The sequence below is a fragment of the Populus alba genome, chromosome 14 (genome assembly GCF_005239225.2).
Source record: "Populus alba chromosome 14, ASM523922v2, whole genome shotgun sequence".
NCBI classification, from domain to species: domain Eukaryota; kingdom Viridiplantae; phylum Streptophyta; class Magnoliopsida; order Malpighiales; family Salicaceae; genus Populus; species Populus alba.
Genome location: NC_133297.1, coordinates 11,568,995 through 11,629,942, shown reverse-complemented (window position 1 = coordinate 11,629,942; position 60,948 = coordinate 11,568,995). Strand labels below are relative to the sequence as shown.

General features: G+C 34.6%; 8 protein-coding genes across 12 annotated transcripts in view; 3 read left to right on the top strand and 5 right to left on the bottom strand.

Annotated features, from left to right (window-relative positions):
- Nucleotides 1-2,881: 2,881 nt before the first annotated feature.
- Nucleotides 2,882-4,528, top strand: LOC118041725 (uncharacterized). The gene is made up of 2 exons (XM_035049206.2): nucleotides 2,882-3,609; nucleotides 3,735-4,528. The coding sequence occupies exons 1-2, from the start codon at nucleotides 3,253-3,255 to the stop codon at nucleotides 4,344-4,346; spliced, it is 969 nt and encodes a 322-aa protein (XP_034905097.1). The 5' UTR covers nucleotides 2,882-3,252; the 3' UTR covers nucleotides 4,347-4,528.
- A 1,434-nt stretch (nucleotides 4,529-5,962) lies between these two features.
- Nucleotides 5,963-11,030, bottom strand: LOC118041724 (serine hydroxymethyltransferase 7). The gene is made up of 4 exons (XM_035049205.2): nucleotides 9,838-11,030; nucleotides 8,780-9,185; nucleotides 6,762-6,863; nucleotides 5,963-6,433 (listed from the first exon to the last, which is right to left on the bottom strand). The coding sequence occupies exons 1-4, from the start codon at nucleotides 10,777-10,779 to the stop codon at nucleotides 6,216-6,218; spliced, it is 1,668 nt and encodes a 555-aa protein (XP_034905096.1). The 5' UTR covers nucleotides 10,780-11,030; the 3' UTR covers nucleotides 5,963-6,215.
- Nucleotides 11,031-13,276: 2,246 nt separating this feature from the next.
- On the bottom strand, nucleotides 13,277-15,332 carry LOC118041726 (uncharacterized). The gene is made up of 3 exons (XM_035049207.2): nucleotides 14,901-15,332; nucleotides 14,197-14,688; nucleotides 13,277-13,625 (listed from the first exon to the last, which is right to left on the bottom strand). Exons 1-3 carry the CDS (start codon nucleotides 15,138-15,140, stop codon nucleotides 13,422-13,424), a joined length of 936 nt encoding a protein of 311 aa, XP_034905098.1. The 5' UTR covers nucleotides 15,141-15,332; the 3' UTR covers nucleotides 13,277-13,421.
- Nucleotides 15,333-21,756: 6,424 nt separating this feature from the next.
- Nucleotides 21,757-26,512, bottom strand: LOC118041729 (auxin response factor 17). Its single transcript, XM_035049210.2, has 3 exons — nucleotides 25,230-26,512; nucleotides 23,458-24,213; nucleotides 21,757-21,970 (listed from the first exon to the last, which is right to left on the bottom strand). Exons 1-2 carry the CDS (start codon nucleotides 26,298-26,300, stop codon nucleotides 23,500-23,502), a joined length of 1,785 nt encoding a protein of 594 aa, XP_034905101.1. The 5' UTR covers nucleotides 26,301-26,512; the 3' UTR covers nucleotides 21,757-21,970; nucleotides 23,458-23,499.
- Nucleotides 26,513-37,051: 10,539 nt separating this feature from the next.
- On the top strand, nucleotides 37,052-41,185 carry LOC118041730 (beta-1,3-galactosyltransferase 7). Of its 4 annotated transcripts, none has more exons than XM_035049214.2 (11): nucleotides 37,052-37,272; nucleotides 37,400-37,502; nucleotides 37,617-37,672; nucleotides 37,777-37,958; nucleotides 38,062-38,125; nucleotides 39,045-39,117; nucleotides 39,205-39,325; nucleotides 39,419-39,506; nucleotides 39,619-39,744; nucleotides 40,092-40,201; nucleotides 40,465-41,185. In XM_035049214.2, the coding sequence occupies exons 1-11, from the start codon at nucleotides 37,175-37,177 to the stop codon at nucleotides 40,611-40,613; spliced, it is 1,170 nt and encodes a 389-aa protein (XP_034905105.1). In that variant the 5' UTR covers nucleotides 37,052-37,174; the 3' UTR covers nucleotides 40,614-41,185. The 4 variants fall into 4 exon arrangements, with proteins under 4 accessions (XP_034905105.1, XP_034905103.1, XP_034905104.1 ...); XM_035049212.2 differs by having other exon boundaries at nucleotides 37,768-37,958; XM_035049213.2 differs by having other exon boundaries at nucleotides 37,053-37,272; nucleotides 37,614-37,672.
- Nucleotides 41,186-49,534: 8,349 nt separating this feature from the next.
- On the top strand, nucleotides 49,535-50,131 carry LOC118041733 (uncharacterized). The gene has a single exon (XM_035049216.2). The coding sequence runs from the start codon at nucleotides 49,535-49,537 to the stop codon at nucleotides 50,129-50,131; it is 597 nt and encodes a 198-aa protein (XP_034905107.1).
- Nucleotides 50,132-51,290: 1,159 nt separating this feature from the next.
- Nucleotides 51,291-56,984, bottom strand: LOC118041731 (histone acetyltransferase of the MYST family 1). The gene is made up of 9 exons (XM_035049215.1): nucleotides 56,625-56,984; nucleotides 55,981-56,069; nucleotides 55,752-55,811; nucleotides 55,104-55,313; nucleotides 54,542-54,610; nucleotides 53,934-54,095; nucleotides 53,498-53,591; nucleotides 52,784-52,926; nucleotides 51,291-51,739 (listed from the first exon to the last, which is right to left on the bottom strand). The coding sequence occupies exons 1-9, from the start codon at nucleotides 56,929-56,931 to the stop codon at nucleotides 51,536-51,538; spliced, it is 1,338 nt and encodes a 445-aa protein (XP_034905106.1). The 5' UTR covers nucleotides 56,932-56,984; the 3' UTR covers nucleotides 51,291-51,535.
- A 2,159-nt stretch (nucleotides 56,985-59,143) lies between these two features.
- The window catches only part of LOC118041734 (uncharacterized), a 16,290-nt gene continuing 14,485 nt past the window's right edge, over nucleotides 59,144-60,948 (bottom strand). For both annotated transcript variants that reach the window (XM_035049218.2, XM_035049217.2), the window contains exons 18-19: nucleotides 60,046-60,405; nucleotides 59,144-59,944 (exon numbers count right to left, since the gene is read on the bottom strand). In XM_035049218.2, coding sequence (XP_034905109.1) covers nucleotides 59,777-59,944; nucleotides 60,046-60,405 — 528 coding nt within the window. In that variant the 3' untranslated portion in view covers nucleotides 59,144-59,776. The remainder of the gene's footprint in view (nucleotides 59,945-60,045; nucleotides 60,406-60,948) is intronic.

Here is a 60,948-nt window from a genome sequence, read left to right as displayed (position 1 = left end):
ACATTCTATTGCCGTTGATTAAGTGATGATAAGACCAATTAATCATTCAGTCAAATGGAAAATTTTTTGGAAAGCCAAAGATATCATATTGTAATATATAATTATAAACATAGAATCCGAAAGACTGAGTCACAGAATCCCTTTTCTCAGATCCGCCGTCTGATGGGTCCTAAATCTCTGCCAAATTAATGGCTTGGATTGACTTTTAAGTTGCCAGGATGCATAGTATATTTACTAGACTTTTTTCGAGTCAATTTCTTTTTAAAATAAAAAAATAATTTAATTAATTAATGATAATCTAACTCAGCTCAGTTTAACTTGACAACTACATAAGATATTAGATAAGAATATCATGTTGAATGGAAAGTGAAAAAATTCATAAACTCAACATCGAAAAAAAATAAAAATTAATTAATTTTTAAAAAGAATAGTAAAAAAAAAAAAGTTGAGTCAACCTGAGTTCACTCTATTAATCCGCCATCCACGACATGAAAATCATGATTAAAAAAAAAATATATTTTTTAAAAATAACCTATAAAAAAGAATTAAAGTTAAAATAAATTTAAAGAACATTAAAAAAAAAAAAAAAAAACTCGAGTCACCTAGTGTTTATCCTGACTAACCAATGACCCGAGATAGCTCCACATAAAGAAAAAGCATAAAAACATCAAAAAAAGCTCAAAACCTAACTAGACCTAATGTCAAATGATAAAATAAAAAAAAAACACTTAAAAAAATATTAAAAAAAAAACTAAAACAACCCGGGTTAACTAGTTTAACCCGTGATTTGGAATAACCCCATAAAAAAGAATATATATATATATATATATATATATAAAGAGTAATTAAAAGAATGAGAAGCAAAATCTGGACTAAAGAATAAAAACAAAATGTTTAGGTTTAAAAATAAAAAAGCCAAGGTAAGAAAAGGAAAAAAATATTAAAAGAATGAGGATCAAATTAGATAATAAATAAAATAAAATAAAATATTGAGGGATTTAAAAAAAAAATAAGAAGAAAATGATTAAAAAGAAGCAATTAAAAAAATGAAGACCATAATTAGATAAAAAAATAAAAAAAATGTTGAGGACAGATTAAAAAAAAAATCAAGAAAAGGATTGAAAAACAACAATCAAGAGAATGAATACCATATTTAATATAAAAATTAAATAAAACCAAATGGAATAGATGAAATTTGAAAAAACTTTAAAAAATAAAAACTAGTTAAAAGGAGGATCGCAACTAAAATAAAATTAAACGAAAGGACAAACCTTGGAATTTTAGCTAACCCCGTTGAAGAATTTAAAAAAAAGAGGATAAAGAAGAAGGGGGAAGAAAAAAAACTTTCATCTCCTTCGAGTCAATTTGCACTACACACGCAATTCGCCTCATTAGTCATATTAATGTCACTGGACACTTTAAAAGACACAACAATTGAATATTTTTACTGTCAATTGACATCGCACACATTGTTGGAAAGGCAGCGTCCACTCATTGGGGCATGTTATGTACGCGCTGCTACTTTTTTTATTATTAATTTTCTTATAAAAATTGATTTGTCTCTAATTCAAATAGATTATAACATAAAACCATGATGAAAATACCAAGACACCCATTAACCAATCCTTTACTTTTTTTTATATAGGTAATGAAAATAATTTTCTTATTAAAAAAATAAAATGTTAAAAAGCCCCTCACATTGTTTAGTTTTTTTGTTTACCTTTTAAGGATATTTATGTCACTGAACCGTGCAAAAAAATTCAATAAACTATTATAGCCTCAATTAATTTTATAAAAGCAAAAATATAATTGCAGTGTAGCAATCAACATGAAATATCTCTCCCTCCACAGTAAAAGAGTGATGGGATTCGGTGTTTTTTTTTTTTAAATAAAATTAATAAGACTGCAAAGGGGACTAGTGACTAAGGGAATGAAGAAGGAAGAAATAATCCAAGAGGAAAAAATTGAAAAGGAAAAAGAAAAATATAAATTAAATAAGGCCTGAAAAGACTGATTTTCCACGTAGAAAAGTTTGCGGAACACACATATAAAGAACCTCATCATTCCACTTCCTCCTTTTGAAAAAGAAAAAGAAAATAAATAAAGGACAATAAAAATATATCTAGGAGAAATAAAATCCCACAAATTTCAACAAGTGAAGGAACAAACTCAGTTGCTCGAGGAAGAAAAGCAGGGAAGAAGAAGCCAAAGCAAGCACTAAAATCAAAAGCGAAGACTCGTATCTATATGGATGAAATAAAGGAATTAAAAGATATAGAATAGAATCATAATCTCAGTCAACAATCCAGTCAAACCTTCTACGACCCAGAAATCCCTACTCCATTATCATATCACATTAAATCTTTAATGATCGCTCGATAATAGTATCGTTTGAAAATGTAATTATAGTTATTTTTTTAAATATTTTCATGTTGAAATATGAACAAATGTTTTTTAAAATTATTTCTTAAAAAAATATTTAATCGTAATTAATGTGCAAACTAATCCAAAAAAACCTCTTAATGGTTGAAAGAAAATCATCATGGAATATGACCAGCTATATATTCATAATACTTGGTGTATATCAGCATCACATCCTGCCGATTCTCTCACATATTATTATATTTTGTAATATATGTGTATATTTTGACAAATATATGGTGCTATAATTTAATCTTTAATAGGATGGAGGAGAAAAGAAACACAGAGCACAGCAACAAAAGCAAGAAATTGGAAGGGAGCTCATGGAAAATTAATGTCTTATAGGCTTTATATATATATATATATATACATATATGTCTCTGTTTTCTTTATGGTAAATTCTGCTTTATTTATTTGGGAAACTCCTAAATTGTTTTTAAAATTTTCCTCTTTTCTCTTCTTTATGCCCATTAAAATATCAATGAAAATGCCATTTTACCAATCATCCTTTCCCCTGTATAGGAAACACCCATCATTGCTCCCAACAATCCTTTTCAACCTTAGAAACCTGAGCTTCTAAGATATTCCCTCCTTCCATTCTCTTTCTCTTATGCTTCCCCTCACTTCTCCCGGTTTAAATACCCCTCCATCTTTTGTTACCTTCTCCTCCCCTCCCCTCCCCCCCGAAAGACACACCCGCCTCCTCCTCCAACTCTTATGCTACCATCCCATCACTTTTCTTTCCTTTATACTTGCGCGGAGAGCTGTTATAGTGAGTGTGAGTGATCAGTGATCCTCCCCTGATTGATTCTTCTCCTTGAAATTAGTACAATGGATCCTTCCTCTACAAATTCTGTCAATGGTTTCTACTCTTTTCTAACCAGAGGGATCGATGATCTTGAACGTGTTTATCTCTCCAACAACTTCATGTCGATTCAATTCCTTCAAAGAGTTCTTTCTTTATTAAGATCTTTTCATTCTCAGTTGACTTTGCTTGTCCAAAAACTCCATTTGCCTGTTGGTGACAAGTGGCTTGATGAATACATGGACGAGAGTTCTAAGCTATGGGAGGCATGTCATGTCCTTAAATCAGGCGTATCTGGCATCGAGAATTACTATTCTGCTGGATTCAATATCACCTCTTCTCTTGACAATCATCGCCATCTTAGCCCCCAGCTCTCTCGCCAGGTTCAAAAAAGAAAATCTTATCCCCATCCTTCCTCTCATTTCTTGATTCATTATACAAGAATATCTAAATTAACATCACAAAGTACTGTTCTTTATGATATATATTTTTGGAATTCTTGAAACAGGTCATAAGGGCAATTTCCGGGTGTAGAAGGGAGGCAGTGGGATTAGAAGAAGATAACAGAGCTTTAATGGAAACAAGAATCCAACCGCTATCTTTGAGGTTTGATGAGAAGATTTCTATTGAATCCAAACTCAACGGATTCAATGGTTTTCGAGGAGTTCTGTATGCAATGAGAAACGTAAGCTCTTTGCTACTAATGATCTTGCTCTATGGACTGGTCTATTGTTGGCCAGAATCAAGTTTTCTGCGAGGAGGGTACGAAGGGTGCTTGTTTTTTGGATCAGCTTTCATGATCTCAACAGGAAGATTGCAGCAGAGAGTAGCAGCAGAGATAAACCAGATAAATGGGAGGCCAGGGATTCTGCTTTACGAGTTCAGGAGATCAAAGATGGCCATGGAGGAGCTCAGAGGGGAGCTTGAGCGAAAGTGTGGACAAGGAGGAGCTGTAGAGTGGGAAACAGAGGTGGGGATGAGAGAAAGAGTGGACAACTTAAGAGGGTGTTTTGGGGTGTTGAGATCTGGAGCTGAAAATATTATCGGGCAGCTTGATGATTTCTTTGATGAGATTGTTGAAGGAAGGAAGAAGCTTTTGGACTTTTGCAGTCATAGGTAGGTAGGTAGGAAGAGGGAGAGAGAAAAGAAGAAGAAATAGAATGGTTGAGAATTAAACAAAAAAAAAAAATACAAGGTACATGAAGCAGTTGTTGGGGTGGTTGTACCTTTAAGCCTTCTCTTCTCTATTTATTTTTTCTCCTTTTCCTCTTAATTTTCATATATTTTTCCTTTCCCCTTCCATATGGATTTCTTGTTTGTTACGGTTGCTGTGGTAGTTCTCTAGTTTTTGGTTGGAAACCAAAAGGAAAAGATGTTGAACTGAACAAAGTAAACATGAAAAAGATTGGGCAGTTCAGTTCAGGGAGATGGAGTTATTATGCAGGGACAACGTTGTTACGCTTTCTCGACATGAAAATGAAAATCCAGCTTCTTGTTGCTTCCTACCTTTTATTACAGTGTGAAACAACACAAAAAGAAAGCTGCTTCTTGTAGGGAGAGAGAGAGAGAGAGATACGACAAGTTAGAAAAAATCCTTAGATTTTCCTCTTATTCCGGTTGCGTAGTCATGGAAGTGCTCTTTAGTTGTTACACTAAATGACCAATCATTCTAGTAGTGAAAAATGATGCAAAAAGGAGACCTAGGACTTGTAGAGAGGACTGTGATATTCCTGGGTTCGCTTTAATTTCAAAAGAAGCCCTCCCTCTTAGCTCCTTGGGAAGAAATCTTTTGTCTGATACGGGTTCGCTTTGAAAGCAATGGAGTTGATGATGAAAGCTTCTTAGCACAGCACTCTTCTTCTTGACATGTCGCTTCTGAACTCTCTATCTTTCTTTATGATAATCATGTTATGCTTGCCAATTTCTCCCCCCTTTTTGGGCTTGGGAAAATATAAAAAACACAATACATGGAGGGTCACTTTCTCTTTTCTAACCGTATCTCGTGCTTTTTGTCCCTTGCCGGAAATTCATGCCTTGCTTCCCTTCATGGGTTCCATATGAGAATGCTTAATAAACTAACTTGTAAAATAATGGGAAATAAAAGGAGAAAAGATAACGACAAAATCTAGCTAAATAAATAAAGCTAGCTGCACCAGAAGCAGGCAGTTTTTGGCAGCAAAGTTGTGTTCCAACAAAGCTGTGGGCAGCCGGCAGCCGGCAGCACACTGCGAATTATCATTACTCTTGAAACCCCAGCACCATGCCTTTAATTATCACAACCAATTATGCTTTTCCATTCCGTCCTTGCAACAACATTTTAATAACAGATGGAGGAAGCGGTGCTTAAAGAAAAAAAACCAACCATTTACAGTTGTCCCCCACCTTACCACCTCCCTTGTACGGTGAACTAATCTGGGGTGAGAAGAATAAAGATCCCCGTAAAAGAACCGAGACAGAAAGACACGATAGACAAGTACAGAAAGACAGGCGGCCAAGCAAATACTGAAATTGACATGGCTTCAAGCAGAGCAGCATATCACCATTTGAACATGCACTGGGTTCGTTAAAGAAGAAGAGCAAAGTCATCACCCAGAGCAAGATGTCATTACAATGTTTTGCATGTTATTTGCATTTCATACAGAAGACATCCTGTCTTCCTGTTTAAATCATAATCAAGGATGTATCAAAATAACGCTATTTGATTTCGAGCAATCAAACATAAAGAAACATAGTCCATCCTTGAAAAATTTTAAATAACTCGTGATATAACTTTACAAAAAATGGAAAAGAAAAGAAAAAAACAGCTAGGATGTTGTAATAATCCGGCAACATCCCAGAAATTCACTATGGTATTTTACACGATGAATGAAGAATAAGAAATACAGTAAAACGGGGGGGAATGGATGGGTCACCATGCGGAAATGACAGTAAGCCACAATGGCAAGGAAAAAAGACCTCCAGCTGCATGCAAGTTGCCTCTTTTATATATTCAAATGTCAAATCCTGGCATGGCAAACTGAGAAGCAAAAATCTCAACCCGGTTTCGAAGCTCAACAATATCTTTATTGTTATGAAGACCTTTGAGGAAATCCTTTTTTCCATGTTCCCTCTGCACAACAGTCGTAATCTGAGCAGCCTTGAGAAGAAAGTCAGCAATCGTCTCAAAATCAGCCTCTATGCAACCTCTTGATGTCATAGCAGGAGCACCTGAAAAAGATTAAAATTATGAAAAACTTGGAAATTGAAGAAAGCATGGTCCTCATGTTAACATGATAGTAACTTGAAAATTACATGCAGGAATTCAGCGCAACGAAAAATTTGGAATTGAAGAAAAAGGAGGAAGCGGGAATAAACATGATCAAAACCCATTGGAAGCTAATAACATCTCTACTTTCCGCTGAAGAAAATCATTTTGTACTGCCTTTAAAACTATATCTAATGTATGAAGAAATTTGATTGAGAATTTTAAACTCAATATACCTATAGGTGGCTTTATATTAATTGGAAATTGAAGCTTGACAAAATAACAACTTACCAATTCTCACTCCTCCAGGACAGATCGCACCATTGTCACCAAATATGGCACTTTTATTTAGAGTGATGTGGCACATTTCACACACCTTCTCATAACACTTGCCTGGAAGAAAGAACAGGAAATATGGTCATTAGGAGAGCAAAAGGAACATACAAACACATGCACTGATAATTTTATATATATATAAAAAAGAGTGTCAACGTCATGCATAAACACTCCCTTTCTCAGGTGTGCTAGGAGATAAAACTGAGAAGAAAAGTTACATAAACACAGAAAGGATGTAAATTTACTCAAGCAGTCAATGCTATTTAATTGGCATGAGCACCCCACCCATGTCTCCATCTACTGTAGACTTTGTTGCTATAAAAGGTTTTAATAAGAAGATTCTACAACTATAAAGCTAAAAGGAAAAAGGAAGTTGAATTAGGAATCATATAGAACTGCTACTTTGAGCAGTGTTTGGAGATAATATAAAAATTTAGAGGAGTGGTTTGGAAGGCCCTTGAGCTTTTCCCTCCAATGTTTTCCTTCTCCGGGAAGGTAATGATATATGCACTCACCCATGGTCTGTCATCATCCACTGGGTCCCAACTTGAAATATGGGTCCCAAGAAGAATCAGGTTATCTTGAAAAGATAAATGATAATTTTATCTAAAACAGGCTTAACCCTAATGCCTACATTAACCCCCTTGGGTATAAAAATAAGTTAAAAGTAAAGTGAAGGGGGATATTCCAGAAAGGGGTTTGCTGCAATTGGATTACACAAGAGAGTAACTTTGTCATTTCAAATGTTCCTTTCCCCATGCTTTGACTTGAATGGTGATGCATATATAGGTGAGTAACGTTTCCACCAGTGGCAATTCAAATCTTCTCCACTTGAATGATTACTCACTCTTCTGCGCAGATACTTCTGCTCAAAGCCAAACTTAGAAGTCTGCATATACTAGAGGTAACCTAGATTTTCTAGTTCATGGCTACCAGAATCTTTATAACGAGAAAAGGCAGTAGAACAGAAATGCACACGAGAATCAAACTGAAACTCAAAGTAGTCAATGTACTAAGAAAATACATTCTATCTAGAATTCCAATGCCACATAATCTCAAGAAATAGGAGCATACTACATTTCAATTTTGAATATCAATACAGTCAAGATGGCAGCCTGCTACTGTGCAAGGTATGTAATCTCATTGCGAGCAGAGTGTTTCTGAGTTTTAAACATCATATGCTCACAAAAAAAAAAAAAAAGGACAAATATTGACTGGACAAGTGGAGAGGAGAACTCATTGCTGATCAAGAAGAGGCAAAAAATGTGCGGATGAAAAGCATTAACAAGTAGAACTTGTACATCCAATTTCAAGGTTAAACTATTTAGCACAGATGACATGTTGACTAAAAGTCTAAAACATGATGGTATCTTTGAATTTGTTCTGTTTAGAGCTGACTGTATAGTTTGCCAAAATTCTATATTACAGCACCTAGGAAGTGATGGCAGTGACTAGCTCTAAGCATTCTAAACACAAATTGCTGATCAATGAAAAAAATTATAAAAAATAAAGACAACATAGTGTGATGAACCAACTTAAGCTTCATAAGAATATGTAAATTTTGATTCAGTTTTCTTTTTCCCAGTATAACTGGGCCAGCTATGAATTTTGGTGGTCATTCTCACAATCGAGATAAAACAGGCTACAAAGAGGTTCATATAAGTGGAAAAATTTAAAAATTATTGCAACTTACTTGCCAAATCAGTCTACATAATTATCTCTATTCATTTTAAGAAATAAGTACCATTTCTATCCATTTTCATAATACATGATTTTCATCAAGTAATAGATGATACTTTACACCCAAAAAAGAATCCATTGATGTTGAAATGTAAAAAAAAAGGGGGGGGGGGAGGCAAAATGACCGAATTGCATAACAGCTAAAGCAGGATTGCTATTAACTTCAATGCATAAGAAAAAACTAAATCTTGGGCTACTAATGTAAACATTGCGCAAGGATAGAAATATAATACCTGTTAATCCCCAGGTAGTTAGATCCCACAGCAACAAATGGTTATCAGTCCCACCAGTCACGAGTCTGCATTTTCTTTTCAACAAAGCAGATGCTAATGCCTGAGCATTTTTCCTCACCTGTTGCATATATGCTTTGTACTCTGGTGTGGCCACTTGTTTTAAGGCTATGGCAAGAGCAGCGATGTGATTATTGTGAGGACCCCCTTGTGTTGATGGATGGACTGCAAAATTTATCTTTTCTTCAAAATCATAATGGCTGCTACCATCACCATGACTAAGAAGCATGCCCTGCTTCCTCAATTTTGGGCCTTTCCTATAAAAAATAATCCCCCCTCTAGGACCTCGAAGACTTTTGTGTGTTGTAGAGGTAACAATATCACAATATTCAAATGGACTTACACATTCCTGTGAAAGAGAGACAAAACAATAGTAAGGAAAAACTACTGAAAAATATTTTGCTAATTTAATTGCAGATCAATGTATAACTCCTGTTGCACAATATTGTTCATTCTCAATACAAATATGGACTCAATAGGAAACTGTTTTTTCAGTCATCAAGCACTTTGAAAAAAATATGCTTTTAGCAAATAAATCCACATTACAATCTGAATCCTAATACAAAAACCATGCTAATGTTTAGTTCAGGCATTTACAGCAGTAGGCAAGTGGTAAAGATAAAAAACCAATCAATTCTACGCTATTAAATTCCATTTCAGGAAAAATAATTGATCCTGAAAGGATTCAGCACCAGAAATAGAAACAGAATGGCTAGAGAGTTTACTTGAGAAGGGTGTGTATCTATCTGTTATTGATATGTCATTTGTTAAATCACCGCATATATTTCTAAATGCATCCCGGTATCTTGCTCAGATACAAATTAGAAGTTGTTAAATAAGTGGCAACTCATGAGACTAAAAGCACAAGCTGATCAATCAAGCACTCATGACATTAAGTGATAGATAATTTTGTACCCTATCTTCAAATTCAAAACCGATATCAAAATGATAAATAAAAAGTAGAATGCTCGTGGAAATTATGCAATATCAAAATCTCAAACCTTAGCTGCTACGAGCCCGCTAATGTGAGCCATATCACACATCAAAACAGCACCAATCTTATCAGCAACTTGTCTAAACCTCGCATAATCCCACTCCCTCGGGTACGAACTCCCACCACTGATCAGTATCTTAGGTCTAAAATCCATAGCCTTCTCCTCCATCTTATCATAATCAATATACCCGGTTTGTGGATTCACTTTATATGGCAGACTCTCAAAAAAAATTGACGAAGCTGACACATTCTTCCCTCCAGGTGTATAATACCCATGACTTAAATGCCCTCCAGAAGGCGAGTCTAACCCCATGATCCTATCCCCGGGCAATAAAAGCCCAGTGTAAACAGAAAAATTCGCTGAAGTACATGAATATGGCTGCACATTAACACCCCATTTATCAGAATGAAGTCCAAAAGCTGCCAGCGCGCGGCTCCAACAAATCAATTCAATTTGATCAATATATTGATTTCCCGTATAATATCTGGAACCAGGCAATCCCTCCGAGTATTTATTAGTTAAATGACTACCAAGAGCTTCCATAACTGCACGGCAAACAAAATTCTCAGATGCAATCAATTCAATACCTTTAAACTGCCTTTGCTTCTCTTTCTCCATAATCTCATGAATTTCAGGATCCGCGACGGGAAGAGGGTGGTTTCCCCATGCCCGAACCATGGCCCGACGAGACTCCAAACCAGGATCCAAAGCAACCCGTTTCGAAGAACTTGTCGTCGATGATGAAGATGATGATTGAGAACTGTTATCTCTTGGTCTCTTTATACAAACTTGATGACCCAAAATGCTAAATTGTTCATCTTCTGTTTGGTTTTCTTCGTTATCGATGTGGGTTTCTTGTTTTTGATCGAGTAATTGCAGTTGAATTGGAATTGAACTTGAGTGAAATCGAAGCGAGAGACCTGATTGCGCTGCTTGTGTTAAATCCATCTCTAATAAAAATAAAAATTGGGGCTTTTTTTTCAGGGATTTTTAGTTATAAGTTTTCAGGGGTAAGAGTAGAAACAACAGAAACAGTGACAACAACGTTTAAAGCAATTGCAACGGGAGTAACGTACTCTTAATGTGTTAACGGAGGAGGTTTCCATTAAAATAAGAACACGCCCCAATTTGGAAACTCTTGAGAGATTTGTTCTTCAGGAGTTTGGAGAGGGTTGTTAAATGATAAGGGGAATGAGCCTGGACCGAAAAATGGAACGTTGGTGAATTGACCGGGAATAGCCGGTAACATCAAGTTTAACTCTAGGTGAAGTGTGAGCTCACGTGGACTAAATTGAGGTCAGGTTCAGTAACACCTGACCTGCGCGTTCCTTTTTTTTTTTTTTTTTTTGTAATGATTATTATTATTATTATTTTAATAAACTCTCAAGTCCATCCGACCGACCGGCCGTCCTTGATTGAGAGCAATTGCAGTTTGGGCCCGAATGTATTGCTTGCCCAAGTAGACAAAACCTTGCGGTTGCTTGTCTATGGAATCCTCCTCCTCCTCCTCCCTCTCTCATTGGGATTATTTGGGTTTGTTAATTTTGCGACCCGTTCTCGCAATCTTGTTTGTGTTTTCGTTTATATCTATTGGTACGTATGCATTTCTATTTTTTCCTCAGTTTTTCGTTCGTGTGTGACTGTAAATTTGAGGATTTGATTGGTAGAAATTTGATGATCAGGTTGGTGTTTGGCATGGAAGCTGGTGCTGGTACATGTGCCTTCGGTTCAAGATATTTTCGGCCCGCGTAAAAACCCCACCAAGCCTAAGCCACTGACCCTTCGAATATCAAGAATTTATGATACCATTGATCCCCGATATTTCACTCCTGCTGGGTAATTTTGTTCTCCTTAATTTTGTTTATTGTTGTTCATTGATTTATTTTATTAAATTAAGAGTTCAGGTCAGAGTCTGAATTTGAAAGCCCTGTACTTTGATTTATGTATATAGTTAATTGGATAGGTCCTTTTTTTATTACTGTTGTTGTTGTTCTAGGATTTCCTGGTCGAAAAAGGGACACAAAGTGCGGCTCTTAGCTAGAAATCAATCAAGTAATATTGTGATGATGACTCAATAACCAGGATTTTAGCTGCACTAGTTTTTATCCGGAAAAACGGTAGTGGGTTTCCAGTTGTTATGCTGATCTTGAATACTACGACAGCTGAGAGTGTTTCATAGAACGATCCGCAAGGTGTTTTTCATTAGTTTTATGGATACCTGGTCACGAAGAAAAGCCTGAGATGTCTGTGGGAATTGAGGCAGTGCAGTTATCGTTGAATGGTGGGCTTTAGATGGTTGTGTTCATTGATTTTAACGCCATGGATGTGATCTTTGGCATGCTATATATTTCGCATGGGTTTTGATGGCTTCTTTCGTGGCTATTGTTTTAGCTTGTTCCTGGGAAACAATTGTCTTATTGATTATCATAGTTGCTTGAGAACTCTTTCTTGTGGTGAGGATTTCCTGAAAGAAAGGGTTAAGGCATTTCCAGTGACTTAATGGGTGTCAGGTTCTGTAAACAAGTAACTTGGGGTGGTTGCTGGCCCTTTCTGTGTTGATTCTTTTGCTCTGCATTTCATCTCTTCAGCTCATAATCTATGATGCGCACAGCCTAGAAGACATACCAAGTTGAAAAGAAGAATATCCTCCTTTGGTTTGTTACGGAAGTTTTGGGCACTTGCATTTGAGGATATCGCATTTCTTCAAGTAGCATAGGAATTAACAAGGTCATGTAGTCTTTGATGCTCAAGTCCAAGAAGGGGAAGAAGGGTGTAATCTTTGATGCTTAAGTTAAGGGGATCTGGGATATAAACAGTGTTCGTTGAACAGTATGGATATAGGGAGTGTGTTGGTGAAACACAATGATATAATTAAACTTTCTATTAGCATCTAATGTATTATTAAACGAATATCTGTTAGTAAATTATGAGTTGTAATGATAGGATTGGTGGCAATGCAGGATTAACAGCTCTAGATCAGCAGCAGATTGAACCTCTTGGTTTCTTGCTTGTCTTGGGGGCGAGAAAGGGGTGGCAGATGAATAAAAAACCACACCCATCATTGGTTCCCATTAAAGAAATGAAGTTCCAGATGATCATAGACTTATTAATCGGGGATTGTGCTTGTACACACGTTTGCCAATACCCTGGAGCTGCGTTGATACAAAAGCCAGTTGATCACAGCAGGTTACCCAATCTGAAGTTCCATGATGTTAATTATTCGAGAAGCCAGCTTCAATCTGAAGTTCCTTGATTCCTGTTAATGCTCCACGCGTGTCTTTGTCATTGCTGATTGGTATTTTGTATCAAACGAATTCGTGCTCTAATGAAAAGCTCTTTTAAGTAAAAAAGCATTTTGTGGCTTCCAAAGTGCATGTGAAAGAGTAGATTTAGCTATATCGTGTCATCAGCTCATGATAGATATCAGTGTTTAAACACCAGGGGATGATTTTATTTTTTATTTTTTTTCACCTGGGCAAACATGAATTGATTCAACAACAAAAGTTTCGGAACTGATAAACAATAACCACATGACGGCAAGTCAAAGGAAATACTCATTTTCAAAACTTGCTTGCCCAGCAATTATATCGTTAGTCCATTCCAGCAGCTGTTGCAGGTTGCTCAGCACGTTTCTCGGTACCCACTGAGGATTTCTTATTTCCAGGCCCAGAAGAAACTTTAACCATTGCTGGTCTTATTAGCCGATTCCCAATGAGAAATCCACGACGGAATTCTTGAATTATAATGCCCTCTTTGTACTCTTGAGACTCTTCTCGGGCAATGGCCTCATGCAACTACAAGAAAAAAGAGCTCAATTATTAACAGAAGGCATATTGAATTTGTTCATGAGCTAACACCCATATTACTCAAGTTTACAAGCATTATTCCAGTCTTACCTTCCCGAAGACATGTTCCCTGATGATTCAGACAAAACCATTTACAGTATAGTAGCTCTTCTAGCAAAAGCAAATATTGTTCCTTTGATTCAAACATCATAGCGCCATGAATTTGACTTTCTAATCGGGAAGTAAATCTAAGAAGCAGAGGTTAGCAGTGGGAAATGCCAAATCAAAATCTCAAATTTTACCCAATTTCAATTTATTCTCAATTTGGACAAACAACATTGGCAGTCCATTGTTTGTTTATTTATTTATTTTGTTTATTCATGCATACACTGAGTTCTGGAAATTATTGCATGCATATGCAGAGATGATAAAAATAAAGTATATATCAAAATTAACCACAACCCTAAGTACTATCTCATATCCAGTTATTAATCATCAGCAAAAACAATAAGCAACAAGAAAAGGCAACATGCATAACACAATGTACAAAATGAAGTAAACTCCAGGAATTCTCTCTTACCGAAGGATCAAAAGGCTTTCCAACCGTTGGCACTGCAGCCACCTGCAAGTTCCTCATAATATCCACCAATTGCTTGTATATACCCTGGTAACTTGAATCAATCTTCTTTTCTTTTTCTGTTTCCGGTTGTATTTGTTGCTTTGCTCTCTCAAAACTGTCCACCATGGGAAGAAGGCTCTCGATCACTTCTCCCCGGGCATCACTCCTAATGTTGACCCTCTCTTTGTCTGACCTTTTCCTAAAATTATCAAAATCTGCTTGCAAGCGAATATATTTCTCCTTCCCAGAGGTTATCTCAGCGGATAAAGATGAAACTTTCTGGAGAAATTCATGATACTCTTTTTCTATGGTGCCTACCTTAGCCTCAATATCCAATATAGTCTTCTCATCTCCGTAAAAAATAGCCTGCCTGTAAATTTTCATAAGGTTCTTCAAACTGGGTCCTCGTTTCTGACCTTCTTGAATCTCATTATTCTCCTCCTTCCCATTCGTCTAAATAAGAGTAATTAAGGCGAAGATAGCAAAGAAAGGAAGAAAAAGAAAACATCACATAATGATTTGATATGAAACTTGTGTTTGTTCTAATAGAAAACAAAATTGAATACGAAAAAACTTGTGATCTTGGCTGTTTATTTCCATGGATACAAGTGATTGGGAATTGAAAAAAAAACAGGGTTAAAAGGGAAAAAGAAAATACAACATACAGTGGGTGCAGAGTCTTCAGGTGCTAGATAAGTCTTCAAAGAACGCCTTTTAATGTTGTTGATTGGGATTGGAGAGGAGCTGGAGGGAAGGGAGGCGTTGATGGGTTTGCATAGACGGAGGGGTATTTGGTGGAGAGGTGATGGGGTTTTGGTTTCTAGGGTTATGGAGGGTTTTGAAGAGAAAGAAGCGGAGAGGCGAGGAGGAGCCAAGAGAGTGTAATAGGACAGGGAAATAGCCATTGAATGATGATAATAATAAAAATAAAAAAAATTGACGAAGACGAGTGATGGTGATGATTTATGGGCTCTCAATCGGAAATGTACAGTTTGTTTATTTTGGTTGTTTTACTTGATCCTCGGTTGAACTTTGGAGCTCTCCCTCTCCCTCCCCCTCCCTTTCTCTCTCTACGATTTGTCTGGAAGGATGAGCTTCATTTATTTATTTCTTCACCAAGAGAAAGGACCAAATTAATCTAACATCGAAAATCAGTCAAATCAGATTATTTTGATTCATCCCTAAGTTACTTTCCGTGATTTATCGATGATATATTTTTTTTACTTGTGTTTTTAACTATTTTTAAATAGAAGTTAGTTACACCAAGTTTTTATAGGCTGTTTATTTTATTATTTTGCTTTCATTTTTTTTAAATATATTTTATATTCTAAGGTTTATAAGTTTAAAAAATTTTATATTCTCATGCTTATACAAGTTAAAAAATTAACAAAAAATATTAAATTATTTACAAGATTATTATTATATTTTATTTACATAGCATTTTGTTATTATTTTGAGATAAAAAGAATGGAATGATAGGGATAAAAATGAGTTTGGTTGAAAAGATAAAAACAAAGAAAGAGACAAAAATAAATTTATCCATCTAATAATTTTAAAGTGAATTTTTTTACTTAAAAACATAAGATATATATGTGATTGGTCTCAAAATATATTATTTTTTATTTTTTATTTCTAAAATATCATTGTAAAAAAACCTAAATTTCAAAAATTATTAAACTAAGACATGTTAATGATAAAAATTATTATCATCTTGGTTTTAAAACCAGACACGATGGTCGATCTGGAACAAAGCTTGAGCCATGAGTCAAGAAGGTCAATATAAGAATTAATTGGTTATTATTATAGTTTTAAAAATCAACTTGAAAGTTTATCAAAGACAAGATTCAAGTCATGGGTCGAGAGAATAAACCCAAGTTGACTAAAAACAATAATCAAAATAATCTGGTTTTGACCAAGAAAAATTCAAATAAAAAAATCAACATGTTCTTAACCTATGTTTTATCCCAAGTTGACCTTGGTTTTTTACTAGGTCAGGTTGGGTCAAAATTTCCTCTGTTTTTTAAAATCATATAGGTTTAGGCCTTGGATTAGTTAGGTCACATGGGTCACATGTTGACCTGTTGGGCCAATCCTAGTTTTATAATTAGATTTATTATAATATTATTAATTTCAGCTTAATACAAATTAAATTTTAAAAATAATATATAATTATTTTTTAAATATGCAAGTTTGACTATAATACATGTTAAGGATAAAATAAATTTTTTATATCTTATTTTGTTATATCTACCATAACCAGACAAAATATAGAGATATTCATTTTATCTCGCGTATCACTAGCACACATGGTTATATTTTTGTCTCTTTTTCTATCTTATTTTCCTTATTTTTATTGTTTCCATTTATTCTGTCAAAAGATAATAATCAAATACTATCTTAATCAACCTTTATAATATTAAATTATTAATATCACAACTTTATCATCCAACATGTAACTACCACTTTACTATAAAAACTAATATTAGAACTAAAAAAGAGTAAAAATTGTCATAGTGGTTGGTTTCAAATCCCTCTTATGGTGCCATCTTCTTCCTTCACTTACCTTTTACCTCTTATGTATCTCTTTTCATTCCTTTTTGGGTATTCCCTTCTTTTCTTTTCCTCGTATTCTTCTCCTTTTATTACATGCATAACGGAAGAATGATTTCTTAGTATAGACCATTATAGCCAAGCAGTAGACTTCATTAACTAAGTTTTAGTCTTCCATGTACTGACAAAGCTCCAATTTTTTTTTTTACAGATTTACCAAGTATACTTAGGTCCTCTTTATTTTTTTTTTTTTATATTTAAAAAAATTTAAAATATTATTTTAATATATTTCCGAGTAAAAATACTTTAAAAAATAATCATAATCACATTCTCAAACACAAGCTAAAATGCCCTCACTTAAGGATTCTCCGATAGCATCTAAATTTTTTTTGTCCAAGTCGTTCTTCAATTTTTTTTATTTTAGTTGCATTATTCTATGCTCAATTTGTTAAAAATTGTTAAAATAAGCAAACTTCAATGGAAAGTGTAAAACAATAAGAAATCTTGTCGCCAATATAAAACAAGAGTTTTTGTGTTTTTATTCTCACACTTTTATTTCCCTGCCTTTTATACTTCCTATAATTTTTATAGGTTTTGTAAGTGAGAGAATAGAGATAAAGTCATTGAATTTTAATAATAATAAAAAAATTATTGATTAACATCAATTTCAATAGTGAAAATCATTCATTTTGATGTGAATAAATTTTATTTGATGAGGGAGTTGAATGATATTTGCTTTGGTCATTAATCTTGCCTAAAAAAACATATTAAGATTGTAAGAGAAATTTTTTTTCTTGGTTTGATTTTTATTTTATAACCATTTAATAGAATTTTAAATTGATATATGAGTTTTTTAGATTTTAAAGGTGTCTATAATGTCAAGGTGAAAGTAAATTTCTAAACCAAATAAATCAACTTTTTAATTTTTGAAGGGCAAGGCTATGTAATTGGTTTTTTTAGGCCCCATGTAAGCTAGGCATTAAAGTCACAGGTTGGCATGCACTCGAGCTTGAATTTTTTATATTTTTTTATTTTTTAATAACAATATGTTTTCAAGTTTTAAAATTTTTATTTCATGTCTTATTTTAAAAATAATAATTAAAATTATAACAAAATACATAACCTAACATGTATGGACAACAATATATATATATATATATCAACTTTCAATATTAAATTTAATTTTATTATTTAATACTTATTTAATTTTAAAGTTTTTATATTTATTTATCACATAACTAAATTAAAAAAAATATTAAACTTATCGGCGTCGCTCAGATTAATTCATATTCTATGACCAGAAACTTATCTCAGTCGAACCCGGCTGGGTTTAAAAACGATGCCTATAATGTCACTTCCATGAATCCAGATGCAAAAACATTAGCCATCCAAGAGAAAGATTAGATGATTGTAATTCCATTAGAAGAGGTGAAATTCAAGAGTTCAACCTATCATTTCCATTACGTGAATACCTTGAAACCCTGGTGTGATACCGTGGCAGGAAGTTTTAGTTCTGATGAAGAATGTTTTAGCTCCATACATCATTATTGTCAACCCCTTCCTAGCGCCATGAACAAACGGTTAGCTTAGCGACGCTCTTTCCTACCCTTACGGACTTCCTCGTGGACTCCCTTCCAGCAAAGCCCTACCCCTCCTCCCGTCTCTCATATGTGTTGTGCCATTACCGTAGTTGCTCCTCCCTGACTTTCCTTTTTCTTCTTCTTTTGATTCCACGTTAGCAGAGATTAGATCAGTATACAGTTACCTTCCATATGAAGAAGACCTTGATTCAACAAAGGGGAAGACTTTGAGTGAGGAGTCTCTTTTGAAATCCTTTCCACCGCCGATGAGATTCAAGATTGCTAATAACAGTGGGAAAGTAGTGGGGCAGGGTAAGGAGCTTTGTGTTGGTTGTTAAAGATCTTGATAGCAGCAGCTACTGTTAACCGATCAAGCAAGACTCGGTGTAATTAACCCAAAATATAGTCTCTTTCAGTCAATTTTTATTATAATTATAGTTATAATTATCATTAACAAAACAGCTGTAGAAATGGCACTTTATAATTTTAGAGAAGTTTGAGTTTATGTGAAAAGAGCAGTTAGTGAATTTTGGGAGGTTTGGGTTTTGTGGGATTCTTGGTCATCGCTGTTCGGTGTCTCCCTGTAGAAATACCACTTTGTAATTCTGGGAAGTTTGGTGTACACGTGTTTGCTTTACAGAGTTCTTTCATGTTTCAGAGTGTCTAATGGAATTCCAAGGATTATTCACTGGTATAAAACAATGTATTCTTGTTCGCTCAGCCAGTTTTTGAAGCATTTTTGGCTTTTGGTTTGTCTGGAATATTCTTCTCTACAGTGTCTCCCACTGGTTTAGAACAAGGTGAATCTCTCTATCAATTAATTTAAATTTCTTCCCCTTTCCTTTTTTCCTTACTGTCACAAGTGGATGTTCTACGAGTGCTGCATGCTCTAGGGTTAGGAACTCTTGACTCTTTATCCGAATGTCTTTGGGTGTTAAGTTTGTCTTTTGTTCATCTTCTCTGATGTGTTTGGGTATTTTTCCTTTATTTCTGACTGGATTATGACTTTGAAAGGTCTGAAATATCTATATAGCTTTTGATGTTATGGTTTTTGGTGGTTGGATGTTGCTATTCTTTGAACTGGGAGGATGGAAACAACATTTATATTGCTCTCTTCTGATCAATTGAGAGATTGTAGATGACTGATTTTCGGTTTGTTCTGGTCTTTAGCATGATTAGTGCCTCCCCCACTGATTTTTGGGTGTTCTATCTTTCTCTTTGCATTTTCTGTTCAATTTTGCTACTTTCATCTTCAAGTTTTTTAGTTGCTTTCTTTACATGTTCATGGTTGTTAGCCTGCCTTTTTCTTTGTATTGTGCCTTATTTTGCTTCTCTCTTTTTTCCTGCTGGGTTTGTCCTTGGATTTGAAACTGAGAGAAGCTGAATTGCTTTGGATCTTTCACGTCATGTTGTTTCGGTTTTAAAGATCATTGATGTTTTCATTAAGTGATCCATCTAATCTTTATTCTATTCCTTGTTATCGTATAAAGAAAGAAGGAAAAAATTAATGACTGTCAGTCACAGGAATCATTGATATCTGAAAAAAAATCAATGAACACAAATTCTTTAAAAACAAAGAATCGGATAATTTCTTGAAAACTTGTTAGCAGATCATATAAATGGGATGTCCCAATAGAATATAAAATAAGAAAAAAAATAAAGTTTAATTTAAATTAAATTAAATTTTTGAATGAAAATTAGAAAAGATGAAAAAAAAGCGATCTCAAAAAATATTTGAGCAACCTAACCAAAATTGTTGTCTAGAAATTTTTCAAAATAAACAAATTTAAAGAAATGTAAGTAAGGAAAAAAAAAATAATTCTTACCCGTGTTAACTTTTCAAACTCATAACTATAACTAATAATTAAACTAGAAATCTCATCTAAAAAACTATCATTTTAAACTTGACTCGACCTGATAAGTTGACTTGTAACTTGAGAATTAGACTAGATTGGGTTTAAAAAGAAATTTTAGGAGAATTGACCTGGTATAAAATGATAAAAAAAAAAAGGGTTGACTCATGATCCAAACCTAGAAAAAATTAAGTCAAAACTCATTGACTATTTGCCTTTTTTTTTTTTTTTTCAAAATGATGTTCTTTTAACTTTTTATAAAATAAAAAAAAATTGATTGACTTGGTTTAAGTTTGGTAAACTCACATGACTTGTGATCCGATACTTGCCCGTTTCAACTTTGAGGTTAGGTCTAAAACTATGGAAACACCACAAAGATGAGTTCAGGTAAATAATATTTTGAATGATGAGATAAAAAAAAATTAATTATAGAAAAATAATATGAAAATAGGAATTAAGAGAATGAAGATCTATTTGATGAAAAAAAAAATATGAAAGCAACTTAAGATCTTGGATTAAAGGACAAAATTAAAAAGAAAAATTTAATTAACAAAAAAATCCGAAACAAGAAAAATAAAAGTCAAGAGAATGAAAATTAAATTTAAAAAATAAAAAATCAAGATTATGGATCCAATGATATAAATTAAAAAAAAATTAAAATTTGATAAAAAAATCTAAAAATTAAACTTAAAAATCAAAATATTGAGAGTCAATGTTCAATTTAGGGGTAAATTAGTCAATTCAATTAGTTAAAAACATAAAATGCCCTTTTAATGCTAATTAAATGAAAGTAACTTTCAAAGATAATTTAGTAATTTTATTGCGCATTAAATTCCGAGCAAACCATAACGTTCCCTATGAACTTGGACATTTGCATCTCAAGGAAAAGACTGGATTAACCTCCTAACATAGCTAAATGTTCTTGTTTGACAAGGGCAAAATTATAAATTTATTGTTGGAATCCATAATAAATCATGAGTGACCGATCCCTATTAGTTTTTTTAATGTACATCCTAATAAACCATGAAATGTTTTTACGTGTTTTCAACTAAGTTTTTATTTTATTTAGTGTTGTGGCATTGATAATGTTTAATCTGCAAGATAACAATAGATTCTTGTACTGTTTTCTACCGAACAGAAATCATGCAATAAGCTGACAAATCATGTTCTTATAGTCATGAATCTCTGCACTTCACAGCCCGTAGCTTTTGGTTTATTAGGCTGGGTAGCTAGGGCATGAACACCATCGCTAATTAATGAAGGGACGAGAATTGTAGATGCGAGCAACCTCAAAGGAGCCGGCATGGTTTCAAAGCTTGTACACAAGAAGAACTGCCACGTTATCAGATCAATTTCAACGCATGCATTCACAGTTCAATTTATAGACAAGGAAAACTTTCAAGTACTTCTAAACAGCATTTGCACGCCCCTCTAATATTCCTCTACATATTTTCCTGATGAAGCATCAATTTCTATGATCAGCAAAATAGGCATCTCCTATTTTGAGGTCGGATGCGGAAACCGTAACACGCTTTCACGATCAAGAGAACAAGAAATATCAAATAACGTGAGACCAACAATACGCATTCGCCACAAAAATATCCAAACACTGAAGAAAACATCTGCCAAATCAATTTTCTAAGTTGCCCGCATCGCTAACTAGCAACTAGAACAAACTAGCGTACACTAAACTGGAGACCAGTCACTAGCCTGGGTCAAATCAGAAGTCAGCTCTCTGCATGCAGACGAAACCTGAAAACAAGAACAGACAGGGGACATGTCAGGAATGGTTTCTTGACTGAAACAGCACGAGGGCCACATTTATTTTTTGGCCCCGGTCTTTTCTTTTTCTGTTACCACTCATTCAGATCCAAGGGAACAATTTGTAACGTTAATTAAGCACAGCAAAATGAGGCCGAAAGCCCTAGTTCATTAAAGGGCAATTCAATGCCTAATTTCTCAATGAAAAAGGAAAGTCAATCTATAAATGTGCGCCGATAATGGAGAAGCAAGTAGATTTTTTTGCATTTAATATAAAAAGTCGGTGACAAACAAAGCCAAACATGAGTGAAAACACTTTTCCTGGTCTTTTCCTTACAGTTGCCATCAATCTAACTATAATTCATTAAAAAAAAAAAACGAAACAAAAGCTTTGTTTCCAGCTTATCAGGATGGAGATGGGAACAAAAGAGATTTTTGGCGTTTGTGGGTCACTCTTATAATTTAGTGATTCACGAGAATGCAGTACCCGGTAGTCATGGTAAATTAATAATAAAGAATTTGTACAAGAGACAATTGCTTCTTCCTTGTAAAATACTTTGCACAACTCTATATGTTAAACAGGAATTGCCTTTACCTGATTTCCACCGACATGATAAAATAAGGAGATCGGAAGGAATCCTTCGGAATGCGCAGAGCAAACTTTTGAATTTCAACAGATTCTTCTATATTATTGACCACATAGCATGACACTTTTACTACCCAGCAATTCATAGAAATCTATGAACTTGCTCGTTTAAAGAAACGGTATTGACAATTATTTCAGCACGTGAAAAGAATTAGTTCTTCAGACGCATTTGACTGACTCTTGTGCTCTTAGAAAATCAAGACTCAAAATGAAATAGTGCATGGCGTACCGTGTTATGCTTCTGAGACCCAAAGTGCTGCTTATTTCAACTAATATGATTGTAACTAGTGAATTAGGATAGAACCATTTATTCCTCAAAGATCTATCATATTTAAAGAGTCTTCTAATGGGGGGAAAAAACCCTGCAGTTTATTTCAAGAAAAACAGGCTTTGTTTACGAAGAAGTTAAAGCAAGTAACGAACTTTAGATCTCTATAATTCAATGTACATATGAACAAGTGTAAGGAGACCGGGGAATTGCTCAGGCACTGACCCCACACTCTCTAAATCTAGAACAAGACGACAGGCACGGAAGGGGAGCATGGTCCATGAAGGAAAACAAAACAATGTACTAGTATCAATGCACGTATACAAAACCCCTGGGAACCATGACATGTGAAGAGAAAATGGCAACGATGTAATGACATCAAAACTAAATGAAGAACATTTGGGATAAGGCTTCATTAGTTGTGATTGCATGGCTGTAACCATATTATAGGAAATTAATTATTTGTAAGCAACTATCCAATTTGCACCATCAAATTTAAAGCAGTAACATTTCACGCACGTATAAAATAATAGAGTTTGTGGTGTTCAATCACAGACAACATACCTGCACAGCTATTTATTAGCATGGCATTGCAGAACTATTTGTTCATGCAGAACATGCCTCAACAGCCGAAGCGTTTTGGCATTGGACATCAATCTTGTTAAGTAGTTCTGTATAGGAGGAAGTAAGTGAAAGTTCAAGTGCATTAACACCCTCAGTTTCATTGCAACCTTTACTGCTGTTGTCCATGAAGCCAACACTGTCAAAACCATTTTCAACCGGCTGATTCATGTGAATGATCTTACCAAATAACTGAATAGAGCTAATTCCAACCTTTTTGGGGTTGAAGCTCCTGTTTCCAGTAAAGTCTTTGCCAAAAGAATGTGCACTACTCTGGCTCTCAGGTGATAAGTCCCCAGATTGCAAACTGCCAATGTTCATCTCACTGGGCATTCTTTTCATTTTGGGTACCAAGTTGTTTCCAAAGACCTTGTCACCAAACACCTGGGAAGCATTTTCACTTATTAAGTGAGATAAACTGAACGTGGAAAAAGGATCTTGCCTGGCTCCCTGCATGCCAGCAGGAAAAGTACTGTAATTCAACATTGAAGCATTCATGTGCCCCGTTCTTGAATTAGTTAGGTCTGAAATCGGAAAGAAAAGTTCTCCATTTGTCAGGAACCCAGAATCATTTGGATATCTCAATTTCTTCATTGGGGGGGATGTGTCTTGAAGTGGCAGTGTGGTTGCAACAAATTCCACTTGCCAAGGGCTCACTCTCTCTACATTCTGCAGAACTTCAGGCTCATCCCAATTAATCTATGCAAGAGAGAAAATGGTTGAAATGGCAGCAAATATGGTAAAAGGATCAAAAGTTTGATGTTGTGAATGTGAAGGAAACTTATATAACTGCAAATATATAACAGAATCATTAACAGATAATCGCTAGGGGAGCTCACTACTTGACCTAAAACTGTTAAACACTTACGAAGAGAGAAAGACCTGGTTAAAATTAGATGACCTTCAAAATCAAATTGCAGAGATTGTGAAAATGGCCCTAGGAAAGGGAAAATGACTCGTGGAACAAACCAGAAGTCCCTAACAAGTGCCGCAGTGAAATTCTAACTTAAATAGTAACAGAGTTCTCAAGACTTTAGGTGGTCCTCCTTTGCAAGTAATTGAAGAAAACCTTAATCATGTTTCATGACATATAGCTTCAAGACAAGTAATGTAGCCTTGGGTAGGGTGAAGAACAAAGAAAAACAAGGTATACAGTACACTAGCTTAGTTGCAGCAAGCTATTCAGTGCCCTAAATATTCAATACCCAAATCACACAATTGCATCCGAGCACCAAAGTCACAGGAAACAGCTTACATATAAAATTCAAAAAATAGGAAACTGTAAAAAGAACACGACTATTTCATGCACAACCTTAATGTCCGATTAGAATAAATTGCTCCATTTCATTGACAGCCAACTGCTCTTAATTTTCTCTGGCATCATTTACATCTATTCTTATTGTTTAACATACACTACAGACATCATTCACAAAAAAAATCACAACAGGGGAGATTAGCCCTTAGCATTTCATCATAATTTTCTGCTCAAAATCAAAACTAGCAGGTATTGTTTGAGGGCATAAGCAAGCCACAAAAATGATTTAAGATCATTTGAAACGAATGTATTTCTGCTTCCCAGCTCAAAAGCAAAAGACCCCATTATCCTCCCAAATCACTTATTTTCACATGACCATAAACTGTATAAAACAATGAACAAATCACTCTATAAACCAAACAAAAATGTAAATCAGCAAACACGTTATTAACATACATACCTGAAGCATGCGCCAAGGAGAGCCACGCCATGAACCACAGTCAGGCAAACCAGTACCCGAAACAGTCCCCTGAAACCAAGTCATTCTGGAGGAATCCTCAGTCTCCACAGCCATCTTCACTCTCATCCCAGCAGTCCAAAACACACGTAGTGCAGCTTCCACCACTTCAGCCCTCACCACAAAATCTGAATACCACCCTGCCCTCGGATAGTAGACAACCTCAAACGGCAAGCCTTTAGCCGCCCTCTCTACTGCCTCCACCACAGCCTCTTGAGACAACCGTCCTCTCCAATTCCTTGAAAACCCCTCCTCCACCTTCACTTTCACCTCTCCACCGCTGTCAGAAATCTGCTCCCTCCACCTGGCACTGTTATTAAACTTAACAGCCCTCCTCACTCCAATGAACATCTCTCCCTTCAAATTCCTCATAAAAACCACCGAATCTCCCGCAATCAACTTCTTATTGTTAACAAACTTACTCCATCCGGTAGTTAGCAAGTGCCTACGTGGCGTACCTCGATAAATGTGCCTGAAATCCCAACTAACGCCGTGAATATCGGCAACCGTTAGAGTCTGGACCGGAGGCTCCGCCTGGTAGTTTAACGGAGGGAAGATCGAGTCGGCACAGAACCTCGGCACAGAGAAGCCACCACCGTTATTCGCATCTGATGGAGTTAGAATCTTAGAGAAGGCCAAAATCTTTCTTTCGTCATCATCAACGTCATTAGCACCTTCACCTTCACTTCTACAAGGTTCTAGAAAGGAGAGAGGGAGGTTAGAGGAGGGGTTATCGAGAGGGATAAGGAGAAGTCTGGTGAAGACCTCGTCAGTTACTGGATCAGCGAGGAAATCAACGGCGGAGATTTGGCAAGGGATTGAGGGTTTAGAGAGAGCGAGATTAGAGAGGAATGGAGAATGAGGTACCGAGGACGATGAGGATTGTTCGAAATGACCTTGAGGGAAGTAGTAAACCCTAGAGTTAACGGCAGGAATTTGAACGGAGGATCCTGCACAGGCTCGCCAGAACCGCGGGTCGACGCGACTGAACTCAGTCAGTTGCGGCGGCGGCATTTGTTAGTTCGTTTGGGTTCCGAAACCAAAGAGAGAGGTAAGAGTTAAATGGAAACGGTTTACTAACATAAGAGTTCTGCGTGTGTCGAAAGAGAAAGAGATATATATAGAGAGGGAGTTATATATTGTCTGAGATGAAGTACGGGAGAGAGAGTGCCGTCTTGGGGTCGGAGAACGGGCAAAAAAAGATGGAGAAGTTTAGGGACTGCTTCATTGGCTACACTGTTTTTTACAGTTTTAGCCACGACACTGTTGCCAACTAACTTCATGATTTTTCATCCCTTAGTTCTCCACGCTATCCCGATACGCGTGCACCACACTCTATCAGGTATGAATTAAAAAAGGAAAAACAATCCAATTTCTTAGGTGTAGATAAAAAAAATATTTTTTTTTCTACTATAGGTATTTAGATTTCCTCAGTAATTTAGTGATATTATCAAAAGCATTTCTAAATATAATATTTTTAAAATATATTATGTGAACTATTCTGACAATAGTTATCTTAAAAAATGTTTATATAATAGATTTATATATAGTGATTTCACTGAATATTTTATGTTTAAATTTATATATTAATTTAAATATATAATTTTTTTATTTTTTCTAAATATAAATCAACTCAACTTTTTATATTTTTATATCACCTTTCCACTACAAATAAGTAAATAATTTATGTGATGTTAATAAGAAGTGAGATTGAAAGAAATTTTGTCGAACTATATTAATGAGAGGGTGATTGGTATTTTGATCATAATTTTATTTATCTAAGATTAAAATTTATTTTAATGTTTTTGGATTGGTTTTATGTGTTTATATTAAAATAATTTTTTAAAAAAATAAAAAATATATTATTTTAAAATACAAATGATCAAATAATTTATGTAATATTGATGAGAAATAAGACTGAAAGAAAATTTGTCAAGTTATATTAATGAGAAGGTGCTTGACTGCTTGGCATTCTGACCATGATTCTTTTTGTCCAAAATTAAAATTTATTTTAATGTTTTTTTTATATATGTTTAAATTAAAATAAATTTTAAAAAATTAAAGAATATATTATTTTAATATGTTTAAAATAAAAATACTAAGAAAACAACTGCTCTCTGCAAGCGCAGCGATGGGGCTTCCAATTTGTGGCAACAAGCAGTTACTAAAGTGAGATCTTAAAGGGAATCAATACAATTCTCGTACAATAATTATATTGGCAGTGACAGGTAATAATTACGAAAGCAAAAGTTGACGGCGGGTGAAAGGTTAATTACGAAAGCAAAAGCGATGGGCTTCCACGTTTACAGCGTGTGCCGTGAAACGAATCTCGAAAGAAATAGGATTTGAAAGGCTATATTTCTTTTATTTCTTATAGAAATTTTTGAAAGTATTTTTTAGTTTGAAAAAAATATTAAATTAATATTTTTAAAAAATAATAATAAATGTGCTAGTTTTAAGAATTAAAAAAATAAAAAAAAAATTTATTGGGCTAAAGTGAAGTTTTTTAAAAGGCTTAAGCATATTGGGTTGTCCAGGCCAGACCAGTTCACTTGATCTCTTATTATTATTGTTGTTGTTTTTTTTTCTTTTCTTTTAATTACATTCTTTTGGTTTTTTATTTTTTTTTTAAATCTTTCTCAATTTTTGCTATCATATATTTAGCTATTTTTTTTTATTAAATCCAATGAAGTATATAATTCAAATTGTGAATTAGACAAATTAAGTCATGAAACTAGAGTTGATCCAATATGTTTTAGTATTTTTTATATTTATTTATTCTTATTTCAATTTATTTATTTATTTATTAAAAAAATCTCTATTTTTGCTATCATGTATCTAGGTAAAAAATAATTTTAAAAAATAAAAATTATTTAAACTAACTAGAGCTCTGACCTAAATTGTGAGTTTGATAAGTTAATCCAAGAACTGAGGTTCAATTTAATATATTATAGTCTCAATATTTTTTTTGCTTTTTGAATTGGTATTCATTACATGCTTTGTTTTGGTTTCCGTATGATTAAATGGTTATGATTTGATTTTTATAAAGTTATTATGATTTCAAGATACAGATTATTAGTTTAATAGATTAATTAGAGTTGATTAGAATCAATTCAATGAGTTAGCGTGTAATTTTTTTATTAATCCTCGTCTTTGGATTTTTTCTTGATTATCTAGGAATTTTTTTCCACTAAAAAAAAACACCTGTAGTATAACACAAATCAATAACTTAGTTAAAACCTGTTTATTTTTGTGTTTTAAAAATATTTTTTAAAAAAATAATTTTTTATTATTTTTATTTTAAATTAACTATTTTAGTATTTTTAAATCATTTTGATTTGTCGATATCAATAATAATTTTTTAAAAAATAAAAAAAAAATTAAATATATTTTTTAAAAATAAAACATTTTAAAATCAGCCGTGTATCATTATAATACTTACTATTCCTCTCCAATCCATTCGGTCGGCCATGTCTAGTCAATTATCCACCAGCATCGAAATGAAATTGAAAAGGCTCTGAAAGTACAAAGATTATACATTCTTCGGCTCGGTTCATCTCCAATTCTCCATCCAGCCAGCCACCATGGTCAATCATCAACTAGTCTAAGATAGGGCTGGATAATCTTTTAATAGTGATTTTTTTTTTATTTAAAATTTATTTTTTATACTAACACATCAAAACAATTAAAAAATATAAAAAAAATACTTTAAAATAAATAAATAAATAAAATTAAAATTCTTAAAATGTGCTACCAGTCCCAAAAACAAACTGAAAGGGTTATTTCGTCCATCTCCTTTCTCCAATTCTCTTGTATCTCCTTCTCTTATTCCAGGCAAAAATTGAAATTGAAATGCCAATCAAAAACTATATTGGATTTGATTTGAATTGTTAATTGAAATAAAAACTTATATAGATGTTACAACCACCAATCCCATATAAAATAAATAAATTCTATAAAATTAATATATAAAATTAAGAATAAACCATCCACCATTCGACTTTAAGTTTTATGAATACAATTTAAATTCAACCAAGTCCGAGGACCCTATCTCTTGCTATCGCTTCCAGAAACCATCCCAAAGCAACTCCTTTGCTACTGCTTTTCTTCTTGCCCGATCCTCTTGCTATCGAGCTCCCATAACCTTACTGGTTTTATTGATGGCAGCATTCCACCTCTGACCTCCCCTGCCAGAAATTCCGAATCATTCTACATCCTCTCTTGAACCAAATCCTCCATGTGCATCTTGGCTTTACACTTGGACTCGATAACTTTTGAGGTACGTAGTACTTTCGAGAAAGCTTTTGATCTTGCATCAGAGTATAGGCAGTTGCAGCTTCATGTCCAGCTGCAGGAGATAACCACTGACGACAAATCTCTTTCTCAGTTTCTCCAGCTGGTCAAATACTTGGCTGATGAACTTTCTGCCCCTCGAAATCCTCTTCAACCCTCTGGATTTAATGCTATTATTTATAAAAATCTTGGATCATATTATCATAACATCATTGCAGGTTGCAGGCGCAGCCTTATTTGTTCAATGATACCAAGCAAATTTATATGATCTACACGATCAGTTTCTGGCGAATGAGGTGTTTCTGAATCATGTCAGGATCAAATCTCCTACAGCCAATGTGGGCATATAAACCATCTAATACCCACTCCAGCAGACTGGTGGTGGTTTTTCTTCAGCTTCCCCTTCATACGGAAACTCCACCGGAGGAGATTTCATGTCAGGAGGGAGGTTAAATCCTCATCGGAATGGGTAGGTTTAACAAGAAGAAGGGGTCCTGCCAGGTATGTGGCTGGAATCACCATGCTGCAGATTGCTGTCGTAAGCATTATAAACCTGCTCTATCTGCGTGATTCAGAAACTGCAATCTCTTGTCTATGTGGGCATTTTGTCATCCTCAGCAATTCTCGAGCTCTGAGATTTCACAGCATCGAGTTCTTTGATCCACTTGATGCTGTATCTCCTTTGCAAATATACTAAGCTGTCAGTATCCGACAGTTGATTGGTATTTCCAAACTAACACATGCTTGAATGATTCAGATAACACTTGAAAGTCCAAGTGACCTTCAGAAAACCTGTCGTTTCTCTTCAAGCACTTGTTGCTATGATGTGTATAGCCTTTGGGCCCTAAGCCCAAATCCAGTATACCGGGAAGCCTTCTATTGGTGAATAACGAAAAAGAAAAATAAGGGGATAAGGTGTACAGCATGACAATTATTGTTTTTTTAAAATAATTTTTATTAAAAAATATATTTAAAAAATATTTTTTATTTTTAACAGCCCATAAAAATAAAAAAATAAAAAAATATAAAAATATAAAATTAATTTTAAATAAAAAATAATTCAAATTTTAAAAAAACATGATTTTAATCACATTTCCCTTAAAAAACCCAACTATTAAGTTATCTAGGGAGGAAGAAATACTTTATGCAGATTAAATAGGAGTAAGAGGAAAACGAGGATCAATGATGGATAGAGTTGATGAGAAATACTTCATTCATTCATTGTTTGTTATAATTTCTTAGTTGTGTTTTTATTTGTGCATTCTATTTTTAACGGTTTTATTTGTTTTTATATTTTAAAAGCTTTTAAAAAAAATTAATTTTTTATATTTTTTATTTCAAATTAAAACATTTTTAAAATTTTTAAATCATTTTAATATACTAATATTAACAATAATTTTTTAAAAATTAAAAAAAATATTTTATTTTAATATATTTTTAAATAAAAATATTTAAAAAAATAACTATAATCACCATATAAACAGGCGTGACATAACAGCACTCCAAGGGATTTCCTACAAAATAGGAATTCCTGACATCCATTAACCAAGCCACCGCATTGCCTCTAAAAACAAAGAAAGACGAAGTACAAACACAACATAAAACGCTGCGTTGGACTTAAACATAGGTAAATGAAACGCTGCGTTGAAAATATTTGAACGTGCAACGGTCATCTCTTCCTCTCTGAATACAGAGCATTGACTACCACTTCTGGATTCTGAGCAGAAGCAAGCGAAGAGTAAAGAATCCTCAACCCTCAGTTTTTCGGCCAATATAATGGTGGTCAGACTAAAAAAAAATAACATGTCACATGCTATTTTTTTTTAAAAAAATAATATAAGAGATGAAGGACATATCATTCATCATTTAAAAAAAAAAAATAACCCCAGCATGAGTTGGAAGGTTTGTGGGCTTAATCTTTTGTTTTTAAAGATCTAGGGGCGCCAGGTAACCAAGATTCCCATGAATGACTTGACTTTTTTTTTATTATTGATTTTTTAAAAAAATAATAATATTAAGTTGTTTTTTTTTTTTCTGATCTTATCAATTTCAAACAAATTTCTTGATATTAATTTTTAATTAATTCTACAAGCATCAAATTTTGTTATTGTATAATCAAATAAAAAATGGTTTCTAGAAAAAAAAATAAAGTTATTAAGTCTAATTGAGTTCATTACTTGAATTAGGAAGGAAAGCTTGATTAGTTAAATTTGATTAACTGATAAGTAAATTTAATAATTAATTTTAATTTATTTTTAAAAAATCATCGCAGTTTTTTTAAAAAAATCTTAATATTTAATAGGTGATTGATTTTGTGAGTACTTTACTTTTCCTTCATATTAATGACATCATAAAGAGTGTTTTATGGCCAGAAAAGTTTTTTATATTAAAAAATATTAATTTAACTCGCAGCATAGCTCAGTTAGGTAGCTTTTGAACTAAAATGGATGTTTCTTTGAACCAGCAATCACGGGCCCCACACATACACTCAATTGAGACAAACTACGCCTTTCAAGTTTCAAGTACAGAGACGGGTGTACGTGGGGTCACCGTGTTGGTGAACCATCTCTGATAAAGGAGACAAACTCCTGCATTCAGGAATCTAAAATCCTTTTCAAGCAATTCATTTTTTTTTTTTTTTTTAAAGAAAAGAAACCCTTTCAAGTTGCTTGTATCGGCGGAATATCCCATCAATCTGTGATGGAAAAAATATCGACACCGGTGAAAAAAAAAAGAAAATTAAAATAAAAACATGAATCATGCACCAAGTCGCTGTGAATTAATCATGATATCAAAACATAAATATCATGAAATCAAACGCAATTATGCAATGAAAAAACATAAAATTCCCAATTCAAACCAAGCTCCAGCAAGATTCGGAGTTAAAAAGGTAATTACCACCGAAGATATATTGGATAAGAGTACTTTGGAAAATGAAAGGCAAGTGATTTACTTCCATACAGGGATGAGAGGGCATATCATGGAATTGATAGGATATAGCTAAAGGTCAAATCAAATTTTTTTAATGTAAAAAAATATTTAGATATTATTGGTAGCATGTTTTAAAAAAATAAAAAAAATATCATTTTCATCATTGACTTGATAAAGTCCAATAAAGCTTGTTTTTCTTTAATTATATAATAAAAAAAACAACGACAATAAATAGATCAAATTCTTCTGAAAAAGTGATCATGACGACTTATATAAAAAGAGCATTTGCGGAAAAAAAAACCCATAAAACTTAATTAATAAACAACTTTACATTGAAAGATGAAATTAATAAAAAATAAAAATTAATAAAAAAAAGTGTCATAAGACGACTCGAGTTAGCATGTCAAATCTATGCCTTGGGTTGTGAGGTCGGGATAGCATCGTATAAAGCAAAATGAAAAAATTATGTTGTCTAATTCTTAACAATCCAAATGTAGAATGATAAAAAAAAAATATTAACAAAAAGAACCTAAAAAAAACAAACAAACCTAAGCAAGTTCACCACACCTCGTAAGATAGATCATGCAAACAAGATAAGTTAATAGAAGGTAAAATTGACAAAATTATGATGCTCAATTTCAAACCAATTAATTATTAAAAGATGAAACTAGAAAAAAATTAATCTTAAAAAAAGACCTATAAAAATAGTCAAGTTAATCCATGTCTAATTGTTAAACTCGTGATTTATGTCATAAGACCAAGATAACCATAAAAAAAAATGATGAAGCTCAATTTTTAATAAATCCAATGTCGAATGATGAAATTAAAAAAAAAATCAATGTAAAAAGGGATCTAAATAAAACATGTCATCTCGAGTTAAACTTTTAAACTCATCATTTGATTCATGAGGTTGGGATTACCACACAAAAAAATAACATAGAGTTTAATTCTCAATCAACCTAATATTCAATGATGAAACTGAAAAAAAAATCAATTTTAAAAAATAACTTAAAGGAAAAAATGTAAATAAAAAGAATGAGAATCAAGTTTGATATATAAACAAAATAACAAGATACCTTTTAGTTTTGGCCAACCCAGCGTAAATCCCAATAAAAGAAGAGTGAAAATACAGTAAAGAAATGGAAAAAGGTTGTTGGTGCCTTACCACTGTTTCTTAACCTACACGCTCTGCCCCACCCAATAAAACTTAATGTGCCACTTTAAATGCAACCACAGATGACTATTTTTTGCCATTAAAGGAAGTTATATACACTGTTTTAATGTGGTGGGCTTCTTTCACATGCCCGTGCATATGCTCTTGAGCAAGCCAAGTTGACCTTCATGTTCATCTTGGTCCGCTATATTTACTTTACTTTCAATTTTAGTCACTTAATACCTAATTATTTTACATTGATATAATTTTTTTTATCCAAAATTGAGCATCAACTAAGAAAATTAGAATTCTCCCTAAATATTGCAATAACCCAATACTAGGCAACCAAAACAAAATACTAAGTCAAATTCTAGATAAAGTCGGTATAAATGGATCAAATTAAAAAAGAAAAAGTTGAGTAACTGAAAAAAAACATGAACTCTTCCTTTGATTGTACAAATTAGTTCTTGGTATTAACAGAAATAAGGATTGGATATTTGTCAAAGCTTTGAATTTGGTTCCTGAAGCTCTAATTCATTTGAATCAATGAAATTGAGTTTATTTTACCAAGATGAGTATCAATTGAGTGACAGACCAATTATTTGAAACCTTTTTTCTTATGATTTAATCATTCTTCATTTATTGTATTCATAATTTTATGTGATGATTTGTTTTGACGAGCTCAATGTCAGTTTCTCGGGGGTAAAAAGCATTCCTTTATTTCTCTTGGGGGTTTCTATTTTCCCTAAGGATTAAAAAATAAGGGCTTGTAATTGAAAAATAAGGAAAAATTCATGCTTTAGAGGAATAAACAAAAATGAAAATGTGAAGTTCACGGGGGAGGAGAGAGATAAAAATGAAGAAAAGAAAAGGAATGTTGCTAGCGATGCGCAATAGGAAAAAAGGTCGACATGCGCCACTCTTACTAGAAGGACCCAACAAGATGCTTCTAAAGACATTAAAGAAAACTATTTTTGGAGGTTATAAGACACAACACACATCGCTTACATCAAGTGGGTCTAACCACGTCTCTGCATGTGCCCTCCACACTTCATATTCTTACTACTTACTTCGTTTAATTTGGCACATTTATTTATACTCAACCTTTAATTTCATCGAGTATTGGATTCAATCTCACCCAATTCCAAGTATTTTTCTTTCTACTCGATATCGAATTATCTAACGACCCTTCAATTTAGATTTGCATTAAATCTGACTCGGATCTAGTAAAGGCCTGTTTAGGGGGGGATAAAGGAAATAGAAAGAAATATATAGCTCTTTGACCGAGTTAGTATGTTATGATTATGCCCATGAAACTGGTTGCGAGTTTGGTGTTTAACTTGGGTTGAATGAAGGTAATACAATATGTATTTGCCTCAATATCAAAACAATACAAAATGTCACTTTTTTTTTTTAAATCGATCCATGTTTCTATCAGTTATTTGAGTTATCTTTGACTCTGTTAAATTGACTTGGTCACATCATGAAAACTCACACATGGTTAATTTCAAACGAGGGCATGTAATTAATTGAGTCGTGAGGTTTCAAGGCTAACTTGTTGTGATAGTGTCACTATTAAGGAGTTCCCAATAGCATGGTAACTTTTTTTATGTTCAAGAAAATAATGTCAATTATATTTTTTATTCAAGAAAAAAACTTGGGCAACATCATCATTTATTTATTCTTTTAATCATATCGGGTTTTGATTGAGTTTGATTTGTATGTTATGAGATTATATTTGTTTATATACATATAAAACGCTTTTAAGAACATTACTAACATCTAGAAGCCATACCCATAATGGTCATATCAAGTTTTGATTGAGTTTGCTTTGTAAAATATAAGATTTCGAGTATTTTTATATATAATTGCATGTAGAGATGCTACTACACCTCGAGTCTATACCTGTAATGGAGTACATAAAACCTAACTAGTACTATATAAATAAGGAGAGGGTAGGTAATTTTTTTAAAACATTCTATATATGGAATTTAGATAATTTATTTCTATAGAAGTTCATTCATAAATAGCTATTGAATAGTATTTTTATTTTGAAAATTTACCCTATCAAATAAGTTAAAGCCTTTAAATAAAGTAAAAGAAATCCAAGGATGCTAGTCATTTTCTAGGGTTTATTGAGAAAAAAGGTCAAGGATACGTTAAAACTTAAATTCCATTGCTTTATTTTAAAAAGGAAGTTTATCATTGTTTCTAAGATTCCTTATTTCTCATGAATGAAATTTATGGTTCTCATGGACTTTTATGTCCATCCATATGTTCATTTATCAAAACAAGTCAAGCAAGAAATTTGAAAAAAGATAAAATAAAATAATAAAGCATCAAAATTTGGATTGACCAAGCAATATTGATTTAAACACCTTTATGCGTAACCCAAATAGTGTGGAGAAGGTATTTTTTTTTTTTTTTGAGTACTTCCCTTCAAGTCTTATAAGCACGTTTGCTATAAAAAAATATAAAAAACATTTGTGTGAATTGGAGGTGTGACTTCTAATGAACTTGTTTAAGAGTGATTATAATTGTTTTTTAAAATGTTTTTCATGTTGAAATGTATTAAATAATAATTTTTTTTTTTTTAAAATTATTTTTAAGATCAGCGTATTAAAACGATCTAAAATATATAAAATAATTAAATTTTAATAAAAAAATTTAAATTTTTATAAAAACACAATTTTCACTGTCTTTTTTGAACATTCTATTTTGAATCCAAAATATATTTTGAGGTGTGTGCTAATTATTGAAAATTCTTGTAGTACAAGGCGAAGATCCAAACAAATTTTTTCAGGTCAAAAAAACGAAAGAGAAAAAAGGATGTGGCCATGTTTGGACGTGGACCACGTGGTTTGTGCCTGCCTAAGTGAAGAATTTTCTTTAAGAATTTGTGTGCCATAAAAAATAATAAAAACATATAACTTGTTTTTTATAATCAAAAAATAATTGATGAAAGACACATTTGCATGGATTTTATATTCGATCTATGAAAATGAATAAAGTGGATGATTAAAATACACACACATAAAAACTGAGATGAATATTAGTTTTATATCAAATTATAATTAAATAAAAAATTTCAAATTCGATCATCGCTGTCCAAAAAAAAAAAAATAATTAGTGTTCAAGGGGAACTTTCATTATACTGCCACGTGTCGGGCCAACCCGTTTAACATTTGCAACCCATGGGCACCGGGTTGGTGCATGCATAAACAGCAACCATCATAAATCGTGGCGTGATTGACTGGGCGAGGAAGGAGGCGTCGTCAACGTGAGATCCACGCCCTGACAAAAGGTCGCATTTTTTAGGCCTAACGTTTGACAGTCGAGGCGCGTAATTTCATCGAAGCATATAATAAGAAAAGAAAAATCAAACACCCTCATAGTTCTCCGCGCCCGCCCTCCTTTATATACGATAGAATACACAATTGAATAGAAAAACAAAAGGAAGACACTAGAAATTTATCTTCTCTTCTGCGAATTATTCAATTATCTCACGGCAATGAAGGGCCGAGTCACTACCAAAGCCTCTGCCCCTGCGAAATGGATTCCATTTCTCTGTGTATTTTGCTTCGCTCTTGGAATTCTCTTCTCTAACAGGTCCACCCCCTCTCTCCACGCATCTTTTCCCCCCTCCCCCTTCCATTTTCGACTTGTTATTTTTGTTTTAGTTTTTACTTACCGTCAAATCTTGTTCACGAATTGCATCGTGCGTGCGTGTGTGCAGATTATGGGATTCCTCAGCTGAACCCAACGGTCAACAGCTCCTATCCCAGCGTCGACATGAACAAGAATTACAAGTCATCGATGACGATTCCACAACTAACAAGGTTTTATTTTATTGTTCTCTTTTATCACAAACCATCAAAATTAGTTTGCCCATCTTTTTGATTGACTCTTGCCTTTCTTTTTGGTTCTAAAGTCATCGTTTTTCTTTTTAGAAGCTCTCACAGAATAAAGATGTAATGGACGAAGTTTTGAAAACCCATGAAGTAATTCAGTGAGTGTTTCTTGCACTGACCCTAATTTATCTTTTCTATCTTCATCTTCTCCATCTTTGTTAACATTGGTTTCACCTTTGTGGACTTTTTGGAGGCCCACCAGATCATTAGATAAGTCAGTTGCAGTGCTTCAAACGCATTTAGCATCTAAGAGTTCTCAAGAGACGAGTTTGAAAGGCTCTGCTCCCGTACCAAGGCAGAAGGTGTTCATGGTTATTGGGATTAACACTGCTTTTAGTAGTAGAAAGAGGCGTGATTCTGTCAGAGAGACTTGGATGCCTCAAGGTTTTAGTTGTCTTCTTGTCATTTCTTGTTTGTTTCTGAAAAACTGGGTGTTTTAGATTTGATGGTTTTAGTCATTTTTCAAATTGTTTTGTTTATTGATCAGGGGAGAAGCTTGTCCAATTGGAGCGCGAGAAGGGTATTATTGTCCGGTTCATGATTGGCCATAGGTGAATTGATTTGTCTTTGCCCCTTTTAATCATTTATTGTGCAAGTGTGAGAAGTTTCTTTATTACCTTGACACCATCTGTAGGAAACATTTTTATTTGCAGTGGTTTAGAAGACTTGATCTTGTAAGCACGTCAAACTCATTGGTTTAAGATGGTTCCTGTGGAATCGTCTAATTGTTTGCTAGATATATTTAATGAATGTGTCACTGTCTTTTCCAAGAGGCAAGTGTGAATGTATCATCACTTTTTTGCTGCATCTTTATATAGCATATATGGTGGCTATTCGTTGCAGCTAGACTTGATGATGATGCTCAGTAATCATTCTACCCACGATCTTTTCATGTGGAAAGAAGTGGGGGATACATAACTATAAAATACACAGACTATGTGTCCTTACTCCTTTAACTGCATAATTTCTCTGAAATCAAGGCTTCATGGGGTCCATGCAAGTAATTAATCAGTCTTTGAGATGGTTGTTCTTATATGTATGCTGTCAGGTGGTATTTTTTTCTTAAGAGATTTTTCCTCGTGGAATGTTAGTTATTTACTAATACACACTTCCCTAGATGAATAATCAAGAAAATTGGTCTGTGTTTGAGAGCTTGGTTTGAACTAAAGGTTAGACTTTGAAGATGAGGAAAGTAGGGATTGTCCTTTGCCACTTTCCTCTCTTCCTTCTCATTGCTTTCTGTTCCTGTCTCTGAGGTTTCTGTAGTGTTGTGGAATGGCAGTATCCAGTGATATAACTTGCAAATTGCAAGTAGTTGATCTGAAAGATCATCTTTAGAACACCCTGACTAATACAAACATGATAAGTTGACGAGACATGAGGCTGTATCTTACTATGGATATCTGCACAAAATTCTCCATTGAATTGAATTGAAATTGACCTTAATGGTATTTGTATTTATTGTTTCAGTGCAACATCCAACAGCATTTTAGACAGAGCCATTGATTCAGAAGATGCTCAACATAAGGATTTCCTTAGGCTGGTAAGAAAACTATGATGCCTTTTCTGTATCTGGAAAGATAGGATATACTATGCCAGGAGTTGGATCTAATTATATTAAAATTTGTAGGAGCATGTTGAAGGATACCATGAATTGTCTGCGAAAACAAAAATTTTCTTTTCCACAGCAGTTGCAAAGTGGGATGCAGAATTTTATGTCAAGGTGGATGATGATGTTCATGTTAATCTGGGTATGCACCGGCTCTTAGCATCTTTGAAAACATAAGCTCCTTAAAATATTCCCCGTTACCAAAGATGATCTCACACACTTCTTTCTTCTGTAGGTATGCTAGCTTCTACACTTGCTCGCCATCGATCAAAGCCCAGGGTGTACATTGGATGTATGAAATCTGGACCTGTTCTCTCCCAAAAGTAATTCTTCTAGACCCTTAGTTCTATACTGATGAGAATATTAATGTTCTTTATCTTTTTGTCTCTATGAATTGGTGTTAAATATATCTTAAAATTCCTTTCTATTCTATAGGAATGTCAAGTATCATGAACCAGAGTATTGGAAATTTGGAGAGGAAGGGAACAAATACTTCCGTCATGCAACTGGGCAGATATATGCTATCTCAAAAGAACTTGCCACTTATATCTCCCTTAACCAGTAAGGATAGCAATTTCCAATAGGAATTTGGTTGGCGTGATTCACCTTATGGCCTGCCATGTATAGATTGTTGAGCTCTATTTTTGTTAATACTTGACCTGGCATCAAATTGTTTGAAAATCAATTTCAGGTTCTGATAAAAAAAATTATGTTCAATTCCAAATGGTAGTCACAAAAATCTAATCTCTTGTGCAATTGCGGAACATATTATAGGTCTATTAAGTACAAAAGCATGAAAGATCATTGGATCAAGTAGCATCACAATTTTGATGTTTTGCATCTCACTTGTTCTTTTTTTATTGATTTTTTCAAGACAGTTTATGTTCTGGTTCTTGCTGTTACTGCAGGCCCATATTGCACAAGTATGCCAATGAAGATGTGTCTCTTGGTGCATGGTTTATCGGTCTTGAGGTTGAGCACATTGATGACCACAGCATGTGCTGTGGTACACCACCAGGTATTGCTCTCAAATTATTGGCGCAAACAGCTTTTTTAGCGTAAAATTGAATTGTAGCTAGGAATTTAAAAAAAATGTTAAAAGGAGAACGGAGTGTGGTTCATGCTTAAGATTGTTACGAGTCTGAATATTGGGTTTTAATCTAATCTTGCAAATGACATGTCTGGAACAACTATGCAATTATATGGTTCTACCCTTCTCCTTCTTCATTCCGCACATGATAATCTTTATTTTTAACTGGTGTTTATACTCTGCCACTTCAGACTGTGCGTGGAAGGCACAAGCAGGTGATGTGTGCATTGCATCCTTTGACTGGAGCTGCAGTGGAATCTGCAAATCGGTGGAGAGGATCAAATTCGTTCATGAAAAATGTGGTGAAGGAGACGGATCTGTATGGAGTGCTGTCTTTTAAATTAGATGGGATTGTATTTGGTGGCAATCAGATTATGAAGTTATTCAATTGTGATTAGTACGTAGGCGGGATGCAGGGTGGAGATAGGGCAGTCCACACAGATATGGTACATGTCTCCAAATTTTGAACATATTGCTTCTTCAACTTCTGAAAGATGCCTGTTTGAAGAATGCCGGAGCAAGACCTTTGGAATTGCTATTTATGTAGAAACTTTTGATCGGAACCTGCATTGAAATGAAGATAGTGATCCACAGATCTTCCAGCTTCTTTCTTGGCGTGGGAGGGTGCACGGTGTATGTACTCCCCAACGCTATACTTTCAGATAGGGACTTGGGAGTTGAGTCACTTAGTTGGGGAAAACAGGAGAACAGATAGTTAAATGTAATTTATGATGTAGATACACACACTAGCTGGCGTGCTGCATTCCAGCAGAAGTTTTCTTTAGTAGCATTAGCTTCTTTGAACAGGCAACCCTTCTGAATTCTGATGCAACTCTTGTCATCATCAATTGAAATTTTAACATTCAAGTTTTTAATGATTGAATTCGATTCCCCGGTTTTGATGGCTTTGTATTTCCAGGTGTTGGCAAATTCCAAGCTTGGCTTTGACCAGTATGGCAAGTCAGCTACATTTTGTTCGGTCTCTGGGTCATTTTGTTTGGTCCACGTGTTAATCTAGAGTAACTTGATAAATCTAGATTAATTTAATAAATTATTACTGGAATTATACGTTCTACATGTTTCTTATAAAAAAACAAATCAAAATAAATTAAAAAAAATCAAAATAAATTATAAAGTATAATTTTTAATTAATTTAATTAAATTAAAAAAAATTAATTTTAAAAAAAACTAAAAATAATAATACATGTTAACGTTAAATTCATTACTTAGATTATAAATTATGATAATTTCATAGAAAATAAATTATGAAACTTGATATACAATAAATAAATGAAATGTTGAAGATTAAATTAAAAAAAAAAAAAACTCAGGTCAACTGAGTTAAATATATAACTTGTATTATGAAATCAAGATAAATTCATAAAAATAAATTATTAAATTTAATTTTCAATATTAAAGGATTATTTAAAAAAAATAATAAAATAAAAAAAAATTCAAGTTAAACAGAGTAATTCGTTAAATTCATGACACCGATATACTAAATAACTTTATATAAATTACATCAAACTAAATTATAAACTCAATATGACAAATTAAATATAAAAATAAAAATAAACAAAAATAGAAAACACTATTAAAATGAATTCATGGTGAAAACACCTTTATCTGTTAATTTAAATGTTAAATAAATTAAATTTGCTAGCCGATTCAGCTGGTAATTAATAATAATAGTAACGTTATTGTTTACGAATTACGACGTTTGTTCCTGCGCCTCTCTCTCTCTCTCGACGAAGTCTCGAAGTCAATGAACTAAAGTCTCTCTCAGTGGACTTTTCCTGTTCATCCTCAGTTGAAATTGAAATCTCTTCCTTCCCTTCTCTCTCTTCTCTCTGTAAATTGAATACAGATAGAATAGGATAGGATAGAACAGAAAAAAATCAGTCTGATAATTTTGATAACAGAGTGCTGCTAATAACAGAAATTTCAAGAAAAAAATTCATGGAGAACGCAGACACATCGCTGGGGTTGCGCGATTCCTAGAACGGATTTGTCGATGTTTTTCTTTCCGCGAAATGAGATACAATTACTTTACCCAGCTTAATTTTTATACTTAAAAAAGAAATGCATTTTGCCACAGAACCCTGGAAGTTATTTAAAAGCACTGTTTAGAGGATAATTAGACCACTAGGAACGACTGGGTTCTTTCTTAGTAAGAATAGAAAGCAATTCCCTTTTGATAAGAATTGAATTGAATTTTGGTGGTAATAATTATACATATCAATATTTAGAAACGGTTTATGTAGGTGCTTTTCTGGATCCTCGAATTTTGAATTTTCTATTGGGGGCTCAATTCCGTTTGTCTCCGGCTAGCTGCGTTTCAAGCCAAAAAACATCATTTTTTATGCTTTCTGGCTTGAACCGTAGTTTTCACTGTGTAGACAAACGGCCCTGTCGACAAGGGATCAATCTATTTATAGGGAGCAAAATTATTACTACTTCGCTGCTGGAATTGAGAAGACAGTTTTTTTTCTATACCTTTTCTACCTATTAATACTGAATTTGCCATGGATTTGTTTGAGTCCTTCAATAGAAGGTTTGATTGTGGGATTTTAATTATGTATGCAAGCTTCATAGTCTTCTTTTCAAATCATGCTCCTGATCCGGAAAGGGACAGTGCTCTCGTACAGGAGTTCCTTGCCAACATGGAAATGGCTTTCGAGGCTCATCCGCTTTGGGCTGGTTGTTCCGAGGAGGAGCTCGAGAGTGCTGGTGAAGTGAGTTGTTTGACTTTTACCTAGATGACATGCCATTGTGATATAAAGACCTGATACACTAATGTTTCGGTACAAGTTAGTCAGATGATTTCAAACAGAGTAACTTTCTGTTCACCCCCTCCCAAAAAAAAAAAAAAAGAAACAGAGAGAGAGAGAGAGAATGATCATAAAATGCCTGTAAAAGTGATTACTTCGTGACTAATGGATGGTGATTCTTGTTGATATGTTGATTTCTTACTCTGGGCTTTCTTTAATATACAGGGACTCGAGAAATGTGTTATGACAAAGTTATCTTCCCGTGTATTTGCTTCAGTTCCAGATGACGTAGAAGCTGATAAGCAACTTTCTGAGAAGATACCCTTGATTCAACAGTTCATTCGACCAGAAAAGTTAGATATTAAGCTGGCCTTTCAAAACGAAACATCATGGCTGGTGAGTTGATGGCTTTACATTATCATTGGTGTTCTTGTTGTTGCATGGATAATATTTCCCCTTTGCACAAGATGCAATTTGTAAATCCAAGTTTGAATAATGGATGTTTTCCTGGAAGCGACAAGTTCAGAAACACAAAAGCAACAACCTAAACCATTTTTTATAACACCTGCCATCTGCCATCTTTGGTGAATATTTAGAATCTCAATCGATGCTGCTTACACCACAAACCAAACACAAAGCTCAATTTTGTTGTACATATCATTGCAGTGTACAGGCATCAATCCCAATTAGTTTGGAAGTACAGCCTCATTTTCTTACAGAAGGCTCTCTGCAGAATCTTTCATCTCAAACATTGATGCAAAATCCATTTCAATGAGGGCTCTGAATTTTAAAGAAATCATGGAACTTGCTCGAGAATCCTTGCTGGCTCTTTCAACTGATTTGAATGGTCTGTCTAATCAAAATGCAGGAAACAATTCCAAAGCAGAACTAATGGAATCCAAACATCGAGCTTTGAGCTCTAAGAAGGAAAGGGACTCTTCAGTCAGAGATCCAGATCTTCTGAAGCGACATCTACAAGTAAGGATGTGCAACATGCCAAAGATGAGTCGCCAATGGAAAAAATCTCGTCACTCTCAAATATAGAGAATAAAGGAGCAACTTTGCTTTTGAAGGAGGATCTGGCAAGTCAAGTATTTCGAGAATACCCATACTTGTTTTTTCCCACGTTGTCGATTTAACAATCAATGATGTAGAAGACCTACTAAATAACTACAAACAACTCGTCTTCAAGTATGTTTGTCTTTCTAAAGGGTTGGGTGGTGCTAACCCATCTCCTCCTTCACGGGGATGCTGAAACTCTGAACTACCACCAAGATACCTCATCAGTAGCCTCAAATAACGAGCCACATAAACTTTCCGGTATGACAGGTGATTCAAATACGGTTTCCCTTGTTGATGAGTAGAATGTTGAATTGAAGCCCAATAACCATAAATATGTCAAACCAGGAGAGCCAGATGACGAGCCACAGATACCCACTGATCTGACAGATGGTCCTAATATGCTTTCTCTTGTTTGTGAAGAGAACGTTGTACTAAAGCCTGAGAAGAACGAGGCAATGGTGACTCAACATGAGGGAAAGGATGAGAATTCTCAATGATAGCTACCAAGACAGCCTCAAGACGAGGAAAAAGGATGAGAATTGTCAACGATAGCCCATTGCGGCATGTCTGCTGTGGGAGTAAAATGACTCGGTACAACAGTACCCATCAAAGCCACATGCTTTCCCTTCCTTTGTCTGAATGGATAACCATCTCAATGTGATGTTGCAATGAGTAAGTTATAGCAGTCAGTCAGTGTATATTGAGAGCTATCAGCAAAGAAGTGGAACTGATCTTTCCTTTAATCTTTTTCACTTTATTCAAATAGCATTCCCCTGGAGATATGGAGTTCATAGCAGCTCTGCTCAGAGCCCGAACCCTGTACAACGTTTGAAATTTGTTATATACTTGTAGCAGAACAATTTGATTAGCCATGATAAGATTGCATTTGAAAATTGGATGATTATCCTCTTGGCTTCATTGCCTGTCTGTTTAGCTAAATCAAAGGGCATGTCTTTGTAGCTCAATTTGGCACTTTCTTTTAATCATGGCATGGTCGAAGAGCAAAATTACTTGTATTCAAACCACAAAGCAACCAAAGTAAGAAGCAGAGGGAGAGTCCATGGTACTGATACGCACATGAGAGCTTGTCTACTCCATAATGCCCCTGGTTCGCAACGTGTAGTTTAAATCTTCGTAGCCAACGGGTCCGGAGTCAATAGCCGATGGCTAGCCGGAATTAAAGATACAGTAGAATGACATAATTTGTTATATCGCTATTTTGGATAGGACATTGGCTCGTCTTCTTCCTCTTAATGCTTTTCGATGAACCATGCTCTGAACTTCAATAATGTCAAGAGGCAGTCGCCTCCATCTGTGGAAATAACATACAGGTAGTAAGTAGTATTGCACGTGGGACAAGCTGCAAAAACCAGAAAACCAAGTGTATTCAATTTTATGGTGTCTCGGACATAATCTTCTCTGGATCTGGCCATCTAGGTCTGCTTTGTTTTGCCTGTACATGTCAGGCTTCTTCATAGCAAGGCAGGTTAATCAGCTGATTCTTTCTTGTGCTTTGCACCTACCATATATTTTTCTAGTAGATATAGGAGGTAGGAAGGGATGGAGGGGACAGTCCTTTAATTATTTTTGAACCTTCAATAATTTAAGGCACACGTAGATCAGGACATGGAGGGTCAAAAAGGCACGTGCTTGTTGTCTTCTAGGACAATCTCTGTCTTACACACAGAGCTTCTGAGCACTTCTCCAGTTCAGTCCGCACAAGTCCTGCCATGCATTTTCATTTTTTTTTGGCAGGGTTGGGTTTCTTTCTCCCACTTTACATGGCACGGCAAGCAAGCAGGTGTGCCTCTGCCAGTTCAAACTGGAGGTAAAACTACAAGATAGATGCCAAACAAAATGGCATCATGCAAATACAATAATGGAAAATATTTTCAATAAAACAGCAGGTTAGGGCTTATAAGAGATGTGGAAATTCAGGTCGATGGAAATGGAGCAGATATTCGGTGGAAATCAAGGTTGATTCTGCAGGTGAAACAGATAAAATGATGGAATAGAGCGTCCTCCTTCGGCTTTTGGATTATAATCCATTTTAATAAAATTAAGATATAATAATAATAATAATACTCTCACAGCACCAGCTAACCAACATGCCACGTGAGGAAAATAAAAAGTAGAGTACCAAATACACCTTTCACGTGCCTCACATATGCTTACATATATGACCTGTCGGCTGAGTTGTGTATATCTACCTTCTTGGACGGTTTATGTACACGTGATCTGCATGTGATCGGTTCCCTCATTAATTTTGGTTATTAGTCACCATACAAGAAATTGCCCTGGCTACATTGCAGATCGGACCAAAAAATTTAGATTATGAAAAATATTTGATAATGTCATTAAACCTAACACAATAAATTAACTTTAAAGCTTTTCAACTTTACTCGATTCTTTGTCTAGCATGATCTTCAAATTAAAACTATTTAAAAATTATCCTGATATGACTCAGTTAATTTGATGGGTTCAAAAACATCTGAATGACCGATAAAAATATGGTTTGACTTTTTATATATATATATATATATATATATATATATAATCTAAGATGACATCTTTTTTTATATATAATATTAAAAAGACAACACATTTAGATCAACTCAAGTTTTGCAATTTAACCTACCAAATCCACGACTTAGATCATGGATTTTAATGAGTTTAATAACTTTTTTAACTTCATTTTATAATAATAAAATAAACACTTGAAAAAATGAGCATCAAACATGGAATATTTTCTATGAGGCCACATAAACCTATATTTAATCACATTAAAAACAAATAATGAAGTTCTATTGAAGGGTGAAATTGAAAAAAAAAAAGTCAATAAAAAAATCAACAAAACCCTAATATTAAAGGATAAATTAAAAAAAAAAAAAAAGGCACTAATGGGTCAAGGCCACATGTTTGCTTGTCGGGGTCTGGAAGCCTAGGCTTGCACCTGATTTTTTTTTTCACAAAATTTTACCTTAAGAGTGAACAATGCATTGTCCTCTCCTGGGTCTTTTTTATTAAACAAGTGACAGCTTAGAATTTGATAACTATAGTTGACTGAAAAATCAGGGAAAAACTTAAAAAATTATTTTTAAGTTATATTCATCTAAAAACACCTAAAAATCTCTATAAATCACATACCAGCCTTAAAATACTCTAAAATCACTCAAAAAGTAAAATCAATCAAATAAACAAAATAAAACTCGATTCCAATTTACTTTTTTTAGGCATGTGCAAAGAAAAAATCCATCATCATTGAACCTTCCTTGTCGAATGAAACATGTTGACACAAAAAGTAGTGAGATTCATCTCTAAAAAATAATCATTCACTAACTTTACTTTTCATTCGTTGTTTTCAACTAACTTTTTTATTCAAGTCCAGGGACTAAAATATTAAAAAAAAAAAATTTTGAATCAAAATTATAATTATAAAAACTAAAGGGCTACAAATTAAGAAAAAAAGAAACTAGATGGACTAAAGAAAATCTTTTCAATCGAATTTGAGATTGACCATGAAATTTCTTTTTGTTTTACACTTTGGTTTTATATTGTTGATTTTTTTTAATAATTTTTTATAAATTAATCATGAAATTAGGCATAAAAGATTAAGATTAAAAAACAAATAAATTAGAGGATGCAACATCTTTAGTGAGGGACCATTGACTATTTTTTATCCCTGATTAATAAACCGCACATTGACTAGGGCAATTCTGCACTTATTTGCAAGAACAACGAGAACGAACGAGAGGTTTAAAATCCTGTTTAATTATTTATATTCCAGATGTGAGTGTTTAGGGATGGACAGACATTGCTCTCTGTGTAAACAAAAAAAAGGACAAAATAGGTCATGTAATTTAAATATTTACTAATTTTTTATTGTAAATATGAAGTAATGGTTATAAGAGTATCTTCACATAGGTCATCCTGTACTTGGAGAAATCAAATGCTCAATATGGTTACGAGAAGAAATTGGAGCTCGGTAATAATAATTATCAACACATTATTAAATTTAATTTTTTTATAAAATGTAGTTTAACTTAATTATTTTGAACATGTTAGGAGGGGTTTAGGTGTTTTACACAAAATCCCACTCATATTCACGAGTTTTACTAGGATGAGTGTAATTCACATGAGATTTATTAGGTATGCATGAACTCAATTATATATTTTCTTATTTAATTTGTTTCTTGATGTGAAATTTTTTTAATATATATGTTTTATGATTTCATATATGATATGGATATTCTATATCCACAATTTGATTGAAAGAGCATCTTTATTATACATGGAGGGAAGTGGTTTATGGTTATTCACGGTTTCTATATATTGTTTTGTCATGAACGAGATGCATTGCTTGATTGAATAATGTGTTAATTTGGATTGCATTAACACTTATCTAATAATGTTGATATATTTAATAACATACATGCTGGTAATCGTCAAGATAAAAAGAAAAATGATTAATCAGTCAGTGGTTCATCCATAACATGTCAATTTGTGGTATGCTAAGAGAAATCGCATATTTACATAGCTGTATTTGTCTATTGAGTTAGTCTATGCGTGATTTATAGGTTATAGGTCTAAGCATTTTCTATATATATGACTAGTGGTGACGCATATATTACATGCATTATTACTGTTTAAATGCTAAAATAAATATATATTTTTGAATTGTGATAAGTTTGGAAAATAAGCTTTGCAGTAGTGTGGTAACGTGGGAAAACACTCATTTCTTTTTGGAAACAAAAGAACACTCCTGGTCTGTTTAGGTTGTTACCTCAACTAGATGCTAATCTAGAGAACAAGGGGGACAGAGAGGGGGTCAGCATATGATTTTACCAGCAGTAGCATTTTAACTTGGCATAATTCGGCTGGATGTGGTATTGTACAAGGGACCATTGAATTATTACCACCCTTATTTTAGCTTTTCTTTGAAGTTTGAATTACGCAAACTGCAATGTTCCAAAATAATGGCGCCTGTCTTTTCTTTTTCTTGTTTTTTTTCGGGTGTCTGGGGGTGTAATTTTGAATAATGTTCAAGAGATTTGAGTTCTGACATCTGTCTATATCTATATCCAATTTCGTAATTAGGGAATAAAAAGACTTGGTAAAACAGAAGGAACAAGGCAAAGTACAATCCACTTTATTCAAACTAGACAGTGTTGACAAAATCAAGATAAGTACCCACTTATTGACACTAACATTAGCCTCTTAACTTTGAAAAACTCAAGTATCTCTCTCTCCCTCTCCCTCTCTCTCCACGCCTACGAAGAAAAGTAGAAACATGAGGAGCTCGATGCTCTCTTTTTAACAGCTCAACCCTTTCCGCAGTCTCCAAATCTTTCTGGTCTTAGTGGCCTCGTTTTGGTCTCTGCAAAGGCTCAAGAGAAAGGTCTCTCTGTAAGGGCTTAAGAGAAAGATCATGGGTAACGGATACAACCACCATCTCCATCACCAAAACATTCACCCCCAACACAAGAGCACATTCTTGCCCATGTTATGTTCAAGACCAACCATCAAAGATGTGACTCTTCCAAAATGGGAAGACCGATCCATGTCCATCTCTAGTTCTGACCCTTTATCTCCAAAGATCGGTTGCATGGGGCAGGTCAAGAGAAACAACAGGATAGTTGGCTTCCCCACTTCTAACAAGTTCATAGTCACCACCAAGAACAACGGTGCTAATCTCAAGTACTCCAGGCTCAAGAGGATCTTCTCTGGCAAGAATCTTACTAGCGCCCCCGTCTCAATAGCAACTAGTACTACTCATAGAAGAAGAGAAGTGATGATGAATGGTGCTAGTGGGGCCAAGATTGATGATACAAAAGAGAATTCTGTTTCAGTTAGCATAGAGAATATGGATCCTCCCTTGCCTGTAGTTAAGAGAGTTCAACAACCAACAGAAGATGGAGAAGCGAACAGTCTTTGGAAGAGGAGATCTGGTGGGCTAGCATTGAAGAATTTGCAGCTGCAAGAGATTCAACTTAATAGAAGTAGTCTTGCACCAACCACTGTTTGATGAGCAACTCCAAGCAGCAGGGGGAGGTAACATAAAGCGAACGTAGAAAATGTATATGGTTACTGTATTCTAAGTCCAATTTTGGTGTTATTAATTTCTTTATTGATCCGTGTTGTAAAAGCAAACACAGTAAGGTGGTGCTGTTAAGGATGTATATGGATTTTCTATCTATCAATGGTTAGATCTATAGCCTTCTCGCTGCATTCCTTTTTTTTTTTTCTATAAAAAAAATATTATTGTTCAGATCATGTCAGTTGATTTCCATGCCGGTGGTTAGGGCAACTGGGTGTGAATTGTGGGTCATACACACAGACATGAGATTATTCTATTAAAGCTTAGTTTGTAAAGTAAATAGAATCACAGCCCTGAAAAAATCACATAAAAGTCCCTTTAAAACATACGACGATTGTCATGGTGGGTGGAGGAAATGGAAACGTATATCAGTGTGGACGGTGGGAGCACGGAGCACGGGTGGCTATTAGGCAAGTCAACATTCAAACAGGGGAGGGGCAACTGAAACAAATAGGACAAACACGTAGAAAAGTAGAAAGCAAGAATAATGGGAAAGGTGAGGACAAACATCTTAGACAAATTACAAGGACGTGTTAGATGGTATAAAATTACTAGCAAGTCTTCAAATATCAGTTCAGGCGTAGACAGGTCTAGACGGCAATCTTGATAGTTCGGCTACCGTATCCAAAGTAATGGAGGAATTATTTCTCGCTACGTGTTAGAGTTCCTTGGAAGACAACAACCATCTCATCTCCTCCCACCCCTGAAAGGGATAAATGCTGCTTTTGCTGTTGTCTTCCACTCCCTCGCCACCTACTCTCCGGACAGGTGAACACAAATCACTACTTCTAGCACCAAATTTGGCGCGGCCCTTGTTGGGCTGCTGTTATATTCTCCAATCGCATTGGCTTCTTGTTTTTTTTTTAACAGAAGTTTTCATCTCACAAAACCAAAACAGTCTATTTTTTTTTATCAACAGGCTTTTCTGTTGTTCCTGGTCAAACGAAACGACAGAGTTTAGCACTTGAAGAAAAGGTGCGGGATCCAGAACAAATTCTCTCATCCAGGTGATTCTCAAAACAAAATTTGCCAGGATAAACGCTTCTGGATTTCTAAACCTGCCTTAAATTCAGGCAACTTCTTGGGAGACACAAAGCTCAGAAGCTTGGGCATCGAGCATCTATTTTAAGCATAAAATCTAGAGATTATTTTCATTACAACTCGTATACCAGATACCTAACTGGGTAGTGTAAAAGATGGGGATTAATTCACTAGAAAGCTTAAGGCTCAGTGATCATCACATTCTCCTAAATTAATATCCTAACATCTACATTTATACAGCTAAAAGTATGCTTCAAAACACATAGCAATCAATTGATATGTTTCCAAACATCAACCTTGTTCTTTGTAAGGAGTCCAGATCAATTTGCTAACATCAACCTCAAGACCACCCCTTCCAGCTGCTTTTAGATGGCGATCCAGGACCTTCGGATCTGCACATATCACATGCTGCCCTTTCCTGTACTGAATTAATTCTAGGCTCTGAAGGGTAGTCAAAATATCCTCTGCCTTTATTGCTGTCATGTCACTAAGCTCCTGTAGAGAGTAGAGAAATCAGTGGATATAGAATTGACATGGCAACAGCTACATGACCCAAATTGCTGGGAAACTATGTAAAACAAAGAAGAAACTATTGGGTAAGACAGTCAATATAGAATTAACATGGCACCAGCTACGTGAGACCCAAATATTGGTGGGAAGATATGTAAGACAAAGAAACTATTGGAGATGATTTACCATGACTTAGAATCAGGATTACATTTGAGGAATATTTCCTTTCCCGTTCCAATAAAACTTGCACCTCAAATATATCAAGTGCATTTTATGGTGCCTTTGCCAAAGCACAAAGGCCTTGCCCTAATATATAATCAAACTCAATCAGATATAACTTGGTTTCAAGGGCTGTCCGTGAACCAAATGCTGATACACGGACAGAAAATTTTCACTTGAATTCAACCAAATTAGCAATATCTCAGGGCATATTTGGGATTGTAATAATAGTTGCTTTTCAGAGTGCTTTTCACTTAGAAAAATAAATCAAAATGTTGTTTTTTCATCAAAACAATCTGAACACACTAAAAAAATATTAATTTCAAGCAAAGAAAAAAAATTAAAAAATTTTAAATTTTTTCAAAAAGCACTTTTGAAATGCAAAAATAAATAGGCTCTAAAGGTTGTCCAACACCCTGGTTAGTGTGGTTGAATGTGGCCGCTTTTGGGAAAATGCCGAGTGGAAGCAACCAACTGCTGAAATTCTAGAATTTTATTTTATATTTTTTTTGTTCAAGGTGTGATACTAGCAACCAATCCTTACAATGCACCACCTTTTTTCACCATACTCATGCCTCAACCGTGCACGCACGCTTGTGCAATAACTGAGAAAGTCCAAGTCCAAGTCTATAGTACTATTGTCGAATATTGAACTCAACTATGAAAGGTAAGAATTGTCCCACAGCTATGGAAATAAACAAAATAGACAGTAACAAGCATGAATTTCTCAACACAACTCAAATACATAGATGATGGAAGCAGTTGGACGGCATAAAGAAAATTGTCTTGATCTCTCGAGAAATTGCTTACCTTAATAGAAATATTTCCCTTGTGCCTTTTCAAGATATCTAAAAGAACTCGGGTCCAATATCCTCTATAGCTCAACAACCCCAGGTCTGAAAGGGGTCTTTCAGGTGTGCCAACTTTACCTTCTTTCTTGGAAAGTTCATATGCTGTACCATAAAAACACATCAATTAACTACATAAACAAATAACATTTAAAATAAATGGAACTGTTGCATCCGTGGATGATAAAATGCAAACAAGGAACTTAGAATTTGGAGTTAGCAACCGAGGTGGATGTTTGCTGGATTATTCCATTATAGCTATTATGATCCAATTCAACCACTATTGGGTTGTCACAATACAAACAGTCAGTAGTATAGGTGATAGCTAATCTCCTAAGAAAGCTGTTTTTCACATTACAGTGCCTTCCAAAGCAATTGTCCTACATCGATGATTCTTGATAAAAATAAATCTGACTGAAGTTGGTTTACAGGATTTAAGTAATATATATTGATTTCTGTATGCAATGCTAATTTCTGCCTATTCCAATTTACTATTCTCTAGTCTCCAATAATTTAGATAACAATTTCTTACAGCATGCTACATCTTATCTCCCAAGAATAATAATCCCTTCACTCCACCCCAAACCCAATACACAAGGACAAAGAATGAAAATAGACACACAGTCAAAGTACTATTTCTATGGTAACACATGATATTGGAAGGCAGAGAGCTTACAGAAGGCAATTAAAAACTTCCCATAGCCTTTCCTTTGATAAGGAGGAAGAGTGAGGATGCATGCCAAATTATACGATTCCTCAGAATGCTTTTCCTGCATGATCATAAAATACAGTAAGCTACCTTACTAATTAAATTTCAGAAAATATCAGAACCAAGATTTCCAGGAATTCTATCTTTGAAAAATTACTTCACTGAATGATCAAATGTGATGAATAACAAGTGGATTTGTGAAAACGAATGATCATATGAATATCTTGTCCTTAAAGCAAAAGAAGCCGACACAGAAAAGAAAACTGATGGTCCACTAAGATAAGTATTACTGATTTGTTCTGTCACTTTTGGTGTGCCTTAAAAGCTTGTGCAAAAGCATTTAGAAGTAATTTTTTGGCGCTGCGTGCATTATAGCATAAGCAATTGAAGGCAGAAGCATTACCTTGGAAAAATATCCAACCATGTGGCATCCTCGGTCATCACATTCACACAAAATGTAAAATAGAAACAGGTCAACATCATAATAAAGGGTCTTGTGATCAAGAAACAACTTCGCCAAATAACAAAGATTCTGCCCATAAACCTTGTTCTTTTTGCCATCAATCTGAAAAAAAAAACAGTAGGAGAAAGGCCAAATCAACTACAGACTTCAGATCTGCAAAACAATAAAAGTGTGTGATAGCAAAGATAGTGCAAAAAACAGGAGTGGGGGGGAAGGGGAATAGAATAAAAAACTGGTTACTACATTTTAATAACCAAAGTCGTTAACAGAATGCTTGAAGGTCAATCGGCCTTTTCTGTAACTTGCAAAAATTAAGATCAACTGGGTTGAGAACATCATTAATGTCCCGTGACCAGTGTAGGTTATTGAAAAAATTGAAAAACACCTAACCAGGAAAATATAGAAGAAAGAAACCAATTAAGAAAAATACTAGCAGTCCAGTCATGTGCTCTTACATTTGAGAAGGTACCAGCACTCAGAACAAGATATTTAAAAATCAGATGAGAGAATAACTTGATCAACCTACAATCAGCAGCATTATGACATACCTCAAACATTGACAATGTGCCACTTCGATAAATTTCATCACCAGGAGGGTGCTTGAGATCACACTTCTTCTACATAAACCAAATTAAAAAATTAAAAGAGATGAATAAAAGTCTCAGAACATCTTCCATAAGGATGCTGATTGGAGAAAGAGAATGACCACCAAGTATTTCAAATGACGAGTCAAACCATTTTAAATAAAAATACTATATTTCACATACTAATTCAAAATTTCAACATAAGCATAACTAGGCCATTCACACGAGAAAGACATAGTGAAGCTTTTTGTGAACTGATAACTAGACATAACAAATTGAATATAAAACAGCAACACCACGAAAACTTGGCTAAATGAAAACCAATTTTGTTTGCCATCATGTCGTAGAGATCAGATGCAATAGGCTGATTAAAGGAATAGTAGGGGAAGAATCAGGAAAATAACATCTACGAGCAAACTATCAAAGAAAGCACAGTACTAGCAATATGAAACTATATTTGCAGCAGATATACCAAATTTCAGTACAATAAATCAACGCAGGTAAATGAATTTGAGGCACAGCTCACCATATGCCTTTGAAGCTGTTCTTTACGCTTCATGAAGTTGAGGCAAAATTCACAAAAGTAAAGCTTCAAACAATCATTGTATTCCGGTGGGAAAGGCGAGAAGTACCATGTCTCAATCTCATATCTTCCGAGCTCAATGGTGGCTATATTTTTTACTTTTGTGAATTCCTCATGCTCACGTAAGCTGGCAGCATCAAGCTCCTCATGGCCCTATAAATTTGAGAATGATATCTTCAGATTATAGAATGCAAAGTTTCAATGTTGTTTGATGGACCTATATTCTTTTTTTACTACAGAAGTTAATAAGAACTATGATACCATTTAACAGCCAGCAGTTTGCTCTGTGGCTTACTCCATCAATTAAATCATGACATTTCACACAGAAAAAGCTACCATGGCCACTAGTTGAAGTGTGTGACACTCAGACATGTATTTATGTTAGACATCATAAAACATATAGATGAGGCCATATTTTAAAAGGTAAATTCAGGTAGCATCATATATGCTTAAGCTTCTTTCAAGAGTAACGCATCTCATTTTTTGTCTTGTAAATAAATTAAAGGCATGCTTCTGATAGTAAGTAACATTAAAAATAATACAAAAAACCATAAGACAAACAGTTCAGAAAGATTTAAACTGGTAAGATACCTCCACATGCGTCTCATCAATCTTCCGTTTCTGGTGGCGTGTCATTTTCAAGCTTGTTACCTAAAATCAATTGAAAAAATTTCTCCAATCATTTCAACAGATAAGGAAGAAAGAAAATACTGCAAGGAAGGTTCTCCAGCAAAAGGGTCCAAGAGATGGACAACTTTTAAAGTCAATGGAAAAGAGAACATCAGCTATTAATAAAACTGTATAACAACAAAAGAATTACCTTATCCTCCACTTTTTCATCCACAACCGTCTCTACTGAATCAAGATCTAGTTGTTCAAGCTTCACCCATTCATCGAGCCTCCTATTGACTGACAATTTTTTATTTTTTTTAAAAGGAGACTAGAATAAATACAACTTCCAAATTCACTACAATATCCAGTTAATAATCATTTAGAAAATGATAAAGAAGCCATTCCAAATAACTAATCTCCATGACAATATTTGCAAAGATGGAATGCTGATCACATCTATTTACTAGTTGAACAGAGAAGAAAATGAAAATGTATCTTGCTACTACAGGAAATTGCGTGCAAGTATAACAAGGCATAATTCTTCATAGCAGTATAATAAGGCATTTTCTTTCGTACCAGGATAAATTGCATGCGACTAATCATTTTCTTTCGTACCAGGATTTTCTCCAAAACATATTCTTCATAGCAGTATAATAAGGCATCACAAGTTGATAAACCAAATTAATTGACATTCTAAATTTCATTTGCATAAATCACAATCATTATTAACAAGCAGGATAAGCAATCAAAGGCCAGAAATGACTCCCACATCAATTAAACAAATACGTACATGCCTAAGTTCAAAACCCTAACCCTAACCGCTGAAAATCCGCGATTAAAACTGACACTTACACTCTGTATAATGCACGTAGTACTCGTAATCAATGGACCCAACGGACTGCATCTTACGGCGCTCGATGACCTTAACTGGATGGTACTTGCTGTCTCTCCAACGGCACAAAACGCGAGTACCTACCTCGAGCGGTAACATGCTCGCTTTCCTCTTCTTAATGGCATCGGATTCGACAGGAAGCGTCATTTCGGTGGCGCGTGGAGGCATTTCGTTTTCATCGCCCTCGTACGTAGCGTAGGCGTCGGTTGCGGGAGGCAGAGTTCTGGAGCCGTTCTCGGGATTTTTTGGGGTGTCGATCGAACCCATTGCCGGTTTGTGATGAGATTTCGAGTGGGCTCGTGAACACTTTACAAATATTAAAAAGTTCGAGAGACCTTATGTTGCCACCTGGGCCCATGGTTGTCTCCCTCTCTCTATTTTTTCAGATTACAAATATGCCCCTGAAACTTTTTTCTCTTTTTGCCCTTTTCAGTTCAACACCGTAGATTGAGTGAATCCACTGTGGATTCACACAGTGTTTATCGTTGTTGCCATCTAATTCTCGCCTTTCTTTTTCGCGCGAACGGTTGTTGTTTCCAGGCTTTCTTATCGGTCTATAGGGCTTTCTAGCATATTTTGGTCAGCTTCGTCTGATGCATGTTCAGGTTGAGGCTAGCCAAGGACAGAGCGCCGAGGTGCGATTGTCTGAGGTTGATGCATCTGTTTCGTTTGATTTTTTTTCTGGCGGGGCTGGGATGGGATGGCTTGATGACGTCTGCCCTCTTGATGCGTGGTGGACCTTCTCTTCGTGAGTGAGTGGGGTGTGTAATCCATTGTTTTAAAACTATTCAACAATGTCCTAGGATTTTCCTTGTTCACTGGGGGTGTGGTGGTTGGTCTGTATGGACTAGATGTTGGGTTGCTTGAGGATGACTTGCCTGGTTTTTTTATGTTCTCTCCGGCTCCTTTACCAATTTCATCTGATGTTTCCGAGGTAAGTATCTCATTAGATTCTGGTTACGTTTGGTTTCTAATTCATGTTGGAATTGCTTTTTTCTAAGCTTTTCATGTCATATCTTTGCTTAGCCTGTTTGGGATGCTAGTGTTTAGCTAAAATTGAGTGATGTTCATATCTTATTATTTTTATCTCTACCTTGGAAATGGGTCGGCATTTTTTTTAATTGAGAGGGTATGTAGGCTTTTTCTCATGGATTTTGCTCTTATTTGACATTTTTAAGGCTTCGATTCAGACCTCTCTATTTCCTTGATGTGTTTTTGGACTGCAATTTTCTATACTTTGCCTGCAATTGCTTTTGTTGTATGCATACTATGAATTTATACAAACGGGTTTGTGGTCGGGTTTTGCCGAGTTAATTGGATCAACCTAACAGGTTATATCAGGTTTTTTCTTTCTTTGTTTTTTCTTCAACCCGACCTGGTTCCAGCTCTAGGTCGGTCAGGTCCCGGGTCAACCCGTTGAGCCGGGCCAGGTTTCAAAACTATGGTCTTTTTCCTTATTTTATATACTTTTGATTCTTATATGTTATTATTGTTTATTATAGATGAGTTCATGTTTTGAATTTGTGAATTTATGGAGATTTTTTAATAATAAGAATAAATGGTTGATGAGAAGAAGGGGTGTTTTTTTTATGAGAATATGTTCTTTTTAATGAGAATATTTGTGTTTTGATATGAAAACATTTACAGGTTTTGATGGGGAAAAAGGGAGTGTTTTCACCATAGTTTTTAAACTTGGTTCGGTAGCCAGTCTTGTCTAAGACCCGGGTTTCGGGTTTTGACCGGGTTGCTCAGGTCAATCTCTATTTTAAAAAAAAAATCAAAAAGACATTGTTTTAGTAAGGAAAAAAAAAAAACAAAAGTCAACGAGTTTCAATCGATTTTTTGATCTAGTTTTGTCGGGTTAACCAGGTCACTTGGTCAACCCGTCAGGTTACACCGGATCATGATTTTTTCATTTTTTCTTCAACTCAATCTTGTTTCAATCTCGGGTCAACTAGGTTTCAGGTCGACCTATCAAGTCGGGTCAAGTTTTAAAACTATAGGTTTTACTTTTTTGTTTGGAGTGTATATAAGATTGGACATCAACTATATTTAAAAAAAAAAAAACTCCAAGTGGCAAGCCTATAAATAATAAGTTTTTTTTTAACTAGAGATTTTTTTGTTGATATTTTTTTTACACCATTTAACATATAAAATTCAAGATGTTTTCTGTAAATTAAGAAACAATCAGGACAGTGTAAAACAGAATAACTCAAGATAATTTTTCCAGATAAAATTGTTAAAAAACAAAAAAATTGATTAACCCACGTTAATTGCCCCGAATCAACCCCAAGTTTTAAAACTACAATTCTTACAGCCAATTTACCTTGAAATATTTTTAATGGAAATGCTGAAAACATCTTAAACATTTTTTTCCCCTCGCAAAATGGCATCTCTTCCATGTCCAAGGTAAACTTAAATTTCACTTCGCAAGCATATCAGGCAGCATAACAAGAAATACAAGGGAAAAGAAGGAAAAGGATGAAAAGGGCATTTCCTTAATTAAATAATACACTGCTGGATTTAACAAGACCTGGCACCAATCAGATGCCATGTTACCAATGGAACGAATCTTCCAGCTAAAGAACCGCACTAAACCTGACTGTAACGCGCTAAAAATAAAAACAGATAGTGAGGTCATAATGGGAAGATAACTTGGACGCTCCATCAAACTACTAGAGTGAAATTTCTTGTGAGAAATGACGCTGAGAATATTTACATTGACTTGACGGCGCAAACTCTGCAGGCAACTCCTCATTCCTAGGACAAAGAGACAAGAAGCGTTGCTTCCCAGCCAAGAGGGACACAGGCATCAACATAATGAAATCTGAGCCGCTTGGGATTACATCTAACGGAATACAGCCTCCCCTACTGTACAGTTACTCTCTTGATGAATATACAAAGATGATGCCAAAACATCCCCCACTTTGTCCAGAACATTACACATCCAGACAAGCTGATACACGGTCTAGAACCCAATCTCAGCATCATTCTGCCAGTCTCCCCTTCATAAATCAGGTAAATTTGGTCGCTCCGGGAAGAAAGTACTTGTCCACAATAGACAGCTGTTGATTTCCAGTGGGCAAATCACATATCCAGAAATTGCTTTCATCTAACCATTATGTTCCAAGGGCTCACCAGAACATGCATTCTGATTGTTCTGCTTCTCCTTTGGAAGGCAATCAACAGGAATATAAAAATATCCTTTAGGTAACTTCTGGTTCTTCATCGATGCTTCATCCGAAGTCATTACCAGCTCTTTCTCAAAAGTCTCGTAATGCTGTTAGTTGACATGGCAATAAAAATCTGTCAGAATTTTTATCCCTAACACAGGAATTCTAGCAAAACAAAAACAGTTGTTCATGCAGAACGATTGCATACCTTTGATTTTGAGCTCCATTCTCCTTCATCCAAAAGATTATGTGATGCGGAGGAAGGTCTTTGAGGTATTTGCTTCCCAGCAAAAGGCATCCTCTCTGAAGGTTTTGGAGGAAAAAGGTTTTGAGATGTGGAGCTGTCATCGGTCTTTTGGTCAGTGTCCATGGTCAAAGCAACCTTAACTCGGTGCTTGACAGAAATGGTGCTGTCTACTGTAACATCATCTGTGTTCCCAATGAGGGATGTTGTAGCTGATTCCGAACTGACATCTGTAGGGAAAGGGGGGCTCCGAACAAGTACTGAACGAGCAACTTGGTCTCGCTTGCAAGCAAGTATGCTGTGTGAGCAGAAAACCAACTCCCGCTGCAAAAAAAAAAAAACAAAATCCATGTAAAAGGTACTGCAACAAAATAGATCTTCAGAGAATGGTCCACTTAAAATGAAGTTGTAAGTTCAAAAACAGCAAAGAACTTAAACTAAATGAAAGTATCAGGGAGTAGCTCCAAACCAAAGTTGTCAAAATCACGAATTGCCATGATTTTACAAGTCAACATGTATCTAACATGCAAAATTGGAATAAGACCTCGAGAACCAGCAAAATCAAACAGGGCTTGAGTATAATCGATAAACTCAGTCAAAATCATGCAAAATCACAAGTTCACTACTGATTTTACGAGTTTAATGGAATTATAAATACTCCCCCAATTAATAGTACACTTGACACAAGTTTTCATATGATAATATCTGTGATTATGGGTCATTGAGCATGCTGCTAAAGTATTATTGATTAAAGTTTTGAGGAAGCTAGTTTTATTGAATGTAAAGCTTAGGAATTTCAAATGTCCCCCACCTGATTTTAATTTTTTTACAGTCATTCTCTGCAAAAATGAGTGGCTTCTCACCCAT

Coding starts and splice junctions, on each gene's coding strand:
- LOC118041725 (XM_035049206.2), top strand. CDS start 3,253: ATGGATCCTTCCTCTACAAATTCTGTCAATGGTTTCTACTCTTTTCTA. Junction 3,610..3,734: donor GCCCCCAGCTCTCTCGCCAG/GTTCAAAAAAGA, acceptor TTCTTGAAACAG/GTCATAAGGGCAATTTCCGG.
- LOC118041724 (XM_035049205.2), bottom strand. CDS start 10,779: ATGGATTTAACACAAGCAGCGCAATCAGGTCTCTCGCTTCGATTTCAC. Junction 6,864..8,779: donor AACTACCTGGGGATTAACAG/GTATTATATTTC, acceptor TCTTTCTTCCAG/GCAAGTGTTATGAGAAGGTG. Junction 6,434..6,761: donor TCCTGGAGGAGTGAGAATTG/GTAAGTTGTTAT, acceptor AATCTTTTTCAG/GTGCTCCTGCTATGACATCA.
- LOC118041726 (XM_035049207.2), bottom strand. CDS start 15,140: ATGGCTATTTCCCTGTCCTATTACACTCTCTTGGCTCCTCCTCGCCTC. Junction 14,689..14,900: donor CTGAAGACTCTGCACCCACT/GTATGTTGTATT, acceptor ACTCTTATTTAG/ACGAATGGGAAGGAGGAGAA. Junction 13,626..14,196: donor GAAAGCCTTTTGATCCTTCG/GTAAGAGAGAAT, acceptor TTTTTCTTGTAG/TTGCATGAGGCCATTGCCCG.
- LOC118041729 (XM_035049210.2), bottom strand. CDS start 26,300: ATGCCGCCGCCGCAACTGACTGAGTTCAGTCGCGTCGACCCGCGGTTC. Junction 24,214..25,229: donor CTCCTTGGCGCATGCTTCAG/GTATGTATGTTA, acceptor TCTCTTGCATAG/ATTAATTGGGATGAGCCTGA.
- LOC118041730 (XM_035049211.2), top strand. CDS start 37,175: ATGAAGGGCCGAGTCACTACCAAAGCCTCTGCCCCTGCGAAATGGATT. Junction 37,503..37,613: donor ACGATTCCACAACTAACAAG/GTTTTATTTTAT, acceptor TTTTCTTTTTAG/AAGCTCTCACAGAATAAAGA. Junction 39,745..40,091: donor ACTTATATCTCCCTTAACCA/GTAAGGATAGCA, acceptor CTGTTACTGCAG/GCCCATATTGCACAAGTATG.
- LOC118041733 (XM_035049216.2), top strand. CDS start 49,535: ATGGGTAACGGATACAACCACCATCTCCATCACCAAAACATTCACCCC.
- LOC118041731 (XM_035049215.1), bottom strand. CDS start 56,931: ATGGGTTCGATCGACACCCCAAAAAATCCCGAGAACGGCTCCAGAACT. Junction 55,812..55,980: donor ATGAAAAAGTGGAGGATAAG/GTAATTCTTTTG, acceptor AATTGATTTTAG/GTAACAAGCTTGAAAATGAC. Junction 52,927..53,497: donor GAAGTTTTTAATTGCCTTCT/GTAAGCTCTCTG, acceptor TTTATGGTACAG/CATATGAACTTTCCAAGAAA.